This window comes from Scyliorhinus torazame, chromosome 16 (genome assembly GCF_047496885.1).
Source record: "Scyliorhinus torazame isolate Kashiwa2021f chromosome 16, sScyTor2.1, whole genome shotgun sequence".
Lineage (NCBI taxonomy): Eukaryota > Metazoa > Chordata > Chondrichthyes > Carcharhiniformes > Scyliorhinidae > Scyliorhinus > Scyliorhinus torazame.
This window is the reverse complement of record NC_092722.1, coordinates 113,558,181-113,630,269: the sequence shown is the minus strand read 5'-3', so window position 1 is coordinate 113,630,269 and position 72,089 is coordinate 113,558,181. Positions and strand designations below refer to the sequence as shown.

The following is a 72,089-nucleotide window of genomic DNA, read 5'->3' as shown; positions in this document are numbered from 1 at the left end:
GGGACTTGACCCAGAAGTGACCGTGTCACTCCGAGAGAACCCACAAAACGATTGAATTAGAATCCAATTTTGCAAAATAAAAGAAACCAGAAGCGAAACCAGTGTCAATCAAACCTTCAGAATTCGGAAGTGTGTAATTTGCATGCGTACTAACAAAGGGATTTAAGGTAAACTCGATAGATTTTGTTGCGTGAAACTTTCGGGGGTCGCGTAAACCGGAAAATAGCTTGAGCCGTACCCGTGTTTGCACCACCGCTTTATTCCCCCTTGTCCCAAATTTCCGGGAAACAGAAGTAATTGTTGGGATGGCCATGAAGGCAATGGAACGCCTTATGCATCCACAAAAGCCCGAGGTCGCAGCGGCCAATAGATCAGAACAGTGTCCCGTATGGGAAGAAGAGCTTAGGAGATACCTGAAGGGGAAAGGATGGCCCCTATGGTTGGAATTTTGCGCAAATGAGGGGACAGATCCTGGCAGCATAGGACAGACTTGGTGGGACAGCCTGACCGAGATTCACAAGAAAAGTTTAAGCAAGGTTCGTAAGCCGATGGTAATCGTGTTCTGTCTGGCACAATTGCGAGGCACAAAGGAGGTCGTGAGGATGCTCCACAAGCAGCTTGAGGAGAAGTAGAGAGGGAGATTTAAGTGAAAGCGAGAGATTAAATGTGCAGCTCCGGGAGCAGTTAGCGGCGAAGGACAAGGAGATGGATGATGTCAAGAGGGCACATCAATCTTGTCTCGCCCACCTTAGCAGCTTCCAGATTCAGTATGATAAAGTCTACCAGGACACGCAACGTGCTGTAATGGTAAGAGAAGAAACAGAGAACCAGGTACAATAGTTAAGGAAACAGTGCGAAGATTTGAAGCACTCCACAGTTCCACCACGGAACAGAGGCAGAGTTTGGTAGATCATGCCAAGTGCAGGTAGCAAATTGCAAAGTTGCAATCCCTGCTATCTGTTCAAAATGGGTTTCGAGACACCTTTGGCCAACAGCTAGATCAGGAGAATGCCCCCGATTGGCAAGAACTCAAGTGAAACGGCCCAACGGTACGTAAGTGAGACCGAGAATCAAAATAGAGCCTCCCAGGCCCCAAAAAGAAAAGTACCCGCACCACCGACTGCACAGGCAGCACCCAACCCAATGAACCCCATTACCATGCAGCGCAGGGTCACCACGGAAGGCCAACCTGATTTCGTGTAAACCACCCCATTTACTATCACCCAGTTAAGACATGTCCGCGAGAAGATAGAGACTTTCCACCCCACCTCAGACCCACATCACTTTTTCGAACTAGTAAAGCAACAGACCCTCATGTACGGTTTAAACAAGCAGGAAGAGGTAAAGCTCATAGTGATGAGCCTAGACCCGTCAGTTAGTTCAGCCCTTCCCCACCCACAAAATGTCGGAGGAGGTAATCTCCAAGAAATGAAAACGGCCATTTTAGACGCCATAGGCTATAATAGAGGAGACACAGTAGAAGGACTCAAACGGTGCAGGCAGAAGAAGGGAGAGCATCCAACGGCATTTTGGCATGTGAGGGTACCTTTAAGAAATGGATGTTTAAGCAATGTGCCTTTAAGAAATCAGAGTGTGGGTGGAGCTGGGTTTTAGATCAGCCATTTTGCAGTTTTTTAGTTTCAGTTTGAAAAGAGCTTGGGTGTGTGTCTGTGTTTGCAGTGAGCAGGATCTGCTGTGATCTCTGCCATGAAAGACTATCTCAGGATCATGTGTCATAGATAGAATTTACAGTACAGAAGGAGGCCATTCGGCCCATCGAGTCTGCACCGGCTCTTGGAAAGAGCACCCTACCCAAGGTCAACACCGCCACCCTATCCCCATAACCCAGAAACCCCGCCCAACACTAAGGGCAATTTTGGACACTAAGGGCAATTTAGCATGGCCAATCCACCTAACCCGCACATCTTTGGACTGTGGGAGGAAACCGGAGCAGCCGGAGGAAACCCACGCACACACGGGGAGGATGTGCAAACTCCGCACAGACAGTGACCCAAGCCAGAATCGAACCTGGGACCCTGGAGCTGTGAAGCAATTGTGCTATCCACAAGGCTACCGTGCTGCCCCAGCAATTTGGGTGATATAAACTCATAAAAGTAATGCCTTTAACCTGATGTGTTACTGTTTAAAGGTGTCAAGTCTCTTGGATGTTGAAAAGAATAACTGAAGGATTATTTAGTGTTGTATTATTTTCGGGGTTATCTTTGAAGTAAAGGGTGTTAAGAGATCCAATGTTTATTTAAAAGGTTCAGTTGAGTTCATGGAATAAACATTGTTTTGTGTTTTAAAAACCATTTGTCCATAATTGCTGTATCACACCTGGAAAACAAACCGTGTGTTCGGAAAAGCAACAATATATTAAAGGGGGAGGTCGGTTGAACTCCATGATACATTTTGGAGTTCTGAAAACGCCTCTCCCCTAACAATTTGCTGGATGCCTCTGGATCCATTTTACTGCTGTATTTGGTGAGTTAGCCCCCGCCCGTTTATCAGCAGACGATACGACCAAATGGACCCATACGCTAGTATCCCATGCCACAGAAGCAGGACAGAAGGCATGTGCCAGTTACGACCCCTCAGACCCAGCACACAATGAAGTGTGGGTTCTAAAACGATTGTCCAGAGCTTGGGAACAGTCTAAACAAAGAAAGACAGAGCAGTAGAGAGTAGACGCTACAATGAATCCAGTAACAGCACACCAAGACCCCGCATAGGTAAATGAAGGCGGAAGTAGCGCCCAGCACCCCAAGACACAAGAATGTTACAATTGTGGACGAAAAGGACATTATGCCCGAGAATGCAATGCCCCCCCGAAGCAGCAAAGGAATCAGCACCCAAATGCCCCCCTCCCAGAAACAATGCCAGACCCATCCACAGTGTTAGCGCCCTACCAGATAATTCAGCCATGAATGCCACCGATTGACGGTGTTCGGGCTCCTCAACTTGGGTCTGCGATACCCTTTGGGATAAGTCCAGAAGACCGGTAGTTGCAGGCACAGTCCGGGGTTCCTTTGTGACACAGGAGGGTCCCGAACAACGTTAAACTCCTCCATCATGTACCAAAAAGAGATATGGCCCTCTACGGACACCAGTAGCCTTTGTGGCTTTACAGGTCACCTCCAGCCCCTGTGGATGTACAGCTCGATAATATTAAAACAAGACACTTGATCATTTTAGTAGATTTACCCCAGACAGCAGAACACATCCTAGGCATAGATTTCATGAGTACACACAACCTTTCATGCGATCCAGTCAACCGATGTATATGGAAAATGGCTAGAGCAGCGCGAGCCCCCGCCACGCTCACAGTAGGAGATTATACCCATAGAATCAGCTCAGTAGGAGAGTACTGGTTTGATCCACAAACCATTACCACAGAAAAAGCGGTTAGAGAGGTCTTGAAAAGACATAAAGCAGCATTTGCCCAGCACAAGCACGACTGCGGCAAAATCCCAGGAGTAGTAAACATTACAGGTCCCGATCCTAAACCTCAGAAACAGTACAGCTTCCCCCAGCAAGGGAGAGATAGCCAAGGTAATTCAAAGCTTATTGAATCAAGGAGTGATTCAACCCATTGCATCGACAAACAGTGCCCCAATTTGGCCAGTAAGTAAACCTGATGGTTCATGGCGACTGACCATCGTCTACAGAGAGTTGAACAAAGTGACTCCCCTAGCAGCCCCCACCATTGCCACGAGTCCTAAGGCCATGTTGAGACAGGGACTCCAGTCAAAAATGTTCACAGTATTGGATATCAGCAATGGCTTTTGGTCCTTACCAGTGGACAAAGCATGCCAGTATAAATTTGCGTTCACTTTCCAGAGACAGAAGTACACGTGGACGTGCCTTCCACAACTTCCCCTCCATCTTTCACAGACAATTGGCAAACGGCTTATCTCAATTTTCCCGCCCTGAATGCCTTGTTCAGTATGTGGATGACTTACTCCTACAGACTAACACCAAGGAAGAGCACATTTTGCTTCTTTCCAAATTATTAGAACTACTGACAACAATTTGATGCAAAATTAACCCCTAGACAGCCCAAATCCTCCAGAATAAAGTCACATATTTAGGTACGGTCATCACGCATGGGAAGCGTGAAATAGAACACAAACACATTGATTCCATTGTAAACTTGCCCTTGCCCCAAAACGTTACAGCACTCCGGTCATTTGTAGGACTGGTTGGATATTGTAGAAACCACATAGACGGATTCGTCACAAAAGCCGCCCCACTTTCCGAGCTGCTAAGGATACGGGCCCCATGGAAATGGCTTCTACAGCACGCGGATGCCGTGGGTGCATGGAAACACACCCTGAGCACAGCCCCCACTCTGCAAGCCCCAGATCCACACTCCCCATCCGCGATAGAGGTAGCGACCACCAACCGAACCCTTTCGGCCATACTCCTGCAGGAAAGGTACTATCATCTAGGACCGTTAGCCTATGCCTCGCGAGTCTTAGATCCAGTGGAACAGGGAATTTCAGCCTGCGAAAGGCACCTGATAGCGGTTTTCCGGGCGGTACAGTACTTCTCGTACATAACCGGACTCAACCCAGTAACCATTTTGACCGAACACACCCCGACACAGCTTTTATTGGACGGCAGACTAAAAGACAGCACAGTAAGCCAAATTCGAGCAGCGCGATGGACCCTACTCCTACAAGGACGCGACATTACTGTAAAACGGACAAAAACGCACACGTTTCTGGCTGATAATTTGCACTATGCAGGAACCCCACATGAATGCGAGATCATAGACCCCAAGCATAGTACAGGCCCCTTTGTTCCCAAGTCGGTACCAAAAAAGACAGGTATCCAACCACAGACGACCCAGCCCACAGACAAAACACTGAGAATTTATGTAGATGGCTCCTCCACAGTCCTTGATAGAAAAAGGATCACAGGATGTGGTATTTATATAGAGGACGTGCAGGGACGCGCTTTAGAAGAAATTGCTTTAAAGTTGCCTGCACACTTAGGTTCGCAGGCAGCCGAGTTAGCAGCCATCGCTTACATTGTCCAGCACCCCGATTTGTTCCCGACCCCTGCAGACATATATTCAGACAGTTTGTACATCTGCAACAGCCTAACAGAATTCCTACTCCTGTGGGAATCCGGAGGATTTATTTCCGCCGATGGAAAACCTCTACCCTCAGCCCCACTGCGCAAACATATCCTTCAGACAGCGAAAGGCAGGAAATATGGCATAATTAAAGTAAGTCACCATCGTTCCTCCCCTCCCGGTAACGTGAAAGCTGACGCCCTAGCGAAGGCAGGATCACGACATGGCCACTTTTGGCAACCCCCCGAGAGTGCCCCAGTATACGCAGTTCAGGTTTCACAGACCAACATCCAAGACTTGGCCCAGGAAGACGAGGCATTAAAGGAAATTTTAAAAGGAAACTTTCCAGCCCCCTACGAAAAGTTTAGGAATTCCTTAACGATCCATGAGGGAATCATTTTAAAAGATGGCATTTATGTAGACCCTCACTCAGGACTGGAATGACATAATTTGTAAATTCCATGCCGGACATGGGCACCAAGGGATTGAATCCACCCTTGTCCACCTCAGACCCCTCTGCTGGTGGCCTGATTTGAAAACCGACTAATCCCATTACGTCGAAAATTGCTTGATTTGTGCACAAAACAACCCAGATAGGTACGCGAACAAAGCCCAGCTACGACACACCCGCCCTGTGAATGGCCCGTGGACAAACCTTCAATTAGATTATATTGGTCCCCTCCCCCCCTGCAGAAATGGATACAAGTATGTCTTAGTGGTAATCGGCACATTTACGAAATGGGTCAAAGCTTTCCCCTCGAGGACAAATACAGCCAAGTCCACAGCAAAGATCTTAACTGAGCAAATTTTTACGAGCTGGGGACTCCCCCGTAGTACTTAGTCGGACCAAGGTTCCTACTTTACAGGCAGGGTTATGAAAAATGTGATGACGATATTTGCTATTAAGCAAAAGTTCCGCATTGCCTATCACCCGCAGTCCTGCGGCATTGTGGGACGTATGAATCGGACACTAAAGGCCACACTTAGAAAAATGGTGCAGCAGCACAACACGACATGGGACACAGGGCTCCCATTCGCACTGATGTTTATGAGGAACACAGTGTCGAGCTCAACAGGATATACCCCCCATACCCTCATGACCGGACGACCCATGAAGGGTACCCAATACTTATTTGGACTGATTTGGCCAGCCCCGCAGTCACCGCCCTGACTCATGAGAAAGCAGTCCAGCACATGGTAGGAAATATTCAAGCAGCACAGCTCGTTGCAGCTGTTCGACTAGGCGCTAAACGAAAGCAGAGTAAGGCCTGCTTTGATAAGACAGTACACCCGACAGAGTATACAGTCGGACAGCAAGTGATGATCACCTTATACAACCCCAGCTCATTCCTCTCCCCTAAATTTGCAGGACCCTATTCAATCTCGGACAAAGTAAGCCCCTCAGTTTATAAAATCACGTAAAATCAGGATGGTTCCATAGAAATCAGCTTAAGGTTTATGGAACACAGTGCAGCCACTCGCACCACCTCTCATTGGTGATGGCAGACAATGAGGACCAGCCCACTAACAACCCAATTTCCCCCTCCCCTAGCAGCAGCAGCATGTCCACAGACACGACCTTGACCCCGCCCCCAGAATCAAATTTCACCTTGACGCTTGATTCGGCTGCTAGCGACAGCGACAGTGACAGCACAACTGAAGCCCCTGAGAAACCCGAACAAAGGACCCACAGACCAGGCCCCAGTCACTACAGCCCCAGTGACACCGACCAGGATACGCTCAGCCTCTTTGAGATGATTTATTTGCCCACACCTGAACCTGACCACCACCCGATGATAGCGACAGCCCCATTGCCCCAACCGCCCTACGGAACATGAAACACTGGCACCGTGATAATTCCTGTTGCCTGACAAGGAATGATGAAATGGAACCCCACATCGGCACACACCGCGTTAGCACGCAAACTCCATGAATGAGTTTGGCACCCAGGAGATGGTGACAACTCCAAGTCTGACTCCCACCATGAAAACCCTTTGAAAATCTTTTCGGAACGGAACCTTGAGGTGTCCAGGTGATGAGAGTCAGGAACCAATTGAGATTTAAGGTGTCCTATACTCTGATGGAACCTGCCCGCTTTTATGTTTAGTTTGTTTTTAAATGTTGTTCGTTCTCTCTTGTACAATTTTGTGTGTCGTCCTCACGGCCGCTTTCTTGATAGTCAGAACTACTCTGCTGATGCCACATGGCAGAAACAGGTTTGTTGGAGCCCATATATTTACCGCTCTTGGAAGGTCACTCAGGCAGTTGAGTAACGGCACTGATCCCCGCCCTGCCTTAGGACCCCCTATACATTTGGTCAGCCAAGCTCGGGTAGTGGAGTAACGGCACTGGTCACCGCCCTACCCGGGGATTCCACCTCCGCAGATCATACGCACCACCCCATTCGGAGAATTGTTTTCAAAACTCTTTTGCTGTTCTTTTTCTTCCCTGTGGTTTAAAGAATGCATTTTGCCACAACTTTTGCCCTTTCCGGCGACCCTTCGGTTGCTATCCCCCACATACTATTTACATGTTAGAATCACTTGGTTGGAAAAAAAACAAGTTTGCAGAGGACAGAGAAATTGTCCGCCCACTCAGCCCGACAGACAGAGGCTGCGAGAGCGCTCGCACTATGATAGAATTTTTGTTTCGGATGTCTTGTCTCCTCAAATGGTTGTTCTAAAAAAAAATTTTTTTAATGAGGGAGTCACATATGGTGACGATTCTAATGGGAAATTGACGTTAAGGAGAAACAGACAGACAAACAAGATATTAAACAACAAGATTATAACAGACTCTATGCTTGTTCCCCGAGAAAGATACGAAGATACTCAACGGCGAAGGAAAGCCTGAACAAGATGAAGACGACCCTGATGATCTACGTCATGATCGTCGCTGGAACAGTACAGTTACACGCGTTACCTACCCCCACTGCCCTCACCACACAGGCCCCGAACACAACTACTCAACGCAACACCCCCAGCCCGGACACTACACCACACATAGCCCCAGCCACCGATACCCCCACATGGTGTGAGAATCCCGTTAAGTGATATTCCCTGTCCTACACAGTGGAAGCCTTACTAGTGGTAGCCATATTGTGCAGTGTCATCCAGACAATTAGATTGCAGAAATGGAGAAGGAGAGCCTCCCGCCCTCCAGTATACACCTTTAGAGCCCTTTTCCTTGGACTCCAGCAATCTCCACACTTCTTCTGAACCTTTCCCTTAATAAATTCAGCGGTTGTTTTTGTTAATCAAGCTATTTTTCTGTATGTGAATGTTAGTGATAAGAAGAAATGTGATGCTGCTATCGGATTTTTGTATTGTAAGATACGTTCTTTGATTGTTAAATAGCAGCATGAGTGTAGTCTAGTTAGAGACAGTTAGAGATTCCCTTTTTATGGAATGTTAAATGGCCCCTTAGGAATTTTTAGAGATGTGTGTATTCGGGAAATTTAGGTAAATGTATTTGACCCATATGACAGAGTAGGGTAGAACCTGTCCTTGATTAAGGGTACCCGGCATTTCAGAGAACAGGAGAAGACTCAGTATTGTGATCCTTCACGCTCCGCATTGAGGATCAAGAGGACGGAGTGTAGCCATCTGGGATGGCCACTTCCAACTAGGTACAGGGAAACTCGCAAAGCCTAGCGGGTAAAATGGACAAGCCAAGACTCAGGCAGGCTCAGAGCCTGAAATGCATATTTGCAAGCAAGAAGTCCAGACAGTATCGAAATTCCGACCAATTAGCATTGTAATGGGGCCGATTAGCATTTGATGGCCCAAAACAAAGGAGACAGAGGTACAGTCCCAGACATTTTGGCGCCACTCCCTGTTCAGGGGACGTGTAAACAACGGGGTCAGTGACCGCTTGGGACACGCCCAGCCATCCAGAGCCCCGCCCACTTATTGGTTAGGAATCGAACGGAGTGATCAGGGATCACCCAATTAGTGGGGCCCAGACTGAAGGAACGCCCAAAAGAGCGCGAAAACCCCCAAGTATAAGAAGAAGAATCCACCACATGTTTGTCCTCTCTTGGACTTGGTAACTCAGTCACGGCCATCTCCAATTGCCGCAAGTCCAAGTTCAATGCTCGCTACCAGACGGATGAGCCTAGATGAGCAGCAGTACTCCTTCGGACTCGATAGATCCAGAATCGAACAGCGGCCACTGTTCTCTGACCTAAGCCGGGTGCCCGAAGTTAAATACAGGTTGTCTTAGTCGATAGGAGTAGTTTACTAGTAGTATTTATGTTGCATGACTAATTGTGTGTAACTAAAGCACCCTTGACCTTGAACTAACTAACTGGTGTTTGGCTCTTTGATCGATAGCCAGTTGAACCTTGTGGTGGTATCATTCGATACCTGGCGTCTCTAAGCATTAGAATACAGATAACATAGAAAGAAGGGCAAACTCACTGATTGCCATAATTGGAACAGAGCCACAGAAAAGACAGAGTAAAAGAGTAAGAGAAGAAAAAGGCAACAGTCCTGAACTCTTGTTATCCAGTGGGTTAGCCATGGTATACCTAGTCTTTCTTTTCCTCTTCTTTTACTCTGGGAGATCATGGGGCCCAAGAACAACTCAGAATTGTTGTTGCTGGTCCTCTCTTTATAATTTTGGAATTATCTGAATGATATTAGTTCTATTCTGGGCCTGGAACGGGGTTAGGTTCCATTGCAGGGCATGTATGTAATTTCCCCTAAGAACTGGGGTTCTCCTGGATTTTCTTTTGTAGAGTTGAGCACCCAATCTGGCTGCAGGAAATTTATTGTCGCTTCATATAATACTTGTCGTCCTGAACGGCATGAGAGGCGGAGCACCATGTTGACTCACGGTGGCACAGTGTTTCGCACTGCTGCCTCACAGCGCCAGGGACCCGGGTTCAATTTCGACCACAGGCGACTGTGTGGCGTTTGCACATTCCCCCCATGTCTGCGTGGGTTTCCTCCCACAGTCCAAAGGCAGCACGGTAGCATTGTGGATAGCACAATTGCTTCACAAGGGTCCCAGGTTCGATTCCGGCTTGGGTCACTGTCTGTGCGGAGTCTGCACATCCTCTCCGTGTCTGCGTGGGTTTCCTCCATGTGCTCCGGTTTCCTCCCACAGTCCAAAGATGTGCAGGTTAGGTGGATTGGGCATGCTAAATTTCCCTTTGTGTCCAAAATTGCCCATAGTGTTGGGTGGGGTTGCTGGGTTATGGGGATAGGGTGGAGGTGTGAGCCTTTGGTAGGTTGCTCTTTCCAAGAGCCGGTGCAGACCCGATGGGCCGAATGGCCTCCGTCTGCACTGTAAATTCTATGATCTAAAGGTGGGGTAACTGGGTTACAGGAATAGGACGTGGGAGCGGGCCTAGGTAGGGTGCTCTTTCAGAGGGTCAGTGCAGGCACAATGGGCCAAATGGCCTCCTTCTGCACTGTACAGATTCTATGGATCATGATCTTATCCTGTTTTTCCTTCGGTTCTTGGTAGGGTTACAAGGGCATTTGGTTTCGTTTAATGATTGTACCGAGCCAGTTATGTTGTCGTTCTCCAGTGCCCATCTATCTTAAGCTTCTGTTCTGATTATTTTTTAAATATTGGTCTATTTTGTCACTTTGTTGCATTGATTTCTAAAATGTAAAATCCTAAAAAGTATACTTAGTAAAAAAAAGCACTGGACCTTCAGATTCTGGACAGTCTGCTTGTTTGCAGAAAAGGTTCAAAGATAATTTAAATCACTTTGCAAACAACAGGAGGCATCATTCGGTGAGGCTGGGTGAACAGGTGATGACAGAAAGAGGAAAGACTCCCGAGGACACACCTGCCTTCTCAGAGATCCCCTGGCACTATTTCAAAGCAGAGCAAGGGAGCTCTTCCCAATAGTCTGACCAATGTTGATCTTCAACCAACAGTCACAAACATTTAATCTGGTCAATCTCACGTTGCTGTTTGTGGGAAACTGCAGTGACTGATTGTGTGTAAATTGAATGCTGCGCTTCCCACATATGGCAGTGACTACATTTCAAAAGGACTTACTTGGCTGTAAACTATGTTGGAGCATCCTGAGACATTACATAATTGCACATCCTTCCTGACAGTGGAGACACCCTCCTTTCATCTCATACTTTCTTGTTACCAGCTTTTACTCCTGCCCCCCTCATCACTGGCCACTAAACAACATTTTAAATGAAGTAGTGGGCAATTTCAGTTTTAAATATTATTGCCTAGACAATAATCACAGCACCATGGGTGGGATTCTCCGACCCTACGCCGGGTCGGAGAATCGGCGCGGGGGACGCGAATCACGCGACGCCGCTCTGGCAATTCTTCGGTGTGGTGAATGTATTCACCATAATGCATGACACTGTAACCATTGTATTCACCTAATGTAACCTATGACCTGGAAGTGGTGATACGAGCTGCTTCCAGGTACTGTACTGTAACCCCGGTGGGCTCCGCCTCTGGCTCCGCCCTCACCGGGGCCATATATAACCCGGCCACCTGCGGGTGGCACTCATCTGCACAACCGACTCTGGCTAGACAAGTTCACGACTAATAAAGCCTTATGTTCACTCGCTCTCTAGGCCTCGTGGTGAATTGAAGGTATATCATCCGGGGTCCGGAGAATCGGCCCCATTGGCACCAGCGCGGTCGGCGCGGCGCCGGTCGGGGGCTGCGGCGATTCTCCCCGCGCGATGGGCCGAGCATCCGCCGAGTTAGGCTGAGTCCCGCCGGCGTTGTTCTCGTGTGGTCCTACCCGGCGGGAACTCAGCATTCATGCTGCGGGGGGCAGCCTGGTGGGGGGGGAGGGGGGATCCGACTCCGGGGGGGGCCTCCAAGGTGGGCTGGCCCACAATCAGGGCCTACCGATCAGCGAGCGGACTTATCCCGATGGGTTCCTATGTTCTTCCGCGCCGGGCCTCTGCAGGTCTCCACCATGTTGCATCGGGGCCGGCGTGGAGACGGCAACCCACGCGCATGGGCGAACCCTCGCCGGCCGTGGCACGCATGCGCAGACCCGCGGCGCCCGTCCTGATGCCCATATCGGCAGCTGGAGCTGCGTGAGTCGCTCCAGCGCCGTGCTGGTCCCCTCTGCGGCGCAGGATCACTGATTCTAGGGGCCTGTTGATGCCGTCGTAAAATGCTCTGGCGTTTTAAGCCAACACTTAGCCCCAGGATCGGAGAATCCCGCCCCATATTTTAACTATGTTAAGCGCTTTTGGACATAGTTCACGTGAGAAGGTGTTATATCAATGAAACTCACTTGAAAGTCATCACCTGTTTCTTTAAGCAAGACATTTTTAGTCAGCAATGTTGATTATGTCCAGCTGGTGTCAACCTAACTCCTCTGTAATTTGAAGCAACTCAAGGTAGGATCGTTGGGGGTAATTTTGATTGCAGATCTATCCCGGACACTAGAGGGCACTTGGACGCTGCATTTATATCCAGCAGTACAATTCTAATCAGTGGGGAATGCTCTCCTCCAGTTAACATGTCCAGTAGAACTATACCTTGCATTACATCACTTAAGCCCAATCTCCATGCAATTAACGGGAACGATCCCTATCTAAAGGCCCCCCGTGATCCAATCAACACCCCCCTCCCCACCCCCCCACCACCACCACCCCACCCCACCCACACCCCCACCCACCCCAGCAAGTGGTCACGTAGGCGTCAATTCGTACTCACTTTTAACAACGTGAAGCTGGCGGAATGGCTGCTGCGGGGACCCAAGGAGGTGAGTAACCACCTTCGCTCCCAGGCAATGAGACTGGGGACACTGAGGTTATTGCCCCGGTGCTCATAAGGGCGCTGCGGGAGTCTCCGGGGCGGCCATCCTCGGTTGAGGTGGGCCGCCGTCGGTGGGGAGGGGGGCCCGGAGTATGGGGAATGGCCGTCCATGCCCAGGGCTGAAGGGGGCGGGGTAGGATGGGTGTCTCAGCGCCCGCGGGACTGCTATGCCAACCCCTGGATCATGTGGTCCCGTTCCAGGGGCAACCCTACCCAGACCCTGCCTGCCAGCCGCCCGACCACCCGTAACTCCCACTGACCGTGGAGGGCTCTGGCGGCGTGGCTGAAGGCTACAGCTAATTGGGATTTAGCAATCGTGGGTAAGTGAGCATTTCACGCCTCAAAAATGGATCTGCGTGGGTAAGCGTGCCATCTAGCATGTGGGGGGATATTGCCTAGCACCCACTCAGACTGTGGTGCATAGACACTGTGGCTGAATACTGCAGGAGGTAAATAGGATACAACGGCCAACATCCGAGACAGCACCATAACACTTCTATGACCAGTGGGTGGGTGTGTGCACCAGGGAGGGGACCAGAACCCAGTCCAGGTCATGTTACATGCGAATGTCTGGGGTACAGGGTGTGGGGTCTGGTGAGCAGGAGCCCCCGCTGCGGCCGGGTTGTGTGGGTAGGGCCTGCCGGGGATGGGATGGTGGGGGGAGCAATGGGGGACTGGAAGGTCCCAGATGGGGGTCACCACTGGTTGTCAGTCTCACACCCTCTTCCAATTCCCTACAGATAGAACATAGAACATAGAATGATACAGCGCAGTACAGGCCCTTCGGCCCACGATGTTGCACCGAAACAAAAGCCATCTAACCTACACTATGCCATTATCATCCATATGTTTATCCAATAAACTTTTAAATGCCCTCAATGTTGGCGAGTTCACTACTGTAGCAGGTAGGGCATTCCACAGCCTCACTACTCTTTGCGTAAAGAACCTACCTCTGACCTCTGTCCTATATCTATTACCCCTCAGTTTAAAGCTATGTCCCCTCGTGCCAGCCATTTCCATCCGCGGGAGAAGGCTCTCACTGTCCACCCTATCTAACCCCCTGATCATTTTGTATGCCTTTATTAAGTCTCCTCTTAACCTTCTTCTCTCCAACGAAAACAACCTCAAGTCCATCAGCATTTCCTCATAAGATTTTCCCTCCATACCAGGCAACATCCTGGTAAATCTCCTCTGCACCCGCTCCAAAGCCTCCACGTCCTTCCTATAATGCGGTGACCAGAACTGTACGCAATACTCCAAATGCGGCCGTACCAGAGTTCTGTACAGCTGCAACATGACCTCCTGACTCCGGAACTCAATCCCTCTACCAATAAAGGCCAACACTCCATAGGCCTTCTTCACAACCCTATCAACCTGGGTGGCAACTTTCAGGGATCTATGTACATGGACACCTAGATCCCTCTGCTCATCCACACTTCCAAGAACTTTACCATTAGCCAAATATTCCGCATTCCTGTTATTCCTTCCAAAGTGAATCACCTCACACTTCTCTACATTAAACTCCATTTGCCACCTCTCAGCCCAGCCCAGCTCTGCAGCTTATCTATATCCCTCTGTAACCTGCTACATCCTTCCACACTATCGACAACACCACCGACTTTAGAATCGTCTGCAAATTTACTCACCCACCCTTCTGCGCCCTCCTCTAGGTCATTGATAAAAATGACAAACAGCAACGGCCCCAGAACAGATCCTTGTGGTACTCCACTTGTAACTGAACTCCATTCTGAACATTTCCCATCAACCACCACCCTCTGTCTTCTTTCAGCTAGCCAATTTCTGATCCACATCTCTAAAGCTCCCTCAATCCCCAGCCTCCGTATGTTCTGCAATAGCCTACCGTGGGGAACCTTATCAAACGCTTTACTGAAATCCATATACACCACATCAACTGCTCTACCCTCATCTACCTGTTCAGTCACCTTCTCAAAGAACTCGATAAGGTTTGTGAGGCATGACCTACCCTTCACAAAGCCATGCTGACTATCCCTGATCATATTATTCCTATCTAGATGATTATAAATCTTGTCTCTTATAATCCCCTCCAAGACTTTACCCACTACAGACGTGAGGCTCACCGGTCTATAGTTGCCGGGGTTGTCTCTGCTCCCCTTTTTGAACAAAGGGACCACATTTGCTATCCTCCAGTCCTCTGGCACTATTCCTGTAGCCAATGATGACATAAAAATCAAAGCCAAAGGTCCAGCAATCTCTTCCCTGGCCTCCCAGAGAATCCTAGGATAAATCCCATCAGGACCCGGATTCGCGCACGTGAAGTGGGAGACAGCCAGAGTGGGACAGAAATTTGGCAATTTGGAGCAGTGTGATAATTCGGTGTATAGTGGAAGGAGGTGCTTTTTCCCTTTTTGTTTTGTGTTCTTTCTCCTTGCTTTGCAACTGTTAATCTGCAGGGAGAGGTCCAGAGAGCATCCTGGGAAGCTAAGTTATATAAAGACCTACCTTGGGTATTTGCAGCGACAAGCGAAGGTAAGAGTTTGATAAGTTTTCGAAAATAATTTAATTGGTGATAGAAATGTCCGTCAATGGGGTTAAGTGCTGCACTTGGGAGATGGGGGAGATCCGTGACGCTTCCAGCGTCTCGGGCAATCAAATCTGCAGGAAGTGCACCAATTGCAGCTCCTCACAGACCACTTGGATAGGTTGAAGCAGCAGTTGGATGCACTTAGAAGCATGAAGGTGGGGAAAGCATCATAGACAGGAGTTTTCGTGATGTGGTGACACCCAAGGTGCAGGCAGATAGTTTGGTGACGACTAGAAGGTAGTCAGTATAGGAATGCCCTGTGATCTACCCCCTCTCTAACAAGTATGCCATTTTGGATACTGTTGGGGGGGATGGCCTATCAGGGGATAACAGCAGCAGAAGCCAGAGCAGTGGCACCATAGCTGGCTCTGGACAAAGAGCAGGGCGGGACAAAGAGCACTGGAGCAATAGTTCTCGGGGACTCTATAGTTAGGGGTACAGATAGGTGCTATTGTGGACGTGAAAGGGACTCCAGGGTGGTATGTTGCCTCCCGGGTGCCAGGGTCAAGGATGTGTCTGAACGGGCAGAATGCATTCTGAAGGGAGAGGGTGAACAGCCAGAGGTTGTAGTTGGTACTAACTACATACGTAGGAAGAATGACGAGGTCCAGCAGCAGCAGTTTATGGAGTTTGGTAGAAAGTTAAAAAGCAGGATCCTTAGGGTTGTATTCTCAGGATACTCCCTGTCCACGTGCCAGTGAGGCTAGAAATAGGAAGATAGTACAGCTCAACACATGGCTAAACAGCTGGTGTAGGAGGGCGGATTTCAGATATCTGGACCATTGGGATCTCTTCCGGGGCAGGTGGGACTTGTACAAGTAGGAAGGGTTGCATCTAAACTGGAGGGGCATAAATATTCTGGCCAGGAGGTTTGCTAGTGTCACACGGGAGGATTTAAACTCATTTGGTAGAGGGTTGGGAACCAAAGTAAAGGTGAATTAACTGATGGGGAACTTGAGCAGTCATTTTCAAAGTCGGGATCCCGACTCGCGGGTGGGTTGTGTGTGAGTGTCAGGAGGGTTGCAGAATCATCCAGCGTGGCGTTCCCGATCGCAGGAATTAATGCGCAATGGCCGCAGCAGCTGGCTTTTAAAAATGACAGCTGCGACCGACTTTCAGAATGCGGGCGCACTGCGCATGTGTGCCCACTCATCACTGTGCATGCCGGGAGTCCAGTAAGAAACACTGCCTCATCCTGACGTCAATGCTCTGACCCAGGAGAAGATTTTTTAAAAATTGAATGCAGTCTTCCTGCCTGAAGTGACGGGAAGAACAGGTCACCAGCCCCGAACACTGACGTCACGGGCTCTGGGCGCGATTGCGATTCCTCCATTTTGTCAGCAGCAAACAAGACTGAAAAATTTAAAATGGATCGTTTAGTAATAAGGAAGTGAGCGCCAGAGACACAAACAGGCCAAGAGCTCACAACTAAACCTACTGGTTTAGCACAGTGGGCTAAACAGCTGGCTTGTAATGCAGAACAAGGCCAGCAGCGAGGGTTCAATTCCCGTACAGGCCTCCCCGAACTGGCGCTGGAATGTGGCGACCAGGGGCTTTTCACAGTAACTTCATTGAAACCTGCTTGTGACAATCAGCGATTATTATATGGAGAGAGTGGCGCAGGAGAATCCACGGCAGGACAAAGCAGTGCTGGTGTGAGCTTCAGAACCTCTGATGAACTCATACAGAAATGTAACATTGAATGACAAAGGAAGAGAGATTATGAGGACCAAGCAGGCTCACCTGTCGCATTAAAGGTAAGTGAAAATGGAGGGTCACGGTTGGCGTTGGTCGTGAAGGTTGGCCGGTTGGTAAAAATGGGTCCCCGGAATAAAAGTTTGAAAAACACTGAACTAGAGAATCGAACATAGAACATTACAGCTCAGTACAGGCCCTTCGGCCCTCGATGTTGCGCCGACCTTTGAAACCACTAAAGCCCATCTACACTATTCCCTTATCATCCATATGTTTATCCAATGACCATTTAAATGCCCTTAGTGTTGGCGAGTCCACTACTGTTACAGGCAGGGCATTCCACGCCCTGACTACTCTCTGAGTAAAGAACCTACCTCTGACATCTGTCCTATATCTATCTTCCCTCAATTTAAAGCTATGTCCCCTCGTGCTAGCCATCACCATCCGAGGAAAAAGACTCTCACTGTCCACCCTATCTAATCCTCTGATCATCTTGTATGCCTCAATTAAGTCACCTCTTAACCTTCTTCTTTCTAAAGAAAATAACCTCAAGTCCCTCAGCCTTCCCTCATAAGATCTTCCCTCCAGACCGGGCAACATCCTGGTAAATCTCCTTTGCACCCTTTCCAATGCTTCCACATCCTTCCTATAATGCGGTGACCAGAACTGCACGCAATACTCCAAATGCGGCCGCACCAGAGTTTTGTACAGTTGCAACATGACCTCATGGCTCCGAAACGCAATCCCTCGACCAATAAAAGCTAACACACCGTATGCCTTCTTAACAACCCTCTCAACTTTGGTGGCAACTTTCAGGGATCCATGTACATGGACACCAAGATCTCTCTGCTCATCCACACTACCAAGAATCTTACCATTTGCCCAGTACTCTGTCTTCCTGTTTTACTTCCAAAATGAATTACCTCACATTTTTCTGCATTAAACTCCATTTGCCACCTCTCAGCCCAGCTCTGCAGCTTATCTATGTGAATGGGCCAGAGTTTGTAAGGAGCATCTAGGAGGGCTTCTTGAAACAGTATGTAGATAGTCCAACTGGGGAAGGGGTCAGACTGGACCTGGTGTTGGGGAATGAGCCCGACCAGGTGGTCGACATTTCAGTCGGAGAGCAGTTCGGGAACAGTGACCACAATTCAATAAGCTTTAAGGTACTGATGGATAAAGATAAGTGTAGTCCTCAGGTGAAGGTGCTAAATTTGGGAAGGCTAATTACAACATTGTTAGGCAGGAACTGAAGAATGTAGATTGGGGTCAGATGTTTGAGGGCAAATCAACATCTGGCATTTCAAGTATAAATTGATAGGAATTCAGGACCGACACTTTCCTGTGAGGCTGAAGGATAAGTATGGTAAGTTTCGGGAACCTGGGGAAACGATCGATATTATGAGCTTAGTCAAAAAGAAAAAGGAAGCGTTTGTCAAGGTTAGGAGGCTGGGAACATATGAAGCAAGCGTGGAATACAAGGAAAGAAGAAAGAAACTTAAGCAAGGAGTCAGGAGGGATAAAGAGGGTTAAGGAAAATCCCAAGGCATTTTATACATATATAAAGAGGGAGAGGGTAGCCAGGGAGAGGGTTGGCCTACTCAAGGACAGGGGAGGGAATCTATGCATGAAGCCAGAGGAAATGTGTGAGGTATTAAATGAGTACTTTGTGTCAGTTTTCATCACAAAGAAGGACTTGGTGGATGATGAGTCTGGGGAAGGGTGTGTAGATAGTTTGGGTCATGTTGAGATCAAAAAAGAGGAGGTATTGGGGGGGTCTTCAAAAACATTAAGGTAGACAAGTCCCCAGGGCCTGATGGAATATACCCCAGAATACTGAGAGAGGCAAGGCAGGAAATTTCTGAGGCCTTGAGAGAAGTCCTCACTGACTATAGGGGATGTCCCAGAGGATTGGAGAAGAGCCAATGTTGTTCCTTTGTTTAAGAAGGGTAGCAAGTTAATCCAGGTAATTACAGGCCAGTGAGCCTTACTTTAGAGGGAGGGAAATTATTGGAAAGGATTCGTCGAGACAAGATTTACTCCCGCTTGGAAATAAGTGGATGTATTAGCGATAGGCAACATGGTTTTGTGAAGGGGAGGTCGTGTCGCATTAACATGATTGAGTTTTTAAAGGAAGTGACAAAGATGACTGATGAGGATAGGGCAGTGGATGTTATCTACATGGACATCAGTAAGGCCTTTGACAAGGTCCCTTATGACAGACTGGTACAGAAGGTGCTCGGTGGGGTGCCATTGTGGGGGAGGGGTGAGGGAGGGTCTGGGAGGAGTGGGGAAGGAGCGGCAGCACCATCGGTGGATTGGGGCAGTTGGGGACACTGCCTTGGTCTGCTTTAAAAGCCAGCGATTTAGCCCACCCCTTGAGTGGCGTGGCAAATGAATGAAGGAACCAGGTCAGACAGGTGAAGGAGCAAGCGATTCAGGGTAACTGTCTAAACTTTTCACTGCTCCTACCAGCGAGGAAAATTCAAAGTCGCCAGTCCATGCCCTGGAATATTCTGGAAAATATTTATCCACAGTCACACCAGTCCAGCCCACCCAGTCTATCCCAGAATTGGCTCTCCAGATGCTGGCTGGAAAGGGAGCACTGGCTGTCAGATACTCGAGGTAAGAGAGAGTGCTGCTTCCAGCCTCTTGTTTTGCTGCTGGGCAAGAACAATTGCATTGATAAAATAAACCATCTCCCCTTGACATTCAACAGTATTAGTATCACTTACCATTGACCAGAAAGATACCATGACAAGTCATATGGATATTATGGCCCAAGAGCAGATCAGAGGCTGGGAATTCTGCAGTAACTCACTTCCTGACTCCCCAAAGCCTGACCATCATCTACAAGGCACAAGTCAGGAGTGTGATGGAATACTCTCCACTTGTCAGATATGGCCACTCCAACACACTCAAGAAGCTCAACACCTCAGAACAAAGCAGACTACCTGATTGGCACCCATCCACCACCTTAAACATTCACTCTCTCCGTCACTGGCACATAGCGGCAGCAGTGTACTCACCAAGGCTCCTTTGACAGCAACTTCCAGACCCATTAACTCTACCGTCTAGAAGGTCACATGGGGACACCACCACCTGCAAGTTCCCCTCTAAGCCACACACCATCGTGTCTTGGAACATATCACAGTTCCTTCACTGTCACTGGGTCAAAATCCTGGAACTCCTTTCCAACAACATTGTGGGTGTACCTACACTACGTGGACTACTGTGGTTCAAGGCAGCATGGGGAGGTGGTTGTGTAGTGGTATTGTCACTGGACTGGTAATCCAGAGACTCAGGGCAATGCTGAGGACCCGGGTATGAATCCCACCCCGGCATTTTTATTCAATTTGAACTGAATTTATTCTGGAATTAAAAGTTTAATGATGACCATGAGGCCATTATGGATTGTCGTAAAAACCCATTTGGTTCACTAACTCTGCCGTCTTTCCCTTGTCGGACCTGCAAGGTGACTCCAGACCCACAGCAATGTGGTTGACTCTGAAATACCCTCTGAACACGGGCAATTAGAGCTGGGCAATAAATGCTGGCCTAGCCATTGATGTTCGTGCCCCAAGAATAAATATAAAAAAGGTGTTGTGTACTCAGTAGCAAAGCCAAAATTGAGTTTGATCAGAGGGCCTCTTCCCCCATTTGATTATAATGTTGTTACACAGGACAACTAACGACAACATCTCATTACCTTGTGAATTTTTCCTGTTAATTTAGGTTTGATCTGGTTTAAATAACTGAGCTGGACTCAAATTAAATTCAAGCATTTACTTCAAAATATCAGACCACTTTTATTTTGATTGTCTCCTGCTGTATTTCAGGTCCTCTCTAGCCATGCCTTAAGCATCTACTGCCGTCAAGAGTAGCTTGAGTTAACAGGCCCTTTATTGCGATTTGCTCACACTCTGAATCCTTCCTGAATACCTTCCGTAGACGGAAAACACAGCATCAATTCTAAACCTCAGCCTCATCACCAGGTGGCACCTTCTATAGTTAGTCCAACACCAAGGGCAGTTTAACTGCACATTCTTTTCCCACATAATGAATTTTAACAAATGGTAAAACAACCAAATGAATTATTACATTGCAGAATTTATTTTTCCAAAGTCTTCAAACTAAAGAACTCTCAAACCCTTGCCTATTTGACCCGCAACTCTATTGTTTAGTCTCTCAACCCTGGCCTCCGTACTGAAAGAGCCCTAAAAGACATTGTGTGCAACTGTGGCCATGGTGAGCTATCCCTCCGTACATGCCCCAATCTCCCTTTTCATTTAGGTTTTCATTTAGGTTTGTATTACCACCTTTTCCCATGTGTAAGGAAAGTGTAAGGCATTTTCAGCAGAATAATTGGAAACCTCGCTATAAGATATGGAGGCAAGCTGAAGGTTTTCACATCTGTTGAAATTCTAAGACAGTTGCTAGGAAACGAGACCCTGACATCACAGAGAGAGATGAATCAGAGCGTATGGAATAACTGTGGGTGTAAAATATTTAGCATTGTTTGTGAGTCAGAGTTATGTATCATTTCACAGAGAGCGCAAAGAGCCAAAGGCTGCAAGTAGTTAGATGTCCCATGGAGGACTAGAGGTTTAATACTGTTATCATACAGTAACTATACAGTTGGCATTTAATTGTAGCTACTGTATTATCTGTCAGTAGTGATTACAGTTTAACAGTTGGTAGCAGTAAAAGTGGCCATGAAACGACAGGATTGCTGTACAAATCATTAATGAATGCCCTTTTGAGATGGAAACCTGACCATTTGTTTTTTTTAAAATGTATTTTAAGACAAACATGTATCAAAGCAGGTTACAGCCAATAAACACCCTGGGAAACATACTTCCCAACAATCAACTGAACAGTCTGTACAGATTTTTCCCATTTTTCAACCTCTCCCACCCTCCACCCCCACCCATCCGAGACGAACAGCTCCTCAAACACGGTCACAAACATCCCCCACCTTTTCTCAAACTCCTCTGCAAAGCCCCTTAACTCATACTTTATCTTCTCCAACCGCAGGAAGTCGTACAGGTCACCCAACCAAGCCGCTACCCCCGGTGGCGATGCTGACCGCCACTCCAGCAAAATTCGCCGCCGTGCAATCAGAGAGATGAAGGCCAAGACATCGGCCTTCCTCCTCTCCATGAGTTCCGGCTTCTCTGAAACCCCAAATATCACCACCAAAGGGTCAGGGTCCACCTCCTCCTCCACTACCCTGGCTAAGGCCGCAAAGAATCTTCCCAATTTTTCTCAACCCCAAAATATGTGCACGTGATTCGCTGGGTACCGCCCACACCTCTCAAACTCATCTGATACCCCCTGAAAGAACCCACTCATTCTCGCCCGAGTCATATGTATCAGGCTCATCCCTGCACAAGCGGTGGCCCCGTTTACTCTTCACAGTGCCTAACTCCATACTCCCCAATTGATCTCCATTCCCAACTCCGCTTCCCATTTCTCCTTGACCTTCACCACCCGCTCACCTCCCTGCTACCCCAACCACTTGTATATATCCCCAATTCTTCCCTCCCCTTCCACATCCACAAGCCGCAGTCGCTCCAGCAAGATATATCCCGGTAACCTAGGGAACCCCCTCCAAACCTTTCGCGCAAAGTCCCTAACCGGCAGATACCTGAACTCACTACTCCTCGGCAGCTCTACCCTCTCCCTTAGCTCCTCCAGACTGGCGAATCCTTCCTCCAAATACAAATCCCTCACCTTGACCAGCCCTACTTCCCTCCACCTCCTGTATACACTAGCCATTCCCCCAGCTCAAACCCATGATTCCCACACAGCCGTGTTAGCACCGACATCCCTTCCATCCTAAAATACCTCCTCAGCTGATTCCATATCTTCACCGTGGGCTGCACCACTGGGCTCTCTGAATACCTACTTGGAGCCATTGGCAACGCTGCCATCACCATAGCCCTCAAACTAGACCCTTTACAAGATTTCTCCTCCATCCTAACTCACTCTACCCCTTCTCCTTCCCACCACCACCACACCTTGTTCACATTCGGACCCAATAACAATGAAGCAAGTTCAGCAACGCCAACCCCCCCACCCCCCGCTGCCTCTGCCTCTGTAGCAGGGTCCTCCCCACCCTCGACACCTTCCCCGCCCATACAAAGTTCGAGATGACCGTGTCCACTTTCCGAAAAAAGGCCTTTTGTATAAAAATCAGGAGAGTCTGAAAGATAAACAAGAACCTCGGCAGAATATTCATTTTCACCACTTAGATCCTCCCCGCCAACATTAAGTGCAGTGTATCCCACCTCCTAAGATCCTCCCTGGCCTCCTCCACCAGCTTCGTTAAGTTCCACTTACTGAGTCCTGTCCATTCCCTCGCTATCTGAATCCCCAAATACCTAAACCTACCCCTCGCTACCGGAAATGGCATTCCCCCCTAAATTAGCCCACTGTCCTAGCTCATTCACCAGGAATACCTCGCTTTGAAACCTGACCTTTTGACCCTGTCTGGCCGGCATGTGACTTCAACCCCACACTCACCCCAGTTGACTCACTTGCTCTCTGAAGTGGCCTTGAAAGCCAATCAGTTTGTATATCACTTTACCACGTAGAGGTCCAAGAAGGCCCAACACCACCTTCTCAGGGTAACTAGGCACCGACAAAAGAAATGCTGGACTTGCCAGCAACACCCATTCCCTCCCTAAAATATGAATAAACGGGCATGAACATCTTTGTCAAATGGAATAGGGGATTAGATAAGGCATAATCACTGGCACATTGTGTAAATTCACAATAGAGGTAGAATGCGTCACTGCATTATTATATTGTCATGTACAATTGAGTGTCGGCTGCAAATGGATGTACAATTCTTTGATTATTCCAGGGACAGCTTCAAGGCTAGCTTCATATTTGGCAATGGGAAATTCTTGCCAATAGAAGCTGTGTAAGAACTGTTGTATAGATCGTCATTAAATTCTTTTCAGTGTTGTCTGATTGGTCATCAACAATGTATTTTGATAGAGTTGTCCAACCTCAGTGTGGATTTGAAAGAGGTCTTGCGATTGAAGAGACTTAAACATAATTTTGATAACTTACAGATGATTTGATGAACAGGAAACCCTTTGAACCCTAACTGAACACTAAGTGGTGCCTACAGGTTTTCAGTGGCTGCCTTGAATGATGTCTGTATCTAGTCTCCTGTCCAAGTGATGGATCCATGTATCAAAGCACCAGACGTGGGATGATTGCTGCATCAATGAGATGCCACATTGTTTCCAGGTTATATGCCAGTAGCTGTAGTTTCTATTGTTTTTTTTCACTCCTACTTTGTCCTTTGTGAGTTATATCTAAATTGCAATGTTCTTAAATATAAATGCATACCCATCTAAGGGAAATAACAGAAGTATCTGAGTATATGGTATCTGTAAACATGGATTTCACCTTATAATAGGGTTGTCAACTCTGGACATATTCTTGGAGGTGTCATTACATGTCTCCAACCACCCCGCCACCACAAATCATATGGGTCGCTACCTCTACAGCCTAATTGGGTAACAAATAGACTCTTTGTTATCTAATTGAATAATTCTGGACCATCAATCAGATCCCCCCCTCCCCCGACTCCAACGGCTTTAGAGCCTATAAACAAACAAAAGTATTCCAACAAAAATTTTACAAACTCAATCGTAACACTGCATTTTTTCCAAGTGTTGCTGGCAGCAGTGTCCGGTTAGATTAGACTTTAATTCCTGGACACTCCAGGGCAATCCTGAAGGGTTGCCAGCCCTACCGTATAAGGGTTGTGTCACCTATGGCTGAGCAGTTTAACTTGATTTCACAAGAGCTTTTGGACAAGAAGTTCCGAAGATCCAGGAGGCCAAGGCGTGGGAGCTGGATTTTTAGGGGTGGAAACCAGAGATAGGAGGATGTTTGATTTCATTCACTGCAGAAACTCACTGAAGTTACACCAAGTACAAATAGTGATCATGGTAACACTCAGAATCTCCTAACCAACAGTCATACAATAACCGTTGTTTATCCATAAATACATCCATAGTCGTACCATGATAGGGCAGGTAGTGGGCCTAGGTAGAGTGCTCCTTCGGAGGGCTGTGCAGACGCAATGGGCCGAATGGCCTCCTTCTGCAATATAGGGATTCTATGGATTCCTTGGTCCATATTGTGCAATCCTCTCTATTTCCTGCTGACAAAAACAAAATACCGCGGATGCTGGAAATCTGAAATAAAAATAGACAACGCTGGATTAACTCAGCAGATCTGGTAGCTTCAGTGGAGAGAGAAACATAGTTAATGTTTCAAGTCCATATGACCCTTCTACAGAATCTCCATTTCCTGTTGAAGGCTGTTACTATTTTATTCAAAGATCTACCTTTGACATTCTTCTGCTTCTCATCTGCCTCTCAGCAACATCATCCAAAATCAAAGGCATGATGATTGCAACGAGAACTAGCTCACCACTGCCTCTCCCAAACCTTCCACGGTTTCTATGTGCAGCAAGACCTGGGCAACATTTAGGCAATGACTGATAAGTGGCAAGTAAAATTCATGCCACAAAGTACCAGGCAATGACCATCTCCAATATGAAAATATCAAACTATCATCCCTTGACTTTACCATCGCTGAATCCCCATCAACATCCTGGGGGTTACCATTGACCAGAATATATATTTTTTAATTTAGAGTGCCCAATTATTATTTTTTTCCAATTAAGGGCCAATTTAGTGTGGCCAATCCACCTAACCTGCACATCTTTGGGTTGTGGGGGTGAATGTGGAAACTACACACGGAGAGTGACCCAGGGCCGGGATTTGAACCATGGTCCTCAGCGCTGTACTCCCAGTGCTAACCACTGCGCCGCCGTGTTGCCCTATTGACCAGAACATTAACTGGACTAGCCCTGTAAATACTCTGGCTACAAAGTAGGTCAGGAGTTGGGAATTCTGCAGCACATAACTCACCTCATGATTCCCCAAAGCCCATCCACCATATCCAAGGTACAAGACAAGAATGTGATGGAATACTGTCCACTTGCGTGGATGAGTGCAACTCCAACACTCGGGAAACTTGACACCATCCGGGACATGTAGCCCACTTTACTGGCACCCCACCGAGCACCTTAAACATTTACATCCTCCACCATTGACCCACAGTGGCAGCAGTGTGTACTATCTGCAAGCTTCACTGCAGTTTCTCACCAAGGCTCCTTTGACAGCACCTTCCAAACCCATGACCTCTACCACCTAGAAGGACAATGGCAGAAGATACAAGGAAAGACCACCACCTGCACATTCCCCTCTAAGCCACACGTCGTCCTGACTCAGAATGATATCGCTGTTCCTTCACTCTGTCTTGGTCACAATCCTGGAACTCCCTTCCTCACAGCACTGCGGGTATTCCTACAGCACATGGACTGCAGTGGTTCAAGGTGATGGCTCACCATTACCTTCTCAAGGGTAATTAGAGATGGGCAATAAATGCTGGCCTAGCCAGCAATGCCCACACCTCTAGAAAGAATTTAAAAAAGACAACTTGTCTGACAGTCAGTACTGGATGAACAGAAATGGGGAATACCAAAACTAGTCTTCAGAAATCCATCACATCTCTACCTAATGCCGGTCCAACCCTTCACAACCTTGGTGCTGTATTTAATCTCAAAATAAACTTCACTGCTGAAGTTGAAAACTCACCACTATTCTTAGAATTCCCCCCACACCAAAAAGGGTCGATATTCTAAATGGTGAACAGGGATTCTCACTCCCTGACTCCTATGCAGGCTTAGCTGGGTGCTATTCAGGTCAAACTATGTTTTCAAGTCATCCCCCGGTATAACCCATACCTTCACAGAAGAATTTTACCCACTTACCACTTAGTAGCATCAATATCCTGGGTCCTGCGTTGCTAAGTAAGTAAAGTAGGCTTTGTAATAACCAGTGTTTCAGGTTAAAACTTTTATGTTATTTTATTATTATATATTTTTCTTTTAAAAGATGCAATCACTGTCTTTACAGAAAAGTAAAAAGATCTTGCTTCTGGATCCTTCTGGTCAGTTGGAGGGACCTTCAGGCACAACTTGACAATCAACTTTTTAAAATCTGGTCTTCTTTCGATGTATTTGCTGTTCTGCTCGGTTGCTATGCTCTAGCTTCCCCATGTACCGAGCTGTGAGAGCTGGCTCTCCCCTTTCTTCAGCTTTATATATTTTTCTAACAGTTATTAAGTTATGACTTTATTGTAAAGTAACTTTTATTTCACTTGGATTGTAAAAGGTACCTTTAATCTGAATTTTTCTAACACGACTAAGTATTCATTTTGAGCATGACCTCAGCTCATAGATCTGATTACATTGTTTCCTTTGTGATGTTCAAAAATGCTTTGATTTCAAAGTGGTGTGACTTTTGATTCCTGTCATTTCTATAGTTTTATCAAATTGTGTCCCCAGCTCATAATTTTGACTTTGATTTGGGTCTAATTTGTGTTCTCGTAGACACGTTGTCTCCAGCTTTCTTTAATTTACCTGATATCAGCAGAACTTCACACTTTGTCACCTAATTCAACTGAACCTCATCCATTCTTTTCCAGCTGCTTACCTAACTTCAAAAGGTGCGAAACATTGCTTTCAGCTGTATACTAAAATTCACTGATTGTGTCTTGAAAGACCTGTTTGTTTTGTTTGCTAAGTCTGCTTGACCAAGGCTATCTGCATTTTACAATCCTCTCCTGGCAGCTGCTGTTAACCCTTCGTGGGATTTTCCCCTACATTCTCTCATGTTTCTTAAATCAGGTATTACCAGGTTTCCATGCTTCAAATGACATATCTTTCCATATTTTCAATTACACTGCTTATCTATACCAACATTGCCCATGCCCACCTCCACAATACACCTTTGTTCTCGTCTCAGCTCATCTGCTGCTGAAATGTTCTAGACTTGAATATTTCATTGCCCTTTTTGGCCAAACCCTCACTTTCCACCTTTTATACTCTTGAGCCCATCCACAACTCACCTGATGAAGGAGCAGTGCTCCGAAAGCTAGTGATTCCAAATAAACCTGTTGGACTTTAACCTGGTGTTGTAAGACTTCTCACTGCACCAACCCCAGTCCAACGCCGGCATCTCCACATCATCGTATATATTCTAGCACGCATCAAATTCCTGTCCTGTACTGACTCACCTACAGTGGCTGCCAATCCGGCAATGCCTCCATTTTAAAGTATCACCCTTGTGTTTTCAAACCCTTCCATGGACTTCTCATCTCTAATCTCCTCCAGACTTACAACCCTACTACATCTTTTCACTGCTCCATATCTAGCCTCTTGGCCATCCCAGATTTTAACTGGTCCACCATTGGTAGCTTTGCCAATCTCGGGCTCAGTCTCCATCCCCTTGTTCCCCATTCTTTAAACTCTGAAAACAATCTTTCACTGTGACCAGAACAATGTCGACAGGTTTCACTCACTCCTTACTGGGAGCTCCTCGCTCACACCAATTCAATTCACATTGCTGCTGCTCCTGACCACCCTGCCCCAAGCCCCAAACTCCTGATCCCTGTCTCCTCCAATTCCCTGAGGATGAACTCTACTGCAGCCCATTTCTGTTCCCAGTGCACATGGCATTTCTTGGTCTACTCATTTAATGGGAGCAATAAGCCATCTTAAAATAAGAGGAATGTCATTCAAATATCTTGAGCCTTTTTTTGTCTGCTGGTCAATGTTCATTTAGAGTTTAAAAAACTATCCATCTCCCTCTGAAGTGTAGCAAAAGTCTCGCTGAGTAGTTTTGTACGCACATTCTCCATCTTCTCGGAAGTAGTTAATTGTAAGCAGAACGCTCATATTCCTGAGTGCAGAGTTTGTACATATGCCATTTTAATCAGCTCCAGTTTATCTATTATCTTTTGATAAACATTCCACACACCCTTCTATCCTCCATTTTCTTCTTCTATCTCTCCTTGTAGCCCAGCCAACCAATTATTTCTGGAGCGTAGTTGCTGCTGTCTTATCAGCAAAGATAACAGTCACTTTGAGCGCAGGAGGATCATGCAAATGAGGCAAATGATCTGTTACTGTTTTGGTGATTTTGCTTGAGGGTTGAAAATTGGCTAGTACTGAGGAGAAATTCTGTTCCTACTTTAGAGCTTCTATGATGGCCTAAGCAGCCAATGCCTTACTTTAACATCTCATTCAGAAGATAGCACCTCCAACACTTGTGGAGTTTCCATTTTCTCCCAGTGTCTGCGTGGGTTTCCTCTGTGAGGTTCAGTTTCCTCCCACAATCCAAAGAAGTACAAATTAGATGGATTGGCTACGCTAAATTGCCCCTTAATGTCCAGGGATGTCCAGGTTAGGTGGGGTTTTGGGGTTGTGGGGATAAGGCGGGGAGTGGGGCTAGGTTGGATACTCTTTCAGAGGGTCGGTGCAGACTCGATGGACCGAATGGCCTCCTTCTGCACTGCAGGGATTCCAACTGAAGTATCAGCCTCAATTTTCTGTCTAAGTCCCAGAGTAAAGCTTGCTCCCACAACCTGACTGAAAGACAAGAGTGCTACCACTGGGCTGAGCTGACATTTGCCACTGGTGTTCGTAGTATTGAAGATGTGGCCTTGTGGGTCACATTTTGTTTAAAAGTAGTGCTGGTAGAGTTAATTTGGTAATCCCAGTGGGAATGGAATTTGTTCCATCTCTTTGCTCTATTACAGTGTGGCTTCCCACGGAATCATAGAATTGTTGCGGGGCAGAAGGAAGCCATTTAGCCTATTGCGTCCGCACTGGCTTCGAGATGAGCATCATGACTCAGTGCCATTTGAACTTCAATGAATACATTGGAGTGGGAGGTGTTTTTTACTGTGAGGCTGGGCATACGACCAGCTTAACCCGTCATGAGAAAATCCCCTCCATACCTGGAATCAACCTAGTGAACCTTCTCTGGACTGCCTCCAATGCCAGTGTTTCTTTTTTTAGATAACAAGACCAAAACTGTTCACAGTATTCCAAGTGGGGTCCAGCTAGTGCCCTGTATAGTTCCTCTGCCCATCATTTCTATTTAAGTAATCAAATAATCGTCGTAATGCCAGAAAATATGCACCGAGAGTGTATAATTGTTCAATTACCTGCATAAACTAAGAGGTCTTTCTCATTGGTTGGACAAATTAGCCAGCAACGTAGGAAAACGAACATGCTGTAGCTGTCGCGATTTTTATCCCTTCTCCACTATACACGGGCGGCATGGTAGCAATGTGGTTAGCACTATTGCATCACAGCGCCAGGGTCCCAGGCTCGATTCCCGCTTGGGTCACGGTCTGTGTGGAGTCTGCACGTTCTCCCTGTGTCTGCGTGGGTTTTCCCCTGGTGCTCCGGTTTCCTCCCACAAGTCCCAAAAGATCTGCTTGTTAGGTGAATTGGACATTCTGAATTCTCCCTCTGTGTACCTGAATGTGGCGACTAGGAGATTTTCACAGTAACTTCATTGCAGTGTTAATGTAAGCCTACTTGTGACAATAAAGATTATTCTTATTACAACTAACTGCCAGTTCAGTATCTGCAAGAACAAGTCACCTGTCAGAACATCAATCCTGTTTTGCTTTTTGCCGTGACGGGTCCTCCACTGTAAATAAATCTCTATAATAGCGGAAATATAAATATGACACGGCCAGTATACTTACCAGGCAATTTTAATAAATGGGCTATAAACAATGATGAATTTTGATGATTGAGACAATGGATTTCAGTGCTCTGCCAGGGGAGACTTTCTTCACGTCAATGTTAACTGCAAACACCTCAAGGTTTAATCTAGTATGCCCAGCCTCACAGTAAAACACCTTCCACTCACCTTTAGTAAGACTTTTCTTTATTCCGGCAACATCAGGAACATGCACACATTCAGAGGCCTTTAACATTTTACAACAGTAGATATTTTGGACACAAAATGTAATTAGTCTGGATAGTAGCATAAATAAGACAGATAGGCTACCTTGTACACCTTGCCTTTCACTGATTTCAATGAAGTTGTTTATGGGGTGGGGGTGTTATAACAGACACACTGAGTGATAACACCCATTTCACGCTACCATCCAAAGCAACACGCCCTATCCCAATGTAACTCAATTGAATTTCTGAAGAACCTTTACATCTGTCAAAGAATCTCACCCCATCATTGAGCTGGGATGTAAAGCCACCATACCAACCAGCTGTCTGTAACAAGAATTTGCCATGGAAATTCAGTTTTGAAATCTTTAACAACTCTGAACTGAGACACAAAAGATAAAAACACACAGAAGCAAACCAAAATGGCAGCAGTGCTCAATGAGTGAAATCATACGACAGGGACCAGCATGTGGAGTTGCGTCCTAAAATGCTGATTGTCGTGTTATTTACCCTGGGGTAACATGGACTGCAACACAATACAGTTAAATGATCAAGCATGCACCAAACGTAGGCGTTGGTTCAATAAGATTTATTGAACTTCAGTAACGAAGCACACAGCTGCCTGTGGGTTGACTCTCTACTACTCTAAGTAAACTAACATTAACTATCTAGACCAGGCTAGCTCTGATCCACGTGTAGGTGTTGAATGATTTGTACACCGTCACTACAGTTGTCACCAGTGGAAAGAGGGGGAGTGCTGATGCCTCATGTGTTTTATAGTTGGAAACCCCCCTCTGGTGTTCTGTCTGGTGATTGATCGTATTCTGTTCTGTACGTTGATTTGATCACCCGGGTGTCTGTCACTGCCTGTTTTTACCTCATGATGTGCATGGGTGCATATTATGACACTGATATGCCGTACAACATGAGCAGCCACACATTCGCACTCGACTAGAGATGGATGAAGATTCATGTGCACATGCAGCCACCCAGGGATTCCCAACACAAAGTACATACTCTGAAACACTCACTTCATTCATTAATGACTAAAAAAGGCCTAAGAACAAACAGGCAACTTGTAAAATGATCTTCTTTACATGCAGATGTTAGTGGGAATTTAAATTTTCCTCTGCTGTGGGCCCAGTTCACAAATTGTAAAATTGAGAATCGACTTCAGAAAGGCAGCACATATCACCTGAGAACTGACCTGGGAGTGAAACCTTCTGCACTGTTTCAGTTAAGCTTCATGAACAAAGGGACTATCGGTGACAGGGATGTGCTGAGAAGTCACACATCAGGTGGCTCTCCTCCCACAAACCTGAACACTTTTTGCCCGAAAAACGCCCGCTAACACCAAAAAACATCCCCACACCACTACCACAACACGGCAGAGAGGAAAATGCCAAACAGCAGCCACTCCAGAGGGCGGGTGGAAACCAGGAGTGGAAAAAGCCTGGACAAGCAAACAACCGAACTGGCCAGCGCACGAGGCTGCAAAACCCGGGCTTCGCCAGACCGAGAGGGACAAGCCAGCCACACAAGAAGCCAGGGGATGGGTGGAGGATACTTCTCTCAAGAGAATGGAGAGAGCATCGGGAGGAAACTAAATCGGACATTTAAGCTGCGGTGAAGGGTGCGGTCGTCAAAGCTATGGGGACCAGGCAGGTGGCCCTGGATAAGGCGGAAAGACGATTGGAAGCCCAGGAGGAAATGATCAAGGAGCTAGAAAGGGCTGCAACAGACCAGGGCGACCGGATCATCATCCCGGAAAAGCAGGTGGCAAGGCAGGTGGCGATGCAAGGAAACCAGAAAGGGAAAATCGAGGACCAGGAGAACTGGTCGAGGCGGCAAAACCTACGAATCGTGAGCGTATCAGAGGGGATCGAAGGTCGGAAACCTACAGACTATGTGGCCCAAATGCTGGGCAACTTGGTGGGAGGGGATAGCTTCCCCAACCCACCAGAAATCGACAAAACGCACCAGTTGCTTCCCCCAAAGCCCCAAACCAAGGAACAGCCATGGGCGATAATTGCCAAAATGCACGGGTACCAGGACCGGGAACGAATCCTGCACTGGGCCAGGCAGTCCAAAATCTGTAACTGGGAGTTTTGGATATATCAGGACATTGGAGCTGACCTGGCCAAGAGCCGGGCCGAATTTAATGAGGCGAAGGTCTTTGCCACCTGAAAAGTATGAAAGCCAACATAGTCTTCCTCCAAGAGAATTACCGGAGGGAGAAGAACCGATTACAGGTAAGGAAGGGCTGGGTGTGACAGAAATGGCATAGGGTTCAGGATGCCATACCCAGCCAAGCTCTGGGTCACGTCTCAAGGCAGGGAGCACTTCTTCACGGCCCCTGCGGACAAGTTCGTCGCGGAGAACAGACTGGAAAAGCGGCAGCAGGGACAGCGATGAAGAACCCAAAGGTAGAGACTCTTAATGCTTAAGTGTTTATTTTTTACATTCTGTATAGCCAACTGTAAACCATCACCATATCGGGAGTGTACTGCCTCGTTCTGGAGACGAGAGCGGAAAGAGAGGAAAGTACGAACGAGTGCAGCAAAGCGTAGGAGAAGGTGAGGAGAATGGCGACAGGACGCACAACTGGCCACCACACTAGCGAGGTAGCTACCACCGGGAAGTGTGCAGGAGAGGCTGCGACGCGTCTCCCGTCAGGGGGAAGATGCCTGGCAAGGGGTGGGGGGGGGGGGGGGGGCAGACATCGGGAATAGGGGAACAACTATGAGAAGAAACAGGGAAGGGAGCAGCTACAGGGTAGAGGGGGAAAAAGACAGGTGGGAGATAGGTAAAGAAAGACTGAGGGCATTAGGCTGACTACAACAGGCCACATGTGGAACAAAATGGCGCTGCAAGCAACCACTTTAGAGGGTCCCTGAACAAAGCAAAACCCCTTAGTGGAGGGGCTCACACACATGGCTACCCCGTTGGAGGCCATCTTGTGTGTACCCAGACAAATGGAAATCCCAGAGCGCAGGGACCCAAACCTCATGGGGAGAACAGTGACCACGGCCTTCTTGGACAGCCCCCCAACAAATGAAAACTCCAGAGTGCAGGGGCGCATCCACCATGTAAGTATGGCTGATCCCACAGAAGCGAGGGGACAAAAAAAAAACATCAGGATAGTCACCTGGAGGGCAGCATGATGGGACAGTGGTTAGCACTGCTGCCTCAATGCACTGAGGTCCCAGGTTTGATCCTGGCACTGGGTCACTGTCCATGTGGAGTTTGGACATTAATAATAATAATCGCTTGTCACAAGTAGGCTTCAATTAAGTTACTGTGAAAAGCCCCTAGTCGCCACATGCCGGCGTCTGTTCAGAGTCTCCCCATGTTTGCGTGGGTTTTTCCCCTACAACCCAAAAGTTGTGCAGGGAGGTGGATTGGCCATGCTAAATTGCCCCTTAATTGGAAAAAATGAATTGGGTACTCTAAATTTTAAAAATAAGGATAGTCGCCTGGAACGTCAAGGGACTTAATGGTCCAGTGAAGAGATCCAAAGTCTTTGCCACCTGAAAAGTATGAAAGCCAACATAGTCTTCCTCCAAGAGAATTACCGGAGGGAGAAGAACCGATTACAGGTAAGGAAGGGCTGGGTGTGACAGACCTACTACTCCTGCCACGGGGCTATTGGGGTAGCCATACTGCTAAGTCGGAGGATGATGTTTACGGCGACAAGAAAGGTTACGGGCCCAGAGGAAGGGTACGTCATGGTCAGCGGTGTCCTGGACGGGGCACCGGTAGTCTTCTTTAACGTGTACGCTCCCAACTGGGACGACAGAGTTTGTAAAGAAGACCATGGCGGGAATCCCCAACATAGACACACACCAACTGATCATTGGTGGGGGGGGGGGGTCTATTTTAAACTGTGCGCAGGACCCACGGACGGACAGGTCGAACCCTAAAACGAGAAAAGCCTCCAACATAGTCAAAGAACTCAGCCTATTCATGGAACAGATGGGGGTGGTAGACCCATGGCGATTCACCCACCCAGAGGAGAAGGGGTTCTCCTTCTTCTCCCAAGTACATGTCTATTCACGGATCCATTTTGTAGTGGGAAAACAGTGCTTCCAGGGCAAGAGTGGAATATTCTGCGATTGTAATCTATGACCATGCTCCACATTATGTGGATGAGAGGTTGGAGACAGGCCACGCCCAACACCCCCTCCCCCCTCCGAGGATGGTCACAGCCCTCCTGGCTGATAAGACTTTCTGTGAAAAAATATCATAGGCCATAGACGAGTACGTTACGAACAACCAGAATGGGGAGGTCTCACCCTCCACATTCTGGGAGGTGCTGAAGGCTGTGATCAGGGGTGAAATTATAGTTTACAAAGCATGGAGAGATAAGGAAGAGAGGGTGGCTCAGCAACAGCTGGAGGTAGACCGACGATACTCCGAGGCCCTGACCGTCGAGCTCCTGGCAGGGAGGAAAAAGCTACAGATGGGCTTTGACCTGCTCTCCAAGAGGAAAGCAGAGCACCAACTCTGCCAGGCACAGGGAACCCTGTATGAACAAAGAGACAAGGCCAGCCACTTGCTGGCTTACTAGCTGAGAAAGCAGGCAACCACGAGGGAAATAGCCCAGATTACAGACAGCAACGGCAAATTAGTTGCGGAGCCGGAAAAGGTCAACAAGGCATTTGAGACTTTCTACCAAGGGCCGTACACCTCCGAGGATGAAGCAATTCCTTGATGGACTGAATGTGCCAGTCGTGGGGGAGGGTAGGAGGTGGGATCTAGAAGCACCGCCAGAACATGGGGAAAGTCATGGAGAGTATCAGCTCCATGCAGGCGGGGAAGGCAACGGGACCAGACGATTTCCAGGCGGATTTCTACAAAAGATTCGCAACAGCTCTGGCCCTGCACCTGCGGGAGATGTTCACAGACTCACTGGCAAGGGACACTCTGCCGCCTACGCGAGCACAAGCCTCAACAGAATGCGGTTCCTACGGACCATCTCGCTACTAAATGCAGACATGAAAATACTGGCCAAGATCCTAGCCAGAAGGTTGGAGGACTGCGTACCAGAGGTGGTAGCAGACCAGATGGGCTTTGTCAAGGGTAGACAGCTACCTGGCGCCTGCTGAACGTGATCATGACCACATTCAGGTAGAGAACACCCGAGGTGATGGTCTCCCTGGACGCAGAAAAGGCCTTTGACAGAGTCGAATAGAAATACCTCAGAAGTACTGGAGCAGTTCGGGCTTGGAACAGGATTCACGGCCTGGGTGAAACTCTTATACAATGGTCCCAGAGCAACTTTACGGACAAATACCACTGGCTCGAAGTACTTCCAGCTGCACAAGGCAGTGATGCCCTCTATCCCGGCTGCTGATAGCCCTGGCAATCGAACTACTAGCGATCGCGCTTAGGGTGGCAAAGATCTGGGAAGGGATCCGGAGAAGAGACAGAGAACACAAGAGTTTTGCTCTATGCAGATGACCTTCTCCTCTACATCTCGGACCCGCGAAGCATCATGCAAGGAATTATGGCACTCTTGAAAGAGTTTGGAGCCATCTCGGGCTACAAATTTGCCTGAGCAAAAGCAAGACCGTCACAGTGAACTCGCAAGGGGAAGGGGCAGAGTTGGAGGGGTTGTCTTTTAAACAAGGCTGACACAAATTCCGCTACCTGGGGATCCAAATAGCTCATGACTGGACAGGGATCCGCAAGTGGAACCTGACCAGCCTGTCAGAGGAAGTTACGAAGGACCTACAGAGATGGGCAGCACGGTAGCACAAGTGGCTAGCACTGTGGCATCACAGCGCCATGGTCCCAGGTTCAAATCCCCGCTGGGTCATTGTCTGTGCTGAGTCTCACATTCTCCCCGTGTCTGTGTGGGTTTCCTCCAGGTGCTCCGGTTTCCTCCCAGTCCAAAGACGTGCAGGTTAGGTGGATTGGCCATGCTAAATTGCCCTTAATGTCCAAAAAGGTAAGGAGGGGTTGCTGGGTTACGGGGATAGGGTGGAGGTGAGGGTTTAAGTGGGTCGGTGCAGACTCGATGCGCCTAATGGCCTTCTTCTGCACTGTATGTTCTATGGAACACACTGGCATTCTCCCTGGCAGGGAAGGGTGCAATCAAAATGAACGTACTGCCCAGGTTCCTCTTCCTGTTTAGACACATCCTGATCTACATCCCCAAGGTTGTTTCAATTCACTAGACAAACTGATTATGGGGTTTGTGTGGGGCGGGAAGAACGCAAGAATCCCAAAGAGAGTACTGCAGATAACGAGATCCATAGAGGACCTAGCCCTCTCAAACCTGTGATATTATCACTGGGCAGCAACCACGGAGAGGATAAAGGAGTGGATAAAAGAGTCAGAAGCTGAGTGGGTGCTAATGGAGGACTCCTGTGAAGGGACCTCCAGGCCCTAGCCACGACAGCACTCAAATATTCAATGAGCTCAGTGGTGGTAGCAACACTCCGGTCATGGAACCAACATGGGGGTTGCTACAGATGAAAAACCTCCCAGGTGGGAAACAAGGATGTACCAACGACCACCACGACAATCACTGCCAGAAGACCTATGGATGCGGACATCCTAGGGAAAGGGATCTGTGGTGACATGTATAGGCGGCTGCTAAGGGGGGCCAATACCCAATTGGATAAGGTGAGGGAGAAATGGGAGGGGGACTTGGGGGTTTGAAATAGGGCAGGGACTCTGGAGCGAAGCACTGCACTGGGTCAACTCCACCTCCACAAGATTAAGCCTCCAGCTTCCCGGATTGCCTTGATCCACTACAGTTCGCCTACCGCTGTAACAGTCCACAGCAGACACCATCTCCCTGGCCCTACACTCAACACTGGAACACCTAGATAACAAAGACACCTATGTCAGACTCTTACTTATTGACTACAGCTCAGCCTTCAACACTATTATTCCTACGAAACTCATCTTCAAACTCTGTGGCCTGGGCCTCGGCTCCTCCCTCTGCGACTGGATCCTGAACTTCCTAATCCACAGATCACAATCAGTAAGGATAGGCAACAACACCTCCTCCTCAATCATCCTCAACACCGGTGCCCCACAAGGCTGTGTCCTCAGCCCCCGACTATACTTCTTGTACACCGATGACTGTGTGGCTAAATTCCCCACCAATTCAATTTTCAAATTTGCTGATGACACCACCTTAGTGGGTTGGATTTCAAACAATGACGAGACAGAGTACAGGAATGAGATAGAGAATCTGATGAACTGGTGCGACGACAATAATCTCTCCCTCAATGTCAACAAAACGAAGGAGATTGTCATCGACTTCAGGACACGTAGAGAACATGCCCCTATCTACATCAATGGGAACGAAGTAGAAAGGGTCGAGAGCTTCAAGTTTTTAGGTGTCCAAATTACCAACAATCTGTCCTGGTCCCCCCTATGCCGACACTATAGTTAAGAAAGCCCACCAACGACTACTTTCTCAGAAGACTAAGGAAATTTGGCATGTCACCTACGACATTCACCAACTTCTACAGATGCACCATTGAAAGCATTCTTTCTGGTTGTATCAGCTTGGTATGGTTCTTGCTCTGCCCAGGACCGCAGGAAATTACAAAAGGTTGTGAATGTAGCCCAGTCCATCACGCAAACCAGTCTCTGATCCATTGATTCAGTCGATAATTCCCACTGTCTCTGAAAGGCAACCAGCATAATTAAGGACCCCGGACATACTCTCTTCCACCTTCTTCCGTCAGGAAAAAGATCAAGGTTTGAGGTCACATACCAACCGACTCAAGAACAGCTTCTTCCCTGCTGCCAGCAGACGTTTGAATGGACCTACCTCGTATTGCGTTGATCTTTTCTCTGCACCCTAGTTATGACTGTAACATTACATTCTGTAGTCTCTCCTTCCTTCCATATGTACGGTACGTGTTGTCTGTATAGCATGGAAGCAATACTTTTCACTGTATACTAATACATGTGACAATAATAAATCAAATCAACTCTAATCAAAGCCTAATGCAGCTAAATGTGGTACACAGAGCCCACTTAGCCAGAACCCGAATGAGTAAATTCTTCCCGGAGGTGGAGGACAAATGTGAACGGTGCCAAGGAGACCCGGCCAACCACGCCCCAGGTTCTGGTCTTGCCCCAGACGTACTAGGTTCAGGCCAGCCTTCTTTGAGGCAATGTCCAAAGTGGTGGGGATGAGAATGGAGCCATGCCGGAGAGTGGCAGTCTTCGGGGTATCAGAACAGCCAGATCTATTCGTGGGGAGGGCCGACGCACTCGCCTGTGCCTCCCTAATCAGCTGCCGAGGAATCTTGCTTAGCTGGCGGTCAGTAGCACCACCCAAAGCTACAGACTGGCTATCCAACCTGTTGGAATTTCTCCGAATGGAGAAAATTAAATTCGCCATCCGAGGGTCGGATGAAGGCTTCCACAAACCTTGGGAGTCATTCGCTCGGTTGTTCCAAGACCTGTTTGTAGCCAACAACTAAGAAGCCAAAGAACAGGAGGGGTAGCCACAACATACGGCTACCGTATGTAGGGGGGGGGGGGGGGAAATAGGGCAGAGATGGGGGGGGACAGAAAGACATGACCAACCATGCTTGTCAAAAGCATGAGAAACGGGGGGAGGGGGGAAAATCATGAACAAATACAAGAATACACTAGTTAAACATTTTACAATCTATCAAACGTAGAAGCTTCTAAATATCATGGGTAGCATGGTGGTGCAGTGGTTAGCACTGCTGCCTCATGCCGTCGAGGTCCCAGGTTCGATCCTGGCCCTGGGTCACCATCCATGTGGAATTCGCACATTCTCCCCATGTCTGCATAGGTCTACCCCAACAACCCAAAAGATGTGCAGGGTAGGTGGATTGGCCACACTAAATTGCCCCTTAATTGGAATAAAATAATTGGATACTCTAAAATTTATTTTTTTAAAAGCTTCAAAATGTCCTGCTATATGTTAACCTAATTCCAAGTTTGCATGTACACACAAGAACTACATTTTGTGCAAAACATAGACAAATGCCAATCAAACTAATGCCTATGTTAATGCAATGAAGCAAGGTGCAATTGCAAGTAGCAAGGGTGTCACAGCAGCACAGTGGTTAGCACTGTTGCTTCACAGCACCAGGGACCCAGTTTCGATTCCTGGTTTGGGTCATTATGTGGATACGGCATTTTTTGCCAATTAAGGGGCAATTTAACATGGCCAATCCACCTACCCTGCCCATCTTTGGGTTGTGAGGGCGAAACCCACACAAACACAGGGAGAATGTGCAAACTCCACACGGACAGTGATGAGACGGCACTTTCTCCCCGTGCCTGCGTGGGTTTCACTCCCACAACCCAAAAATATGCAGGGTAGGTGGATGGGCCATTCTAAATTGCCCCATAATTAGAAAAAATGAATTGGGTACTCTAAATTTGAAAAAAATGTAAGCCTATTTGTGACACTAATAAAAACTATTAGTAATTGGAGCGTTGATCGAGAATGCACAGGGGAAATATTGTCCAAGGAATTAAGATTCTGAAATATCAATTCTAAAGCTGCCAATCTCTTGAACCAGAATACGGGGCTCAAGTTTGAAGAGTGGTAATGGATGGTTTGATTTAAATGATTTTTTGTGGTGAATATATGGAATGGGTTGATCCGAGAAGTTAGTGTGGCAAAGTTTAATTCAGAAATAGACAGTTCTTTCAGGCAGTAGGCACTTTTGAGTTATTGGAATTTGGAGTTGATCAGATAGGCAGCAGTCTTTTCCATTCCCCTACATAGAACTCAGGCACAGGAGTAGGACATTGAGCCCTTCTGCTTTCCAATGCTCCTCTCCATCCATATTGGAACTAAGCAGAAGGCTTTAGGCTCTTGCACAACAGGTTTTACATCCAGCCCAAGGCAAATACTATTTAACTGCATGCACTCAGAAGTACTTCAATAGTTGGAAAGGGCGTTGACACATCAGTTTGTTGTGAAAGGTGCCATATAATTCAAAATCTTTTTTCCCCCCTCGAGGCATTAGATAAATTATAACACGCAGATTTCAAACAACTCCCAATCCTTTATTCATCTGACTTTGTAAAATGATCAAAATAATAGTGTATTTGCCATCTACAATTTAGAAAAAATTATCTTATTGCATTGTACAATGCCAATATTTTACGTTGCACACACAAGAATGAAAATACTTGCAACCACAGACATTTTTTAAGAACATCTCAAATGGTATCTAAGCCAAGATTAGTGTTTCCAGTCTTACAGAATGGACCTTGATGAAAATTAAGGTCTGCATCACACATCTTACATCTACTTCATTTCACACCTACCACAGTGTGCAGTAATTATTTGTACATTAACACAAAACACATTCTATAATTTTATATTAAAATTTCCTTGCATCAGGCCTCTCTTTTTTTGATTATCAGTGGCCCTACGTTGTCTCCAGTTTCTTCATTGTGTTTGGTGTGAGAACCATCACACATTGGGAACTGAAATAAAAAAAGATAGAAAACGTTAGTTCCTTGCTTCATATGCATAAGGTTCTGACTTTTGGGTTAAACGTACACAGGCAATAAGATTCTTTTTTGGCTAAATGACAGAGAAAATGGATGAGGTGACGGCAGTCAACGTTCAAACGTCATTCGATAAAAGTGCCACAAAATAGAAGGGTGAGCAAAGTTGAAGCCCACGGGATTTAATGGGGCTGTGGCAGCAAGGATAAGGAACTAGTTAATGAACAGAAGGCAGGAGAAGTATGTAATGAACAGTTTATGAGGAGATGGTGGTGCAATAGTAACGTCACTAGACTCGTAATCCAGAGGCCCGGCTAATGCTCTGAGGTCACTCGTTCAAATGGCAACTGGTGGAATTTTAATTCAATTAATAAAACCAGGAATTGCAAGCTAGTCTCAGCAATGGTGACCATAAACTGTCATCAACTGTCACAAAACCCATCTGGCTCGTTAATGCCCTTTAGGGAAGGAAATCTGCCATCTTTACCCGGTCTGGCCTACATGTAACTCCAGATCCACAGCAATGTGGTTAACTCGTACCTGCCCTCTGAAATGGCCTAACAAGCACTCAGCTCAAGGGCAATTAGGGATGGACAACAAATGCTGGCCTTGCCAGTGACACCCACATCCTATCAGAGATTTTAAAGTAAAAAGATCTATTGCTTTCAGACAGGAGGGAGTTTACACTGGCATCTTTCAGGGGTGAGTATTAGGACCACTGCTCTTCGATCGCATTTGGGTATAGACAATGAAACGTTGAAGTATGCGGACAGAAAACTTGGGAATGTGGTAAACAGTGGAGAGGATTCTCATTTGGTGGGTGGAAGGGGCTGGAGAGAGTGAGTGATTTATTTCTGGAGGGATGGTTTGCCAACCTGGAGCAGCTGAAAGAGAAAGTCGGGCTCATGACCTCAGACGCGTTTAGGTACCTCCAAGAAGAATGAGGAGAAGCAATATAATATAAATGGTAGAATTTTAAAGGGAGTCCAGCAATAGAGAAACCATCAGTGCCAGCGCAACCGATTAACTTGCATTTTAAAAGCACTTTAATTTCCCTACGGGTCTGTACAGAACCATCATCACCAGTTAATGTCACTGTACCAATGGAGAAGTTATTGAAAACGGCGACTAAAAACTTGAATAAAGCGGTAGATTTTAAGGGAGGAAATTTTAAAGGAGGATAGATGTTTAGAGGAAATTCCAGAGCTTAGGACCTAGCTGGCTGATGCATACGGGACCTATGGGGGGCATAATTATGGGCTGAATCAAAGGCCAGAGTTGCGGCAATGCTGAATTTCCAGACTATTGACAAGTGGAGAAGATTAGAGATAGGAAGGTCAGAGGCCATTAAAGGATTTAATAAAGGGAACTTAACATTTCATTGCTGGGGCCTGACAGCCAACTTATGTCAACTTGTATGGATAATGGATGGGCAAGACTTGAAGTGGGCTGGAGTATTGTTCGCTGACGTTATGCACTTGGAAGGCTGGCCAGAGCAGTAGAGTCGTCATATTTGGATGTGACAAACTTATTCATGAGGATTTCAGACCGAGGTGGGACAGAGATAGGTGATACCAGAGGTGGAAGCAGGACATCTTTGTCATGTAAGGGGTATGGAATTGAAAGTTCAGCTTGGGGGTCAAATCGTACTTCACAGTGGAAACAGTCTGGCTCAATGAGAGGCAGTGCCCATTGAGTTAAAAATATTCGTGAGGGTGTGGAATTTGTGACAGCGAAGCAAATCTTCCCAATATCGACATAAAGGAAATTGTGGCTCACTAGAATGTCAAGCAGCAGACAAGAATACAGAGGAAATGGATGGGTTAAGAAAGATGACGGAGTACGAGTGTAGGATGCCATCAACATACATGTAGAACCAGATACCACAAATTTGATGATAAATGTAATATATAATAATAAATATATTTATTATTTTCAGACTGAGGAGAGGAGATACGGCTTCACCCAGAGACTGGTGAATCTGTGGAATTCACTACCACAAGAAGTAGCTGAGGCAAAAATATTGTGTAATTTCAAGAATAAATTAGAATTAGCTCTCAGGGCTAAAGGGATCAAGAAATATGTGGAAGGCGGTATCAGGGTATTAAACTTGATGATCAGTCATGATCATAATGAATGGCGGAGCAGGCTCGAAGGGCCGAATGGCCTCCTCCTTCTATTTATGATTCTGTGTATGATGTCACCAAGAGGCAGCATGCAAATGAGGAAGACAATATGATAGATCCCTGGAGTACACTGACTCAACAGTGCAGGGCAAAGACTGTGCTGCATCGGGTTGAATACGTAAAAAGGTCTCCAAGCAGGCAGCATGATGGCGCAGCGAGTAGCACTGCTGCCTCACGGCGCCGAGGTCTCAGGTTCGATCCCGGCTCTGGGAGTTTGCACATTCTCCCCGTGTTTGCGTGGGTTTCGTCCCAACCCAAAGATGTGCAGGGTAGGTGGATTGGCCACACTAAATTGCTCCTTAAATTGGAAAAAATGAATTGGGTACTCTAAATTTATTTTTAAAAATGTCTCCAAGCAAAGGCCACCTCATGGAGCTGGACAACAGAAGCAATGGTGTGGTTGAACATGCCAAATGCTACAGAGAGACTGAAGAGAACAAAGAGAGACAATGCTCCGTGGTCAGTCGCACAGGGTGCAACTTGTGACTTTGAATACGGCTGTTCCAGTGGATTTTTAACTGCCAAGAGCATGCTTAACCCGCATTTGTAATTTCTCCAGGCTCTGATTTAAGCATTTGCATTGAATGTATTATGTAGCCTATACAACAGTGTCAGAGGGAAGGGCTACTATGTTATACCTACTATGATTTTAGCAAGCAGAGTAAACATCCTGTTAAATCTGCCCTCAATAACGCACTTCTATGAGCTAAATGTGTTCAATGCCGAAATAAGCAGCCTAGGTGAACAAAATATTATTTTAATGGGCAACTTCAATCAGCTGAATAGGAATTATAAACATCGAAGCGCTTCACAGTGTAAGCTGATAATTGGAATGCATAACAGCTTCATGGCCTGTGCTTAGGGAAGCCATGTGAGGAAATAGAAATCTGGTCCTGCTAATAATAAGTGACCTGGACAACCTCCAGAAAATGGAAGTCATAGCACCCAAGAGAGAGAACAAACATTGAATGATCCGGTCCCAAATGACCTGGGATTCAGAAATACCAAAAGCCAGGAACCAGATCACTTCAAAAAATGCGAAACAAAAATAGTTTTGTGGTGGCTATTCTGCAACACTTCAACTGCAAAGTCTTTAACGGAATAATGCTCTATATGCATGTAAAGTAAATAATTGAGCAAGCATGATCCTAACTAAATTGAACGATGAGAACTATTAGCAGTAGTATAAGACTTGGGAAAGACAAAGACATAGCTGCGGTTAAAAAATATAACAGCAAGAAACTTCCAAGAGAATGGTACAATTTTGTAACAGGAGCATAGTCAGAGAAAAGGTGAGAATAATAAAATGCACAAAGGGTTACAAAAGAGGCAGAAGATAGTAAGCATGCCGAATAATTACTTCCTCCAAGTACACATAAGGAGGGACACAAGTAATATTCCCTCTCAAACAGTTTTAGCATCAGCAAAATTAATAACTCAAAAGGAATAAAATAAAAATTCTCCAAAGCGACACCATTTTCATCAGAAAAAGAGCGAAGGAGAGAGACAGGGAATGAGCCTAGAGACTGACAATGATGGGAAAGTTCCGGATACCAGGATTGAGTGGTACCACCCTAAGACGTAGGCTTCAAAATCCCAATATCTATTTTTTCCCCCTCTACCTTCAACACCACAGATCCGCCTCGGTGATTTTTCTTGATGATCAGAATGGGATGCTGTACCCAAGACATGATCCAATTAAAGCACTAAAGAGGTTCAGCATTGTTAGCTTTGTTGGTTACTACTCAGTATTTGTTGTACATTTTAACAAGCCTACTGTGACCTCTTGGATCTTTTGCAATTTCTTGGCACCATTCATGGTGCTTGTGTGACATCCATTTTGTTCCTTGCAGTGAAGAGTGTTTTCCTGGTGTTTATAAAACAGTGTTTACTTGACAACAACAGCTTGAGTTCAGGAGCTCAACGAAGTGACCAAATTTGCAAACAGAGTTAACTAGTGTGGATAATTTATTCTGAGCAGCCAGCTCAGGATCTGCAGCAAAATAGATTAATAGTCAGAACAATGTCTGTATGCAATTTGTTCCTTCCAGCAAGGTGCATCTATTTCAACAGCAAAGATTAATGTTAGATTAATCCAATTGGTTTTGCTGATGGATGTTAAATACCCAGTAGTTTAAGGTAATAAGGTGAACAGGTGCTGTGCCTGGCAGGGGAAGAGTCAATGATTAGGCAGGATCGCTCCTCAGTCTTTTGGCTAAGATCAAGCCCCAGATGAGGTGCAATGCCTTTTCTTGTCAGTTGGGATCTTGTATCTCGCTTGGGGAGATCATACATTAGATTCAATTTAAATTAGATTCAATTTGAATTTGAATTGGTTTTTGGAACAAGCAATGAGATGGATTACTTAATTATACTCAGATGTGCATAGGAAGAAGAGTCAGCCAGCACTGGGTGGCTAGTGTTAAGAGTGGAATGAGCAATCAACAGTCTCCACCAAAATGTCCTAGTCTCAGTCTTCTTCACAACTGGGCTTGGGAATTCCACCGACAAATAATTTTCTATCTACGTTGATTATTACCTATATTCTATTCTCAAAATAATTACACTGGTACCAGACATAGGACGGCAACTCCAACTCATCTGGAACAATCATTCACTGCATAGAATCCCTACAATGCAGGAGGCCATTCTGCCCATTGAGTCTGCAATGACCCTTTGAAAGTGCACCCTACCTAGGCCTACTCCCACATCCTATCCCCGTAACCATAAGACCATAAGACATATGAGCGGAAGTAAGGCCCATCGGGTCCACTCCACCATTCAATCATGGCTGATTTCAACTCCATTTACCAGCTCTCTCTCCATAGCCCTTAATTCCTCGAGAAATCAAGAATTTATCAACTTCTGTCTTAAAGACACTCAACGTCCCGGCCTCCACCGCCCTCTGTGGCAATGAATTCCACAGACCCACCACTCTCTGGCTGAAGAAATTTCTCCTCATCTCTGTTCTAAAGTGACTCCCTTTTATTCTAAGGCTGTGCCCCCGGGTCCTAGTCTCCCCTGCTAATGGAAACAACTTCCCTACGTCCACCCTATCTAAGCCATTCATTATCTTGTAAGTTTCTATTAGATCTCCCCTCAACCTCCTAAACTCCAATGAATATAATCCCAGGATCCTCAGACGTTCATCGTATGTTAGGCCTACCATTCCTGGGGTCATCCGTGTGAATCTCTGCTGGACCCGCTCCAGTGCCAGTATGTCCTTCCTGAGGTAACCCTACCTAACCCACACATCTTTGGACACCAAGGGACAATTTTGCATGACCAATCCACCTAACTTGCATATCTTTGGACTGTGGGAGGAAACCCATGCAAACTCCACACGCACCAGCACCCAAGACTGGAATTGAACCCGGGTCCCAGCTGTGAGGCAGCTGTACTAACCACTGTGTCACCTATTGGAATAGTCTTTGACCATGAACAGAGGGAAACGATCACATGTAAAAATAAGAACGATGTACCTTTGGGGCCCGGCATCCTTAAGGTACTTCCTTTGTGGTCTTATTCCTTCCTTCAATCCCAGTTATCCGTCTGGCTTATTCCCTTTGATTTGTCCTCCAGTCATTAGCGAAGCAGAATGGGCATCCTGCAGTTTTTGTTTTATTTGTTCATGGGACATAGGCGTTGAAGACTGTGCCAGCATTTATTGCCCATCCCAATTGCCCTTGAGGGAGCAGTTAAGAGTCAACCACATTGCTGTGGGTCTGGAGTCACATGTAGGCCCGACCATTTAAAGACGGCAGATTTCCTTCCCTAAAGGACGTGAGTGAACCAGATGGGTTTTTACAACAATCGACAATGATTTTGTGGTCATCATCAGACTTTTTTTAAAATTGGGTCCCCACAGCATTACTTGGGTCTAGGTTTACTAGTCCAGTGACAATGGCACTATGCCACTGCCACCTCCTTCGAAGGAGGAACAGACTGGAGACCTGCTGGTTCTCCAAAAAACAAAATAAGATACTGGTTGGTCCCAGATTTACTGACGCTTGGTCTATTGGCGAGGAAGAGTGTTCAACATTTTCTTCGGTAGTGGCATTGTGCTGTTCAGAGTGGCAATGAGAAAACAGCTAAGATATCAGTGGGGTGGTACGGTGGCAGAGTTTAGCACTGCTGCCTCACAGCTCCAGGGACCGGGGTTAAATTCCAGCCTTGGGTAACTGTGTAGAGTTGGCACTTCCTCCCCGTGTGTGCATGGGTTTCCTCCGGGTTCCCTGGTTTCCTCCCACAGTCCAAAGATGTGCAGGTTAGGTGGATTGGCCATGATAAATTGCCCCTTAGTGTCCAAAAGATTAGGTCGGGTTACTGGGTTTATGGGGATAGGGTGGATGCTTGGACTTAAGTAGGGTGCTCTTTCCAAGGGCCGGTGCAGACTCGACGGGCCGAACGGCCTTCTTCCACACTGTAAATTCTATGATCACAACACATTCCAGTGCTATGGGACACCTTCGGCAAAATTAACACCATTCCTCACTCACACTGTTCTTAAAATCAAACCCATCCCGAAAAAAAAAGAGTTTTCTGTTTGTTCATCAGCTTTTAAAAGTTATGACTATTTCTTTTGGAATTACCTTTTGTGAAGTTACCCATTTTCCATTTTTTGACGCAAAAGACTGACTCATAAAGTAGAGACAAAATGTCAGAAAACAAAACATACAGACTGAAGTAAGAACAAGAGGATGCACAGGTTCCGACAAAGCCTATTCTGGGCCATTTGACTAGTCCCAGTATCTTGGAAATATATCCCATGATACCCGTCATGCCCATCCACATTTTCCCATATAACTATGCAGTTCACTCTTCGACTCCCTCTCGTGCAGTCCATTTCACCCATTCACCATGAGCAGAAAGTGAACTCATCCAAACTCCGCTCTTCTGAGTTCGAGTCTGTAACCCTGCATATTTCTAGGTGCCCAAGGCCTGTAATGAAATTGACATTCTTACCCGTTTAGATCGCCAGCATCTACAATACACAGCTTTATCTCCCAGGTCTTCCACATCGAATGCATGCACTACTTTAGGGGTATCCTTCTGGATGTCTAGATTAACCAATGACTTGCGGCATTTGTCTTTGGAGTATAAAGTTCTGTAGGCGAGGTAACCAACAGCAGCTGCTCCAATGGTCAGTGAAATCGCTGCAGCCCATTCTGTTTCAGCAAAGAACAAAGGGTCACAAATATATTTGGATGAAATAAAATAGATGAATAATGCCAAATAGCACATCACAGGGAGCTTGCCCATTTATCTTTACATACAATGGTAGCAGGAAGTGAAAAAATACACAACTAGTGTCAACGAACGGAGTAATCAAGAAATAAAAATCAAATGCTGGAAAAACTCAGCTGGTCTGACAGCATCTGTGGAGAAAGAAACAAAGTTAATGTTTCACAATCGATATGACTTTTCTTTGGAACTGATCTGCCCTGCCTCTCTTCAGTTCCAAAGAAAATTCATATTGAGCGCAAAACATTAACTCTGTTTCCCTCGCCACAGATGCTGTCAGACCCTTCGGGGTTTTTCTAGCACTTTGTTTCTATTTCAAATCTCCTGCGTCTGCAGTACTTCACTTTTATGAGTGAGTAACCAAGAATATCACTGCGCTCTGCAGGATATAAAATCCATGTGGTGATGTAGAGTAAACAAATTCTTTTGCTACAGAAAGGCTATATAAAAGTGTGCATTGTAACCATATGAACATGAGCACAGATGTACCAGAAAATTACCTGTCTTAATAGCAATCAATCAGTAATCTCATAAGTAATGATTCTCTCGCAAAGCCGTGCTTATCATACAAGTGAGGCATCACGGGTTATAATTAAAACTTTGCTGTTTATCTAACCTAATGCAGGCAAGTAAAAAATAACCCTTGGAATCACCTGTGAATGATCTGGAAGCAACTTTTGTTCATTAAATAAACACTGAAGACATTGCCCAATCTGATTATTTTTGTTAAGCCAGGTTCTGTAAATTTTATTGATCAAGATTTTTTTTTAAACATAGAAGTAAACAAAACAAAGACATGACTACACGATGCTCGATTGAGGACCTGGGAAGCTTTTCTTAAAAAATATATATATTTTTACTCAGGACGCATCAGCCAGCCTCAGCGATCCCAACTCTGTCCACAGAAAACCTGAAAGGTTGTGAAATTATTGAATGCTGCTATCCAATGCAGAATAATTACTGACCTTCACCTTCTTCTACCCACACAAAGCAGAGTGTACACAGAACCTACACAAAGGCTGATGATGACCGCAAAACTGTTACCGATTCCGGTTGTTACTCTGAGATGAAGAGGAACTACTTCTTGCAGAGGGGCGGTGAATTTGTGGAACTCGCTGCCCCATAGTGCGGTGGAATCTGAGTCATTAAATAGTTTCAAGGAGGAGTTAAGATAGTTTTTTGATTGGGGCGGCACAGTGGCGAGCACTGCTGCATCACAGCGCTGAGGACCCAAGTTTGATCCCGGCCCCCTGTCCATGTGGAGTTTGCACATTCTCCCCGTTTGCATGGGTCTCATACCCACAATCCAAAAGAGGTGCAGGGTAGATGAACTGCCCATGCTAAATTGCCCCTTAATTAACAAAGATTTATTTTGATTTTTAAAATGTGTTAAAGGGATATGGGGAACAGGTAAGGAAGTGGATTTGAGACCAGGAAAAGATCAGCCATGATCTGCTTGAATGACGGAGCAGACTTGAAGGGCTGAATTGCCTACTTCTGCTCTGAATTCCTATGTTCCACAGTATTACTCCACTGAACTTGACAGCAACTTAGTGACTTTGTACACAAGCAGGAAAATGGAACAATCCAGTAGTTGCTGTCCTCCTTTCCTCCTCTAATGGCTGCACAGTTGAGGTCCCACAGAGCAATATCTAAGCATTCAGTAAATTCATGAAAACCCCCACTTTTACACTGTGATCTCGTGCTGTAAGGACCTCTGTAAAAGGTTACTTAAGCCTTGTGTGATGATATGTAATTGGATTTTTAAGTGGCTTCATAACTACTTGGAAATTCAATCTATGATTTATTTTGAAATCTGAAAATTTAAATAAAAGTGAAGTATTTAAGTGTCAATGCTTTTAACTTTCTGGTTTACTGTCTGTGAGAATACTTCAATGTGATTGACTGCTTACCCCGATTGCTGACATCAACTTGCTCGATGTCAGATTTAAAATGTTGACAGGAAAGTGAGATGCAGAGATTTCCAGAGCTTAGCGAGCAGCTTTCTTTGAGGAATAAAATTGCTTCATGCAGCCCACAAAATCCAGCATGTGTTTATTCTAAGGTTTCTAATCTATTCGTTATCAACAAAAGGAGCAACCAACATCACACAATTCATAGTATTTTAACCAATAAGGGCAACATGGTGGCGCAGTGGTTAGCATGGCTGCCTACGTGCTGAGGACCCAGGTTCGATCCCGGCCCTGGGTCACTGTACATGTGGAGTTTGCACATTCTCCCCCTGTCTACGTGAGTTTCGGCCCCACAATCCAAAGATGTGCTGGTAGGTGGATTGGCCACGCTAAATTGGCAAAAGATAATAATTGGGTCCTCTAAATTTATATTAAAAATGTATTTTTGCAATAAATTAACAAAAGACTCAATGTCAGATCAGGTGGGGCTTCTCCAAAGGACACAAATTGGGATTTTAAAATAACAATCCGGATTTTTAAAAATTCTTTCATGGGATGAGAGTGTCGCTGGCTGGGCCAGCATTTTTTGTCCATCCCCAATTGTCCTTGAGTGGGGGCAGTTAAGATTGCTGTGGATCTGGTGTCACATGTAGGCCAGATGAGGGAAGGCTGGCAGATTTCCTTCCCTAAATGACATTAGTAAACCAGATGGGTTTTTACAACATTCGACCGATGGTTTCATGGTCATCAGCAGATTTTTAATACCAGATTTTTAAAATACATATTCAAATTTCACCATCTGTCGTAGTGGGATTTGAACCCACGGCCCCAGAGCATTACCCTGGGTCTCTGGATTATTAGTCCAGTGAAAATACCACTACATCACCTCCTCCCCATTGTCATTTTTCTGGTGTTCTGCCCACAAACTAATAGTTTCAAACTAAGCATGGAGGAATTTAAACTTAAAAATATCTGGACCACCAGTCCAGTATCATAAACACCTAGCTCTAGTTTGACTTAGCTTGTTCCCATGTAAACATAGGAACTGGAGTAGACGTGTTGGCCCCTCGAGCCTGTCCACCTTTCTATTGGACCATTTCAGCTTCATTTATCTGCCTTTAATCCAAATCCTTTGACACCGTTACCCCAACAAATAGCTGTAAGCTTCAAACTTGAACATTTCAACTGACCCCACATTTCCATATTCCTGGTTGGCCATGTGATGGAAGGAAACTTGAAACCTCCACAATCACGATTCATAGCTCCAGACTGCAAAATGCATGTGTACAGTGCATGTTTCTACAGCAGCGCAAATTTCCCAAGTGAATTGTAATACACACCACTCTATCCTGTCTTTTCATCATTTTATTATAAGGATCACCCATCAACCTTCTACACTCAAGGAAAACTCAGGCTGACACAACATGTCCTCAGAACTGAACCCTTTTATCGTCCTGATGAATCTGTGTTGTAACCCCTCCCAGGCCTTCTTCATGGGTGGTGACCAAAATTGAATGTGGTACTCCGCATGGATGTCTTTATTTTAATCCTTTCATGGGTTGTGGGTGTCACTGGCTAGGTCAGCATTTATTTCCGATCCCCAATTGCCCTTGAGAAGGTGATGGTGAGCTGTTCCTTGTACCGCTGCATGCACACCCAGTGCTGTCCAATAAAGGTTTTGCATAACTGAAGCATAACATCCTCTCATTCGCATTCCAACCCCTTAAGATAAAGTCCAAAGTCCCATCAACTTTTTTGGTAGCTTCTTCTAAAAACCGGACAGGACAGCAAGAACTCCCCTCCTTTTCCAAAAGTGCCATGGATCTTTTAAATCAATGTTCACCCAAGAGACCAGATAGTCCACAACTTAACACCCCGTTCATAGAACATTGAACAATACAGCGCAGTACAGGCCCTTCGGCCCACGATGTTGCACCGACATGGGAAGTCAAAAAACAAAAGCCATCTAACCTACGCTATGCCATTATCATCCATATGCTTATCCAATAAACTTTTAAATGCCCTCAATGTTGGCGAGTTCACTACTGCTGCAGGTAGGGCATTCCACGGCCTCACCACTCTTTGCGTAAAGAACCTACCTCTGACCTCTGTCCTATATCTATTAACCCTCAGTTTAAGGCTATGTCCCCTCGTGCTAGCCATTTCCATCCGCGAGAGAAGGCTCTCACTGTCCACCCTATCTAACCCTCTGATCATTTTGTATGCCTCCATTAAGTCTCCTCTTAACCTTCTTCTCTCTAACGAAAACAACCTCACGTCCATCAGCCTTTCCTCATAAGATTTTCCCTCCATACCAGGCAACATCCTGGTAAATCTCCTCTGCACCCGTTCCAAAGCTTCCACGTCCTTCCTATAATGAGGTGATCAGAACTGTACGCAATACTCCAAATGCGGCCGGACCAGAGTTTTGTACAGCTGCAACATGACCTCATGACTCCGGTACTCAATCCCTCTACCAATAAAGGCCAACACACCATAGGCCTTCTTCACAACCCTATCAACCTGGGTGGCAACTTTCAGGGATCTATGTACATGGACACCTAGATCCCTCTGCTCATCCACACTTCCAAGAATTTTACCATTAGCCAAATATTCCGCATTCCTGTTATTCCTTCCAAAGTGAATCACCTCACACTTCTCTACATTAAACTCCATTTGCCACCTCTCAGCCCAGCTCTGCAGCTTATCTATGTCCCTCTGTAACCTGCTACATCCTTCCGCACTGTCGACAACACCACCGACTTTAGTGTCGTCTGCAAATTTACTCACCCACCCTTCTGCGTCCTCCTCTAGGTCATTTATAAAAATGACAAACAGCAACAGCCCCAGAACAGATCCTTGTGGTACGCCACTTGTAACTGAACTCCATTCTGAACATTTCCCATCAACCACCACCCTCTGTCTTCTTTCAGCTAGCCAATTTCTGATCCACATCTCTAACTCACCCTCAATCCCCAGCCTCCGTATTTTCTGCAATAGCCTACCGTGGGGAACCTTATCAAACGCTTTACTGAAATCCATATACACCACATCAACTGCTCTACCCTCGTCTACCTGTTCAGTCACCTTCTCAAAGAACTCGATAAGGTTTGTGAGGCATGACCTACCCTTCACAAAGCCATGCTGACTATCCCTAATCATATTATTCCTATCTAGATGATTATAAATCTTGTATAAAACACAACTCTCCCTGCTCTTTTTCCAGTAATATCATTGACTCCTTAGCATCCACCCAAGAGGGCATACCAGGAGGTCAGTAAAACATTTCAGGCTAACAGCAGTACCTCATACAGTGCAGCACTTCCTCAGTACAGTGCGCTCCAGCTGGGGTGGTGCGCTCAAACCTCCGCAGGGGGATTTCAAAAGACCAATAGTACACTACTTCCATGAACACAAATTCCGAAAGCTTCCGGCCGCACATTTCGGCAGCTCCCGCTAGAACGGACTTTTGGGCTCTCCGGAGGAGCCCCAACGGAACTTTTTTGATGTAATCCCGTGTGGGAAGGTGAAGGAAGGTCCCCCTTCCGTCGTGTATGGAGGGGACTAGCAGTGGAGGGACAAAAAAAGAGGCTTCGGAGCAGCGGCAGAAACGAGGGGGAGAAAACAAGATGGCGGAGATCGAGCAGCATGGGGGCCGGACCAACAGGAGTTTCTCAGGCACTGCGTGGAGGAGCTTAAAAAGGAGGTGCTGGCGCCAATGCTGTTGGCGATCGAGGGGCTGAAGGCGACCCAGAAGGCCCAGGCGATAGAGCTCCGAGAGGTGAAGAAATAAACTAATGAGAACGAGGATGAGATCTTGGGCCTGGCGGTGAAGATGGAGGCGCTGCACAAGCGGTGGGCCGAGAGATTCAAAGTTCTGGAGAACAGGTCGCGGAGGGAGAATCTCCGGATTCTGGGTCTCCCCGAAGGAGTGGAGGGGGTTGATGCTAGGGCGTATGTGAGCACGATGCTCCATTCGCTGATGGGTGCGGAGGCCTCTCCGAACCCCCTGGAGCTAGAAGGGGCTCACCGGGTCCTGGCGAGGAGACCCAAGGCTGGTGAGCCGCCAAGGGCGATAGTGGCGAGGTTCCATCGATTCGCAGACAGAGAGAGTGTCCTGAGATGGGCCAAGAAGGAGCGGAGCAGTAAATGGGAGAATGCGGTGATCAGAGTCTACCAGGATTGGAGCGCGGAGGTGGCAAAGAGGAGAGCTGGCTTCAATCGGGCCAAGGCGGTGCTGCATAAAAAAAGGGTGAGATTCGGAATGCTGCAGCCAGCGTGACTGTGGGTCATGTACCAGGACCGACACCACTATTTCGAAACGCCAGAAGAGGCTTGGACCTTTATCCATAACGGAAAAATTGGACTCGAACTGAGGGGCTGTGGTAGTGAGGGAGATGTTGACTGTATACAGGGTTGTAAATATGGGTAAAAACACGGGTAAAGAATGTTTTACGGGTGGGACGATGGATGGGGATGGGGGAAGAGTTTTTGAAGGGGGGACAGTGAGGAATGTGGGCGTCGGTGCTGGAGACTTGGGGATGGGGGAATTAGGATAAGGCCGCAACATGAGCTGCGCCACAGGGGGCGGGGCTGGCTTAGGAAAGCGCAGGCTTTTTCCCGCACTAGGGAGGGGGGAGATGGAGGAGCACAAGGAGGAGGGGGGATTTCCACACCGGGGGGGGTGGGGGGGGGGGGGTGGTCAACGGGAAGGCGGGGGAAGCCGGGGTCAGGAGGAGTCAGCTGACTTACGGAAGTATTATGGGGGGAGCAAAAGAGTTAGATTTGGATCTAGCGTGGAGGGGTGTGGGGAGGGGGGGGGGGGGAGAAGAGAAGGGGGGACAATAGGGTTGCTGCTGCAATGGCCGAGGGGGAACTGAAGAGGTGGTCGGGGCGGGGGTTCCCCGTCTGGGGGACTGGAGGGTGCGGGAGACGCGGGCACGGGACTGACCTAAAATAGGAGATGGCTAGTCGGCCGGGGGGGGGGGGGGGGGGGGGGGGGTGGAAGCCCCTAGCCCCCCAATCTGGCTGATCACATGGAATGTGAGGCGCCTGAATGGGCCGGTTAAGAGGGCCAGAGTGTTCGCGCACTTAAAGGCAGACGTGGTCATGCTTCAGGAGACACATCTGAAGGTGGCAGATCAGTTCAGGTTAAGAAAGGGATGGGTAGGACAGGTGTTCCATTCGGGGCTGGATGCGAAGAATAGAGGGGTGGCAATACTGGTGGGGAAGCGGGTGTCGTTTGAGGCCAAGAACATAGTGGTGGACAACGGAGGCCGGTACGTGATGGTGAGTGGTACGTTGCAGGGGACGGGGGTGGTATTGGTAAATGTATACGCCCCGAATTGGGACGACGCTGGATTCATGAAACATATGTTGGGGCGTATTCCGGACTTGGAGGTAGGAAAAGTTTGATAATGGGTGGGGACTTCAACACGGTGTTGGACCCAGCACTGGATCGCTCCAGATCCAGGACCGGAAAGAGGCCGGCTGCAGCCAAGGTGCTCAAGGGGTTTATGGACCAGATGGGGGGAGTAGATCCGTGGAGATTTGCCAGGCCTTTGGCGAGAGAATTCTCTTTTTTCTCTCATGTACACAAGGCCTACTCCCGGATAGGTTTTTTTGTTCTGGGCAGGGCATTGATCTCAAAAGTGGAGGGGGACGGAGTATTCGGCCATAGCCATTTAGGACCACGCCCCGCACTGGGTGGAATTAGAGCTGGGGGAGGAGAGGGACCAACGCCCGCTGTGGCGGTTGGATGTGGGACTGTTGGCAGATGAGGAAGTGTGCGGGAGGGTGCGTGGGTGCATCGAAAGGTATCTGGAGGCCAACGACAACGGGGAGGTGCAGGTGGTAGTATGAGAGGCGCTGAAGGCGGTGGTTAGGGGTGAGTTAATCTCCATCAGGGCTCATAGGGAGAAGAGAGAGGGCAGGGAAAGGGAGAGGTTAGTGGGGGAGATTTTAAGAGTAGACAGGAGATATGCAGAGGCCCCTGATGAGGGACTACTCAGGGAGAGGCGAAGTCTCCAGATGGAGTTCGACCTGTTGACCACAGGAAAGGCAGAGGCACAGTGGAGGAAGGCACAGGGGGCGATGTATGCACAAGGGGAGAAGACGAGCCTGATGCTGGCACATCAGCTCCGTAAGAGGATGGCAGAGAGGGAAATAGGTGGAGTCAAGGATGGAAGGGGAACTACGGTGCGGAGTGCGGTGAACGTGAATGAGGCATTCAACGAGGAGCTGTATAGGTCCCAGCCCCCAGGGGGAAAAGAGGGGATGCAACGATTCTTGGACTAACTGAGGTTCCCGAGGGTGGAGGAGCAGGAGGTGGCTGGTTTGGGGGTGCCAATTGGGGTGGAGGAGCTGGTTAAAGGACTGGGGAGCATGCAGGCAGGGAAGGCCCCGGGACCGGATGGGTTCCCAGTGGAGTTCTATAGAAAGTATGTAGACCTGTTAGCCCCGTTGCTGGCAAGGACTTTCAATGAGGCAAGGGAGGGGGGACGCTGCCCCCGACAATGTCGGAGGCGACGATCTCTTTGATCCTGAAGCAAGATAAGGACCCACTGCAATGCGGGTCGTATAGGCCGATCTCGCTCCTCAACGTAGATGCTAAATTGCTGGCAAAAGTGTTAGCTACGAGGATTGAGGACTGTGTCCCGGGGGTGATTCACGAGGACCAGACGGGATTTGTAAAGGGCAGGCAGCTAAATACCAATGTGCGGAGGCTACTGAATGTGATTATGATGCCATCGATGGAGGGAGAGGCGGAGATAGTGGCAGCTATGGACGCGGAGAATGCCTTTGACCGAGTAGAGTGGGAGTATCTCTGGGAAGTGTTGAGGAGGTTCGGGTTCGGGGGAGGTTTATTAGTTGGGTTAAGCTCCTGTATAGAGCCCCGGTGGCGAGTGTGGTCACAAACCGGCGGAGGTCGGAGTATTTCCGGCTGTATCAAGGGACGAGGCAGGGGTGCCCCTGTCCCCCCTGGTGTTTGCATTAGCAATTGAACCTTTGGCCATGGTGTTAAGGGAGTCGGGGAAATGGAGGGGGGGTGGTCCAAGGGGGAGAGGAGCAGCGGGTGTCGCTGTACGCAGATGACCTGTTGCTGTATGTGGCGGATCCAGTGGAGGGGATGGTTGAGGTCATGCAGGTCCTAAGGGAGTTTGGGGAGTTCTCGGGCTATAAGCTCAATGTGGGAAAGAGTGAGCTCTTTGTGGTGCATCCGGGGGATCAGGGAAGAGGGATAGATGACCTACCATTGAGGAGGGTGGAAAGGAGCTTTCGATACTTGGGGATCCAGGTAGCTAGGAGCTGGGGGGCACTGCACAAGCTTAATTTGACGTGGCTGGTGGAACAGATGGAGGAGGACTTTAAAAGGTGGGACATGTTGCCACTCTCGCTAGCGGGCAGGGTACAGTCGATTAAAATGGTGGTCCTCCCGAAGTTTCTTTTTGTATTCCAATGCCTCCCAATTGTGATTACCAAGGCCTTTTTTAAGAGGGTAAGCAGGAGCATTATGGGATTTGTGTGGACGAGCAAGACCCCGAGGGTAAGGAGGGGGTTCCTGGAGCGTAGTAGAGATAGAGGAGGGCTGGCGTTGCCGAATCTGGGTGGCTACTACTGGGCAGCCAACGTGGCGATGATCCGTAAGTGGGTGATGGAGGGAGAGGGGGCGGCATGGAAGAGGTTGGAGATGGCGTCCTGCAAAGGAACAAGCCTGGGGGCGCTGGTGACGGCACCGCTCCCGCTCTTGCCGACAAGGTACACCACGAGTCCGGTGGTGGCGGCAACGCTAAAGATCTGGGGGCAGTGGAGACGACATAGGGGCACGATGGGAGCCTCGGTGTGGTCCCCGATCAGAGATACCCAGCGGTTTGTCCCAGGAAGGATGGACAGGGGGTTTCAGAGCTGGTATCGGGCAGGGATTAGAAGAATGGGGGACCTGTTCATCGATGGGACGTTTGCGAGCTTAGGGGCGCCGGAGGAGCAATTTGGACTACCCCCGGGAAATGCCTTCAGGTACATGCAAGTGAGGGCGTTTGTGAGGCGGCAGGTGAGGGAATTCCCGCTGCTCCCGGCACAGGGGATTCAAGACAGGGTGATTTTGGGCGTATGGGTCGGAGAGGGCAAGGTGTCGGCGATATACCAGGAGATGAAAGAGGGGGAGATTTGGTAGAGGAGCTGAAGGGTAAATAGGAAGAGGAGCTGGGGGAGGAGATTGAGGAGTGTCTATGGGCTGATGCCCTAAGTAGGGTTAATTCCTCTTCCTCGTATCTTAGCCTGATACAATTTAAGGTTGTTCACAGAGCGCATATGACGGGGGCGAGGCTGAGTAGGTTCTTTGGGGTGGAGGACAGATGCGCGAGGTGCTCAGGAAGCCTGGCGAACCATGTCCATATGTTTTGGTCATGCCCGGCACTGGGTGGGTTCTGGAGGGGAGTTGCGAGAACAGTATCTAAGGTGGTGAAAGTCCAGGTCAAGCCAAGCTGGGGGCTAGCACTATTTGGAGTAGCGGACGAGCCGGAAGTGCAGGAGGCGAAAGAGGCCGGCATTCTGGCCTTTGCGTCCCTGGTAGCCCGGCGAAGGATCTTGTTAGTGTGGAAAGATGCGAAGCACCCCCCGTGAGGAAGCCTGGATAAATGATATGGCAGAGTTTCTCAGGTTGAAAAGGATAAAGTTTGCCCTGAGAGGGTCTGTGCAGGGGTTCTCCAGGCGGTGGCAACCGTTCCTAGACTATCTCGCGGAGCGCTAGATGGAGTTCGGTCGACAGCAGCAGCAACCGGGGGGGGGGGGACGACACATCTCTTTCTTGGGGTGGGGGGGGGGGGGGGGTGGAGAAGAGGGAGGGATAGGGAAGGGGGGGGGGGGTTCTTCGTGGGGGGGGGGGGGGCATTTGAGCAAGAAAAACAAACGATCCGGAAAACTGATATGTACGGGAGGAATCCAATGTGCGAAGTTCTGTTTGAAAATTCTGGTAAAAATTCTTAATAAACATATGTACAAAAACAAACACAAATTCCAGCCTGCGTTTGTGAATTCTCAATCTTCTGAATTAGGGACAAGAGTGCTACAGGTAAACCAGCAAAACCTCAGTATTAATTCAGTTAACAATTAACAAGTACATTTATTAACTGTAGATTCCTAGAGACTGATTGATAGAAAATTGATAAATTATACTAACCAAAAAACATTACTTTATGTAAATATGTAATGAATTCATAAGAGCTGATATGAAGTAGGCATCTTACTTTGACTTAACAGCAAGTGCACAGGTCAATTTACACGGCATACTTAAACTTCCAACAACTTTTAAACTAAAGTGACAAACTCCTAGGAATAACCTTGTTATTAAAAGGTGCCAGCGGAAAGATTGCACCAAGGTCATTGATTCTCGTTCATGCCTGTCATTCTGAAACCACTGGAGCTTTGGAAGCAAAGGCAAACAAAATGACAGTGAGGTACAAAACCTAAGCAAAGCCCAAGAAGACATACTGAGCAACCTGCTATGGCCTCAGCAAAAGAACATTTGACACACTATGCTACTCTTGTTGAATTTCTCTTATGTAGTTGGACATACAACTGTTTGTAAATGCAGTAGTACTCCATAGGCAATGCAAGTTACTTGCACTAATGTGGAGCAACCAAGCCTTTTGTACTACCAGGTTTACCGACATACTGAACACCTTAAATAAGAAAGCACTTCCATGACCCACATGGGATATGGATGAAGGGGAGCCCATGGGATGCAGGACAATTTGGCAAACTAGATCCCAAACTGGCAATGGCAGGAGGCAGAGGGTGATGGCTGAAGGTTGTTTTTGTGAATGGAAGCCTGTGTCCAGTGGTATTCTGCCGGGATCATGCTGTGTCCCTTGTTGTTTGTAATATACATCAATGATCTGAATTTAGGAGGCATGCTAAGTAAGTTCGCAGATGGCACAAAAATTGGTGGCGTGGTAAATAGTAAGGAGCGAGGTCTTAAGATTACAGAACAATATAGATGGGATGGTTAGATGGGCAGAAGAGTGGCAAATGGAATTTAAGCATGAAAAGTCAGGTAATGAATTTTGGGAAATCAACAAAGCAAGGGAATATGGAATGAATGGTCAGACCCTGGGAAGTACAGAGGATCAAAGGGACCTCGGTGTGCAGGCTCACAGATCTCTGACGACAACAGGATAGGTGGTTAAGAAGGCCTAAGGGATTTTCCCTTCATTAATCAAGGCATTGAATATAAGATAAGGGAGGTTATGCTGGAGCTGTATAAAACGCTGGTTAGGCCCCAGCAGGAGTTTGGTGTACAGTTCTGGTCACCACACTATAGAAAGGAAATGATTGCACTGGAGAGGGGATGCAGAGGAGATTTACCAGGATATTGCCGAAGCTGGATCGTCTCTATCAAGAGAGACTGGATAGGCCGGAGTTGTTTTCCCTGAAACAGAGAAGGCTATATATAAAATTGAGGAACACAGATAGGGTGGATAGGAAGATACTGTTCCCCTTCGTGGTGGGGTCAATAACCAGGGGACATAGATTTAAGGTAATGGGCAGGAGGTTTAGAGGAGATGTGAGGGGAAACTTTTTCACTCAGAGGGTGGTTAGAATCTGGAACTCACTGAACGAAAGGGTAGTAGAGGCAGGAACCAAGTGCTTGAAAATGTGATTAGAATAAATAGTTAGGTGCTTGGATGGTCATCATTGGCATGCATGCTCTTTCCTTGCTGTAAAACTCTACCACAACACATTGTTACAAGTCATTAATACAGATATCTCAATATTTACCAAGTTTACTATACAAGACCATGAACTGCAGAGTGCAGTAATTCACAAGTGAATCAACAGGCTTCTGCAACCTGTGCTTACCCACACGATTAATACATGTTTAGACAAAGCATCAACCACACAAATAGTCTGGGTTGCCAATACAGTGAGATGTAAATAAATTAACAGAAAATAAGGAAAAGAAAGCTCGTTAAACAATTGCATCACACCACAACCAAATCCTTTATTCTTACAGCACATTGATGATTGTCAGGACTGCACTGCGGTAGTTAATGCACACTGTTTGACTCCTTAAGACCAACCGCATTCAATAATAAAGTCGATTTTAACAGCTTCTCTTGGTTAAAAGAAAATCTGTGGAAATGAAGAGGAGATTGGAACAGATACAACCTTTGACTTGAGTTAGGCGTCATGTGGCAATGTCAGCAGCAGACTACCATGAGCAAATCATTCACTCTGCACTGGGAGCTGCTTCCAGACATTTGCTGCAGTCCCTTTGCTCTTTAGACAGTGTGGATTGTGCATATTAGCCAGGGAAGGCTCGCAGGTTTCGGAAAGTGACTCTGACCTTCAACCCTTATGGAGGATGACTGGCGGATTGCACACTGTCGCAGCAAAACTCCGCCAGCCCACTACTTCCCACCTTGCCGAGAGAGAGAGAAGGCCCTGCAAACACCTCATCACCTGCAAACAATAAGCAGGAGTGCAGTGTCCCCCGTTACCTTTCATAGTAGAGCTGCTCCCCATCACTCTGACTGATTGCGGATTCCCCGCTTTGCTCATCTCCCCGGCTTCAGTCACAATGTAACAAACTGCACCAGCCGACCGGCCAGCCCAACGTAATACAACCACAGCCTTCCAGAGGGCACTGCGCAGTCTCCCGGCCGACCCAAGCGTCACGCGGACCCAGGCGGCCTGCACTGCGCAGGCTCTTGGCCGTCCCATGACGTCGCATGGACCTGGCGGCTCGCACTGCGCAGGCTCCCGACCGACCCACGACGTCACGTGTAAGGTGACCTTCCCCAGTTGAGGTTCTGAATCAGATGGGACAAGACTGATCATGGGTGCCACTGAGCTGCTTTCCCAATCTCAGCTGCCACAAAATATTGTAAAAATTAAAACTCAAACAATAGAATCCCTAGGGGCAGCACGGTAGCTTCACAGTGCCAGGGTCCTGTTGTGTTAGGTACACTGGTCTAACACTGGCTGCAACTGGATGCAGCTTAAATCAGAAAGATACTCCAGACCTTGAAGTTAGTTCAATCAGGTTTATTGAACTAATAGCACAGTTATCTGTGAGTTCGAGTTTCTGCTAACTTAAGTGTGGTTACTCTGACAGAACCAGACTAACTCTTAGCCACGTGGTGGAGGTGTGAGATTGTAACAACACCCTTGACTGACTCTAGATGTTCATCAGTGGAAAGAGGTGGACTATGTGTGCCTCGTGTCTTTTATAGTCAGATCCCACCTCTTCAGTGTCCTGCCTGCTTATTGCTCATGTCCTGTTCTCTGTGTCCATCAGCTGCTTATCTGTATATCATTATGTGTGTGTCCGCATATCAAGACATCTTTTTTTAAATGTTTGGATGACAAATGTGAACGTATTTACAAGAATATGCCAATATTAACATATATACATGCAGCGAATGTGAACATATGTACACGTGAAAACAGCTGTCTAATGCGAGAACACAGAACATAGCAAACAGAACAAATGTTCATAAGTCCAATCTGTGGCTTGCGTCTGATCCTGGTCAACCGCTGGAGAGGTGGTGGTGGGGACGACAGCGCTTTGATGGGCGGGATTGAAGCCTGACTAGTGGCCTCCTGAGTCAAGGTATCAGGAGGTGGCAAAACAACAAAAGGAAACGGAGAAGAATGTGGTTGCGGGCAGGCAACTTCGCGCAGTGTCCGTCTGTTTCATCGCACAACAGAAACATCAGCCAGGCGCACAACGTACAAGCGGGGGGGGCAGCCTGTCGAACAACGACAGCTGGAGCTGACCAGCCTCCATCAGGGATCTTGACCCGAACAGTGTCTGACGGGGATAACACGGGCAAATCGGTGGCATGAGCACCAAGGCCCTATTTCTGCCGGTCTCGGAGTTGCTGCACCTTCTGCAGCACCGGGAGGTGATCCAGGTTGGGCACTTGTATGGCTGGAAGTATCGTTCACAGGTCCCCATTCATCAGGAGTTGAGCCGGCGACATGCCAGTGGACAGTGGGGTCGCCCTGTATGCAAGCAGCGCAAGGTGAATGTCAGACGCAGAATCCGCGGACTTGCAGGTGAGCTGCTTCACTATGTGCACCCCTTTCTCAACTTTTACGTCCGACTGCGGATAGTGTGAGCTGGAAGTGACGTGTTTGAACTGAAATGACTGGGCAAACAGAGACCATTCATGGCTGCTGAAGCACGGGCCATTGTCACTCATGACAGTGAACGGGATACCATGCCTTACAGGCCTTTATGACGGTCCGAGATGTGAGGTCTCAGAGCTTCACGACTTCAGGGTAATTGGAAAAGTAATCAATTAACACGTAATCACGACCATTTGTATGAAAGAGGTTGATGCCAACCTTGGACCACGGAGAGGTTTCGATTTCATGCTGCTCAAGTGTCTCCTTACTCTGCGCTGGCTGGAAGCGTTGACAGGTCGCACAGTTAAGGACCATGTTCGCGGTGTCCTGGCTGATCCCAGGCCAGTAGACAGCTTGCCTGGCTCTGCGTCTGCACTTTTCCACACCCAGGTGGCCCTCATGGATTTGATGGAGCACCAAGCTCTGGAGACTGTGTGGATTTACAATCCAGTCCAGTTTGAGAAGGATACCATCAACCACCGTCAGGTCATCCTTTACATTGAATAATTGAGGGCACTACCTTTTTGCCAGCCATTGGCTAGGGTTGCATAACACGCTGCAAGAGGAGGTCTTTGGCTGTCTACTCACGGATACGAATCACCTTCTCATCAGATACCGGGAGGGTGCTAGCACACAGCTGCACCTGTGACTCAACCGTGACTCAATTTGCCGGATGACATTCAGTGGTTCACTAGGCACGGTGATGGAGAGGGAAAGTGTATTGGCAATGATGAGCTCCTTGCCAGGCGTGTAGACCAGGTCAAAGTCGTACCTTCTGGGTTTGAGGAGGATGCGCTGCAACCGAGGCGTCATGTTATTAAGGTACTTGTGGATAATATGGACCAGGGGCCTGTGATCCATCTCGACTGTGAATGTCGGCAGGCCGTAGACATAGTCATGAAACTTGAGAATGCCAGTGAGAAGGCCCAGGCATTCCTTTTCGATTTGTGCATACCTTTGTTCGGTGGGCGTCATTGCCCTTGATGCATTGGCAACCGGTGCCCAGGATGAAGTGTCATCGCGTTGCAACAGGACCGCACCAATGCCATCCTGGCTTGCACCTGTCGAGATTTTCGTTTCCCTGTCTGGGTCAAAAAATGCCAATACGGGTGCAGTGGCGAGCTTGGCTTTCAGCTCCAACCACTCTGCCTGATGGGCTGCCTTCCACTCGAAGGCAGTGGACTTCTTCACTAGGTTTTGTAGGGCCGTGGTGTGTGAGGCCATGTTTGGGATGAACTTGCCCAGAAAATTGACCATGCCCAGGAAGCGCAATACCGCCTTCTTGTCTTCCGGGACCTTCATGGCTGTGATGGCCTTGACCTTGTCTGTGTCGGGGCACACGCCCTGCTGAAAGATCTGGTCTCCTAGGAACTAGGAGCTAGGAACTAGGGGCTGGTTTAGCATACTGGGCTAAATCACTGGCTTTTAAAGCAGACCAAGGTAGACCAGCAGCACGGTTCAATTCCCGTACCAGCCTCCCCGAACAGGCGCCGGAATGTGGCGACTAGGGACTTTTCACAGTAACTTTATTGAAGCCTATTTGTGACAATAAGCGATTTTCATTTCATTTCATTTCACTTGGGTGTCGACATGCCAAAGCAACATTTGGTCCTGTTCAGCTTCAGGCCATTGGCGTGGACACGGCGGAATACGTGCTGGAGACGGAAAACATGCTCCTCAGGGGTCGTGGACCGTATGATGACGTCGTCCACGTACACACGAACCCCTTCGATGCCCGCCATCATCTGCTCTATGATGCGATGAAATATCTCCGATACCGAGACGATGCTGAATGGCATACGGTTATTACGGTACCTGCCAAACGGTGATTTGAAGGTGCAGAGCCTTCTGCTGGACTCATCCAGATGGATTTGCCAGCATCCATGTCACACATCTAACTTCGTGAAAAACCGTGCATGTGCCATCTCACTGGTGAGTTCCTCCCGTTTCGGGATGGGGTAGTGTTCACGCATTATATTCTGGTTGAGATCCTTTTGATCAATGCAGATGCGCAGGTCTCCAGAGGGTTTTTTAACCACCACCATTGAGCTGACCCAGTCAGTCGGTTCGGTTACCCTGGAAATGATCCCCTGCTGCAGCAGCTCCTTGAGCTGTTCCTTCAGGCGCTCCTTCAGCGGAGCCGGGACCCGGTGTGGTGCATGGACCACTGGCTTGGCATCAGGTTGCAGTAGGACCTTGTATCGATATGGCAAAGTGCCCATCCTGTCAAACACATCTGGATACTGAGCGAGGATGTCGTCAATGCCAGCTTAAAGATCCACGTTGGAGGATGTCGTTGAATAAACCCGTTGCACCAGGTTTAGCTTTTTGCAGGCATGCACGCCCAGTAGGGATGCCCTGTCCGGCTTGACAATTTCAAACATTAGCCGTGCATGGGTTCTCCGGTTGGAGATGAGTAGATGGCAGGACCCCAGTGCCGTGATGGCATTACCATTATAATCCAGGAGCTGGCAGGCTGCTGGAAGGACCTTTGGGGGCTTCTTGATGCGTTTGAAGTCTGCCTGAGAGAGGAGGTTGACAGAAGCTCCTGGGTCCAGCTTGAAATGGATGGAGCAGTGGTTGACCTGCATCACCGCACGCCATTCGTCCTCTGAATCCCCAGCGAGGATGGACTGAATACGAGATGAGTTAGGTGTGGCATGTTCACGTGTGGTAATGATGCCCACTCGGTACATAGAACATAGAACATTACAGCGCAGTACGGCCCTTCGGCCCTTGATGTTGCGCCGACCTGTGAAACCACTGTAAAGCCCATCTACACTATTCCCTTATCGTCCATATGTCTATCCAATGACCATTTGAATGCCCTTAGTGTTGGCTAGTCCACTACTGTTGCAGGCAGGGCATTCCACGCCCTTACTACTCTCTGAGTAAAGAACCTACTTCTGACATCTGTCTTATATCTATCTCCCCTCAATTTAAAGCTATGTCCCCTCGTGCTAGACATCACCATCCGAGGAAGAAGGCTCTCACTGTCCACCCTATCCAATCCCTTGATCATCTTGTATGCCTCAATTAAGTCACCTCTTAACCTTCTTCTCTCTAATGAAAACAGCCTCAAGTCCCCCAGCCTTTCCTCATAAGATCTTCCCTCCATACCAGGCAACATTCTGGTAAATCTCCTCTGCACCCTTTCCAATGCTTCCACATCCTTCTCGATCCGTTGTACTGCCAGGATCAGAATCCTGTAATCGTCGTTGCACATTCTGGATGCGCCATCGTCGGAATTGGGAGCGCTGACCTCTGACTGGTGGTGCAGACCTGCACAAGGCTGCATAGTGTCCAGGCTTCCCACAGTTTAAACATCGCCTGCCTCTTGCAGGGCAGTGTCCCTTTAAGTGGGCGTTGCCACAGTTCAGGCACGTCATGACATCAGCACTGTGACGCGGTGTACGTCGTCGCACATGCGCAGTGCGGTCGGCAGGCGCCTGCACCTGCATAGTGTGGGTGTCGGCCGCTTTGTTATCCCATTTGCGTCCTGCATGCGTGGGGCTCCGGGAAAAGCGCGCAAGATGGCCGCTGTCTTCAATGCTGAGGCGCTGCATCCGGAAGATGGCCTGCACACTCACTGCCTCGGGGGAGGCAAGTTTCTCATTTTCAGCTGATTTGTATTGGGAATACCGATTTTTTGCGTGCTCATGCACTGTACATGTTTCAATCGCGACTAGCAGGGTCATATGCTTGATTTTTAAGAGCTGCTCTCTCAGAGGATCAGAGTGAACTCCAAACATGATTTGGTCTCTGATCATGGAGTCAGCAATATCACCAAAGTTGCAGGACAGCGGTGGAAGGCGGAGGCTAGTTAAGAAGGCATTGAAAGATTCATCTTTACCTTGAAGATGTTGTTTGAATATGTAGCGCTCAAAGATTTCATTGGTGTCCACTTTACAGTGACTATCGAACTTGTCCAGGATGGTCTGAAACTTTGTCTTGTCCTGGCCTTCGGTGTAGTTAAACGAGTTGAAGAGTTCGATGGCTTGATCACCCGCTGTTGAGAGGAGAAGCGCAATCTTTCTTGCCTCAGACACACCCTCGAGGTCTGAGGCTTCGATGTACAGCAGAAACGTTTGCTTGAATATCCACCTGTTGGCACTGAGATTGCCGGAGGTCCTGAGCTGGTGAGGAGCCTGAATCTTCTCCATGGTGCCGGGATACATTTGCTGGTCATCACGGAACGGACTGAAGTAAGCCACCTGGTATCATGTTGTGTTCGGTACACTGGTCTAACACTGGCTGCAACTGGATGCAGCTTAGAAAAGAAAGATACTCCAGACCTTGAAGTTAATTCAATCAGGTTTATTGAACTAATAGCATAGTTAGCACAGTTCTCTGTGAGTTCAACTCTCTGCTAACTTAAGTGTGGTTACTCTGTCTGACTGAACCAGACTAGCTCTTAGCCACGTGGTGGAGGTGTGAGGTTGTAACAACACCCCTGACTGACTCTCTAGATTTTCATCAGTGGAAAGAGGGGGAGTGTGAGTGCCTCATGTCTTTTATAGTCAGATCCCACCCCGAGTGTCCTGCCTGCTTATTGGTCATGTCCTGTTCTCTGTGTCCATTAGCTGCTTATCTGTATACCATTATGTGTGTGTCCGCACATCATGACAGGTCCCAGGTTCGATTCCCGGCTTGGGTCACTGTCTGTGTGGAGTCTGCACGTTCTTCCCGTGTCCGCGTGGGTTTCCTCTGGGTGCTCAGTTTCCTCCCACGACTCCCAAAAGACATGCTGTAAGGTAATTTGGACATTCTGAATTCTCCCTCAATGTACCCGAACAGGCGCCGGAGTGTGGCAACTAGGGGATTTTCACAGTATCTTCATTGCAGTGACAATGTAAGCCTACATGTGACAATAATACTCTATGCTCAAGAGAAGACAGTCTTGTCTATTGTAGCCACCTGGGCTGGCCACTTCCCGACTTAAAATGGAGAACCGCAAAGACTAAAGGAAAAATTCAGCCAACACAGGCAAAAACGAGCAAGTGCAGAAATCCTGTGTATTGCAACTTGCAAAAACCAGACAGCACTGAAACCAGCAGCCATCTGCATAGTAATGAGAGATTCCAAGGCACAATTGAAACACTTAAGGTGAATAAAGCCAAGCCAGACTCCTCGGCTCCAGCAGGAGTCAAGACAAAGGAAGGCCAACGGACATTTAGGGACCGCCCAGCGATCAGGGAACAACTCCAGTATTGGAGAAATCGATCCAAGTGATCGGAACGCAGTCCAATCATTTGGAACCAGGTACGGGGTCCGCCCCGAAGGGCGGGAAGCCCCTGGGGACTATAAAGTAGAGTCCCTAAGTTCAAATCGTCCTTCTTGGCAGGGTCACTCAACAACGCAAATCAACCCCTGAGAGTGAACTGCCCAAGCTGCCGCATCAACCAAGTAAGTCTCCAGTCAACGCTCGCTACGAGATAGGCGCTCCTAGCTACAAGTCCATACCAGCTTTTGAATCCTGCAGACACAGGACCAGAACATTTGTTCCCCTGACCTGGTGGGCCAATTCCGAAGCTAAGTATAAGCCTTTTAGTGATAGAAATAGTCTAGAAAGTAGAGTTATATGGATAAGTAGTGACTTACTGTATATAATAAATGCGTTTTGACTTGAATCTTACTAATTGGTGTGTTGGGTTATTGATCAGTACTTGAACTTGAACCTCGTGGCGGTATCATAAAGTTACCTGGCAACTCTAGAGCAAAGATTAAACAAACAGAGCAAATTACGAATTAAGAGCCAACCAAAAGTTAGCAACATATTACTGGCGACATCCTGGTGGGACCCGACTTAGAAGTGGCTTAACCACTCCGAGAGAACCCAAAATTTGAATTAGAATCCAATTGGGAACAGAAAAACCACAAGTGTTCAAGCAGTTCTGATCAATCCTCATAATTCGGAAGTGTGTTAATGTATGCTTAACTAACAGGGCTGTAAGGTAAAACTGATAGATTTTTGTTGCAAAAATCTGTCGGGAGTTTGTATTCCGGAAAATAGCGAAAGCCGTACCCGTAATTACAGCACCACCTTAGTACCCCTCGTTCCAAATTTTAAGAGAGTATTTAGAGAGGAAAGATGACAATGCAGGCAATGCAACGCCTCATGAACCCTGAAGAATTTGTGGTCGCAGCGACCAGCAGCAGAGAAGGACAGTCTCCCATTTGGGACGAGGAAATTAGGAAGTACCTCAAAGGGAAAGGATGGCCCCTTTGGAGTGAGTTCTGTGAGAATAAGGAAACAGGACCCGGGAGTATAGGACATACTTGGTGGGAGAACCTGTCAGAGTTTCATAAGAAAAGCTTGAGAAAAGCTCGCAAGCCGATGGCAATCGTGTCCTGTTTGGCACAATTGCGAGGCACAGAGGAGGTCGTTCGGACGCTCCGTAAAGAGACAGAAGCAGTACATTGAATGAGCAAGGTCGATGTAAGTGAGGTTGAGAAAGAGAACATAGAGTTGAGAAGGAAGTTAGCAGCAAAGGACGGAGAGGTGGATGATGCCAAGTGGGCACACCAGTCTTTTCTGGCGCACCTAAGCACCTTCCAGACACAGTACGAAAAGGCCTATCAGGACACGCAATGTGCAGTCCTGGGAAGAGTGGAAACAGAGAAACAGGTAGAGGTATTGCAAAGGCAGTGTAGCGACCTGAAAGCAGCATTACGAGCACTCCATGCTACCACCACGGAGCACAGACAGAGCTCACTAGATCATGCGAAGTGCAGGAAGCAGATTGCAGAACTGTAGTCTTTGCTTTCAGTTCAGAATGGATTCCACAGCACCTTTGGATCCCAGTTAGATACAGAAGACGGCCCAGATTGGGAAGAATTAAATGAGACCGCGCGTAGATATGTTCAGGGAACATGTGCGCAAGGAAAGCCACAGAAGAGAAAAGCGCCCCAACCCCCCACATCTCAGACAGATCAGGTTCCCATGAATCCAGTAACCACCCACCGTACAGTCACATCGGACGGAGATACAGAATTTCTTTATACCACCCCCTTAACCGTGACCCAATGACGGGACGCGTGTGAAAAAATCACACCGTTCCTCCCCACCTCAGACCCCCACCACTTCTTTGCCAGAGTAAAGCAGCAGGCGACCATGTACGGCCTGGACGAGGGTGAGCAAGTGAAGCTCACAGTTTTGAGTTTAGACTCTTCGGTCGTAGCAGCCCTTCCCGACCCACAGAATGTAGGAGGAGGCACCCTTGCAGAGATGCACGCAGCGATCCTAGACACGATCGGCTACAACAGAGGTGACCCAGTAGAAGGCCTGAATAAGTGCAGGCAGAAAAAGACAGAACACCCCACAGCGTTTCCTGGACGCCTGTGGATTCACTTTACAGCCGTTTTTGGCAATTTAGACCACGCCCATTTGTCCCATGACGGTATGGCCAAATGGACCCACACCCTTATCTCCCGTGCCACAGAGGCAGGACAAAAAGCCTGTACCAATCATGACCCCTCAGAAGAAGCGCATAATGAAAAATGGGTTTTAAAGAGATTGTCCCGCACCTGGGAGCAATCTATCCAAAACAAACCCGCAGTTAGGAAACCCGAGGAACAGCAGGCAGAAGCAGACACACAAGCGGTGAAAACGCACCAGAACCCCGCATGGGTGAACGAAGGCAGGAACAGCCCCCCACAAAAGCCACAGGAGTGTTACAACTGTGGACAGTTAGGACACTTTGCATGAGAATGCAATGCCCCACGAAAGCCACAGAGAGCCCAGCAGGCAGGCACTCTGAATAAGAATAGGACAGAGCCCATACATAGTTTCAGACCAGACGGACCTGAATGGAATGGACTGACGGTGTGAGGGTTCCCCCAGTTGGGTCTGCGAAACCCTTTGGGATAGGTCCGGCCGACCAATAGTTGCAGCAAAGATACGGCGACAGCCCATCAAATTTCTCTGGGACACAGGAGGGTCCCGCACCACAATTAATTCCTCCACCATGTTTCAGAAAGACACGTGGCCCACTACAGCCTCAATCACCCTCAGCGGCTTCACAAGCCTCTCACAGCAGGGACACATCACAGCCCCTGTACCCATTCAGATTGGCAATATAATGACAAAGCACCCCATAGTTTTAGTCAATCTACCCCACACAGCAGAACACATTTTGGGAAT

The 72,089-nt window shown here is 47.6% G+C and overlaps 1 protein-coding gene across 1 annotated transcript; it reads right to left on the bottom strand.

The window, feature by feature from the left end:
- Positions 1 to 40,995: 40,995 nt before the first annotated feature.
- Positions 40,996 to 62,541, bottom strand: cisd1 (CDGSH iron sulfur domain 1). The gene is made up of 3 exons (XM_072478928.1): positions 62,311 to 62,541; positions 48,618 to 48,820; positions 40,996 to 41,442 (listed from the first exon to the last, which is right to left on the bottom strand). Exons 1-3 carry the CDS (start codon positions 62,531 to 62,533, stop codon positions 41,353 to 41,355), a joined length of 516 nt encoding a protein of 171 aa, XP_072335029.1. The 5' UTR covers positions 62,534 to 62,541; the 3' UTR covers positions 40,996 to 41,352.
- Positions 62,542 to 72,089: the final 9,548 nt, after the last annotated feature.

What these genes read in the sequence shown, in the direction of transcription:
- cisd1 (XM_072478928.1), bottom strand. Translation starts at nt 62,533, where the DNA reads ATGGGACGGCCAAGAGCCTGCGCAGTGCAGGCCGCCTGGGTCCGCGTG. An exon ending in GAGCAGCTCTACTATGAAAG is followed by an intron (nt 48,821 to 62,310) that starts GTAACGGGGGAC and finishes TTGCTGAAACAG; the next exon opens with AATGGGCTGCAGCGATTTCA. An exon ending in GATGCTGGCGATCTAAACGG is followed by an intron (nt 41,443 to 48,617) that starts GTAAGAATGTCA and finishes TTTTTATTTCAG; the next exon opens with TTCCCAATGTGTGATGGTTC.